Raw genomic sequence first — 69,843 nt, 5'->3', positions numbered from 1 at the left:
AATAATTGGCCAAGTGCGAGTTGAACTCTTACACGGAGGGTTCGGTAACATCAAAATTTTATTATTTATTTTATTATTAGTATTTGTACTCATAGCAGTCATAGAAGTAATTGTGTACATTGTGTAAATCTCAATTGTCGACTTTTTACAGTTCAAAAGATGAAGCGAAAAACGTCGATAAATCGCGGTTTCTTGTATGGCCACCCTCATTTATTTTGAAGATTTCATTAATTATAGTATTTTTTGTTATATTTTATTTATTTATTTATTTTTATTTATTCATTTATTTCAGACAACAAGGTCCATATTACATATACCTTACAGACTAACATACATACTAATATATACTTATAACTAAATCACGTATTTGCGGCGACGTGAGACGCGAGTCTGGTGACTTCCGGGGGTCCTCTCCGTCCACGGAACTTCCGGAACACAACTCCCTTCGGCCACAGCTCCTCCTTCAGGAAGGTCGACAATTGCTCAGTTGGGACGCGTACAATAAATGAACTAAAGTTCACCGCGTTACGCGCCTCCAACTTTTCGACCACCAATCGGAACTTGGTTTTTACCGCCAAATACTCCACTATGACAGACGGCTTCGTGCTGTAGTGGAGCCGTGAGACATACACGTGCGACACAGGAACGGCAGGACGCAGGAGATGGTTAGATCCCGTCGGTGCTGTGCCACATTGGTTACGACAAGGAGGCTTTTTCTTCTTACACACCACCTTAATAAAGCCATCCTTGTCCGCCGCATGGTTGGACACCGCACTGCGAGGGGGTTCATTGCGGGTGTTCAGTATTTAGAACTGGTCGAAATACTGATTATAAATAAAGAAAGTAAATTCAAAATTTAAAAGGTTGACGTTTCTGTCATAACACACATTGTACGGACAGTCGGTATTCAGATTTCGTCACGGGACGTATCTAATTATATAGTATATTACGGGGGTCTTGGGGACCTATTTGGAAATCGCGAGTGTGTGTGCGCATCACGGTCGATCGGTCGCCGAAGGGAGCACCGCACCACTCTACGGTATTTATACATATATTCACCTACATTATTGTTTCTAGTGCACAAGGGTTCCAAATTATATTTCGGATTAGAAACCAGCGACCTAAAACTCTACAGCGGGGGTTCCCCCTTTCCCTCTCTGGCCTAGCTGGCGGGAGGCAGCTGCAGCGTAGTCACGTTGAGGCGTAGACATAACGACGCACGGCGACACCTCGGCGGGGGGAGGTGCGGGGCGGGTGACGCACGTGTCACCACATGCGGGCGCAGCGGTCGGTGTCGTGTCAAGTTTCGCCGACTCGAAACTTGCTGACGAGGTGTTACATGCCCCACGACACGTGTTGACGTTATTAACCTCTGGCGACCTACTTACTGCTAGCGTATTGCGTAATGTAGCAACTTCAGCCCGTAGGTCGCTGATGGTGTCTTGCGAGGCTTCTAACTTCAGCACTACTTCTGCCAGGCTTGTCTTTAATGTTGTGATGTCCTTCAACAGCCTGGTTACATCCACATGGTCGAACGTGACGGGCGGCAGCTTGTGGATGTTCTTCACCACGAATGCTGGTATGTCATCAGGATCAGTCACCTTAAGAAGATTGATGATGTCCTGGATTCCTTTCTCTCCCTTCTCGTCTTTCCGGCGGGAAGGCATACGGTCGCTCATCCCGAGCGACTCAAACAGCAGGATCTTGGCACTGCCGATCTTCTCACGTGTGAAGTTGGTCTTGCATATCTGGATAATGCTGACCTCATCCATGGTGTCGATGGCGTGCTGTAGAAACGCCAACACCTCATTGGCTATGATCTCATAGCCATTTTAGCCGTGCAGCGGCGATCGCCGCGCAAACCGCGAATATAAAATAGAGTATATTCGTAAGCGCAGTGTTTGCGTCCGTCACCGAGCGCATACGACACCCGAATGATAGTTGTTTGTTGAATTGATAGTTATAGCGTGTCCCTGTAGTTTCGGGACCAGAATAGGGCTACGGTATCCCCTGCCTGTCGTAAGAGGCGACTAAAAGGGGGCTTCCGGGGTTGCGGGTGGCAAGAGTGGGAGCTCGAACCGCCCAGCCAGCGGCCCCGGGAAGGACGGCGGTATGTGTGGTCGCATACCGTCGTACGCACCAGACGGTGTGGCGAGCGTCAAGCTCACTTGGGCGGAGCCCGACGGGGCAACGCGCTAAGAGGGCTCCGGTTGCGTTCCTTTGGAGATCCCGGAGCCCTCTACGCAGCGCCGAGGACGGCCACCGGGGGGGTTTTAGTGCGGTAAGAATCCCACATAACCCTACCTAACCGACACTGGGACCTTTTGAAGGTTTCCCTTTTGAAGGTTTCCCCCTCGTAAACAAAAAAAAAAAAAAAAAAGATAGTTATAGCGGCTACCGTTATTTATACTCTGTTAAAATTTCAAGTCTGTTACGGTTCAAAAGATAGAGCCCCGTGGTAGGCGGGGTGACAGCGGAGGCTTAGTATTAGTATTTTACCGTTTGGGTAGGGAACCCTAAGGGAACCCTGTCGTCAATGGTGGCTTAAACATATGTGAAGAGCGACATGTACCCGAAACTTAATCCGTTCTAATGATCTGAATAGACTGTTATTGGTAAAATGACAAAATTACACGCGTATTCAAACATGTTTACATATTCAATTGAATAGACATATTAAGACCCAACGTCTATCTATACTTAGATAATGAACATACTTCAATATTATGAGGAAATAATGTAGATTAATTCCTCATAATACAACAAATTGATGTCAGACCAGCAATATATATCCACAAAATATGTATCTTCAGTACTCAGTGTCGTTAGGGATTCATATTGTAGTACTACACGTGGCGGAGTCCATTTTGTCTAATTTGTTAATTAAAGGGTCCTAGTAATACTGATTTTAGTGATTAATTATCTTTATTGTAAAATAAATAACGTTTTAAAGTAAAGACGAGTACTATTAAGTGCCGAGCGCTTATGCAAACTGAAGTTTAATTGTTTGCACTCAATCCGAAATCGATATTCAAACCGATAGATAGGGTTGAGTGCATTTATTTCAAAATTTCGCGATGAATTTCCAAATAGTAGCGCCGCGTATCAAAGTAATTACAAAATTAATGCGGCCTGAAATTGCAGTGCGGGATTGCAGATGGACAAATATAGGCAGTGCCGTAATCGATACTGTATCAAATTTAACTTTTTTTATATAATATTGGAGTAGCAGACGAGCATGCAGTGCACCTGATGGTAAGTGGCTAGTGCCGCACATGGACATCTGTAATCAACCCCAGATAGGATAAGATGTTCACAAAGATGTCCCGTTACCCCTGAGGACTAAGCTGGAACGCCTCGGAAAAGTATGTCTCCCTTACCACATTCTTCAAAGCAGAACACAGCAGCTCTTAACACTGCTGTTATGAGGCAGAATTAGGTGTGGCGGTGGTGCCGCCGGAGTTGAACCACAATGGGTTCTACTACCTACAAAAGGGTAAAGTCATTTATAAAAACACTCAACGTGTCGTGTAAGGCAAAATTATTTTTATACAATAATTTCATAAACACTGCTCGTGTCCGCGCGATCATATTACGAAAGAAATACGTTCATACATAACATACATCATACATTCATTTATTTATTTATGCACACAAAAATACAATACAAAAGAGAGCTTATATCTAAAATTTAGTGCAAAGGCACTGCTTATTTCTAAAGAAATTTCTTCCAGCAGACCTGAGATTGGAGATTGGTTAACTGATGGTAGTACAGCGTCCACTTTAAAATAATATATAACATGTAATATATATAATACTTAGATACATAATATTTCTAATACTCATACTGTTAAGGACAGGTAGTGATTTTTTACTCTGTTCTTGAAGGAGAGTCTTTAAATGGGTTCTACAGAGAGCAATAGAAGGACGTGCGAGAGAGAAACGCTCTCGCAGATAGGATGGAGACGTTGGACTGTGACGGATATTATATAGCAAACATAAAATCCGAGTGTTTCTGCGAAGGCGGATTGGGAGCCACTTGAGTTCCTTGCGAAAGTGTGAGACATGGTCAAACTTACGAAGTCCGAAGATGAAACGAATACATAGGTTTTGCAAGCGCTCAAGTTTGTTAAGTAGCTCCTCTGTAGCATCCAGGTAACAGGTGTCAGCATAGTCAATAATGGGTTGAATTATTGATTGAGCGAGAGAAATTTTAGTTTTCAAGGGCAAGACATCTTGTAGGCATTTTAGCGAATGAAATGAATGGTGCACCTTACTACTGACTGCACTGACGTGTGCATTCCACGACAGGGTGGAGCTGATCATAAGTCCAAGATCTTTGACTGTATCGCTATATGGTATGCGTAAAACACATGCATTTTGTGTGAAATGTTAGGAATTTCTGAATTCAAGCTCTAATTTTCGAAATAGAGCGTAGTAACAATAGGTTATCGGTATGCAGGCAAAATGTAGGTATGGAGGAATGGGAGCAATTCAGCAAGAGTAATCAATATTGCATTATTGCGCCCACCACATTTAAGCGCAATATGTCATGCAAATATACATATACGCGCTGGACGTGCTTGAAATACTTAGTATAATGATACGGATTTATTTACTAGTCTATACATATTAATAAAATTGGAGTGTCTGATTTTAATATTGAAATAACCGCTTTTTACTATATGCATAGGAATATACATACGGTACATACACCCAAATAACATTTTTACAAGTTTTGTCTGTCTGTCTGATTGTTCTGGCTAATCTCTGAAATGGCTGAACCGATTTTGACCGGACTTTTATTAGCAGGTAGCTGATGTAATAAGGAGCAACTTAGGCTACTTATATTTTAGAATTAGCTGTGCCCCGCGGTTTCACCCGCGTTATTTCTTTTTAACGCGGATGAAACACATTCTGTCTTGTCGTATTATTTTGTATCCAAACATTATTTGTACTTCTTCACTAGTTTCACTTCTTGCTGTGTACGTTAATACGTACACTTTTTTTATTGTTTATTGCATAAATCAAAAAATTCAAACGGTGGTTCATAGACATTCATAGTCTATATAGATAGACAGAGAAATAAAATAAAATTATTTTTTCTGTTTTGATATAGTTCTTTTATAAACTTATTATTGTTTACAGCATAATAAGACTTAAACGTACATAAATGAAGTATGATTAGGATAGATATTAATGCCATCGCCATCGCAGGAAAGAGAGATTCAGTCAGAAGTAATTTGTAATTGAAAGATCCACAATCTAATTAGTCAATAGTCGATCTGGCATATAATGAAGTTGTCTAGAATTGCACAAGATACTTTAATTATATTAATTACGTACTAAGTTATTATACTATTATTGTTCCAAAAAATAAAAACGAAAGAAACGAAAAACATAAATTACAAACAATTTACATGCAACCGTATTCCACAGTGAAGTGCAAATGGCTAATGACAAATGTTATCTTGAAATCTAATCATTTCCTTTTCTACTGGAACTCAGCGCCTTTATCTTTATCTTTTATCAAACAATTAATCAGTATTGAACTGATTACTGGTAATTCAGTAAACGTCATACGCGCTGATTAGTACTAACATTGTTTAACGAACACTGATTTATGTTGAGGTTGATTGTAGTGATTTATTTAGATTGTGCGGAATTTTGTTTGTGAATAACTTTGGACAAAATAAGTGCTAAAACATCTTTGTTAATAAATAAGGTAACGTTTTGATTTTGCAATTATAATGATATAAGTGCAAATATCATGCATTCGAGAAAAATGCATTTAATGTGTGTGCATAGAAGTTCAAACAATTCCTTTCCAATTCGACGTTGACACTTTCACATGTTAGTAGTCAATATTTATTTTTATAGTTTGGCCATGTTTAAAGTGTTTTTGTACATACTTAAATCAGTACAAAAAGATTTATTGCTCTCAAAACATCGTAATTCCTAAGGTGCAACGTATATTTATATACGTAAGAGATAATGGGCTTCCATTCTGATGCGTCAAGTATGTGAACGAATATACGACATTCCAAATAGAACTGGGGTTCTACCTGTGATGAAAGTCATCTTTAAGGTCATATATAGTCTCATAGAGGTATTATAACTATATCCCCGGTATTAAACTGTTCTTGCTGAATGCCGCTTTCTGTTAACTCGAGCGCCGCCATGATATCATCCCCACTTGACATCCCGGCTGCATCTGTGTTTTAACTGTAATAGTCAAATGAGAGAATGACTTATTATTTTAAAGTACTATTATAAAAATGCGATATCGTTAATATCAAGCTTCATATTAACGATAACATACCTGAAGCCGATCACGAGTGCGTTTCCATTCCTAAGGACTCTAAGGTCGACTTATATTTTAGATCTGGATTTAGGTATATTTATTTCTATATTTTTATTCAAAGATTCGATATTTGATAATTTCTAGTATGCAGAAACTGTCAAATGACAATCTTTGGTGCAAAACATTGGATGGATCGTTTATTAATAGCCGGCGTTCAAGTGGGTATCTATTACTTATCGAAAGGATAACTATAGCCTTTTGTGAAGATGAATATTATTAATCTTGTTCATAACTTTAAGAACTTAATCTTCTAACAGTTTACAGCTCTAGATCTATTTTAGTCTCGATCTTAACGAATAATCCACTAATCTATACTATAACAAGAAATTATTGCCTAAGAGCTTAGTCTTATTACGTCAATGTATGTAAAATTGTATTTATATGTAAAATAGTTTAGTTCTAGTTTTATTTCGTACACCTTAACCAAAACCTGTATTTAATACTTGTTGTAAATTTTACGTTCTTTATATTAAGATTATGTTGTTATTGTTAGTAGAAGGATTTGTACTTAAGAGGCATATCTTGCATGTTATGAGGGAGGGGTAAGTTAATACGCAACCCCTTAGTAAAAGCGAGAAAAGAAAAACATCTTAAATAAAAACACCTTTTGTTGTTTATTGTCGACTTTCGATTCGAACTTCGAAGACGATTTATTCCGGACACCTCTTTAACATAGATTTAAAAAATCAGACAAACCTTTTTTTCGCTGGCCTTGATACATATTCATACTACATACATCATACTGTTTAACATACATCGTGTTTAACACCGTAAACTAAAGCTATCTATATCTATGCCCAATGCCCATACAATCAATCATAATATATCAATTCATATTCACTATTCATATACGTTATAGTTTTGGCCGTCTTTACTGGCCTCGAAATCCTCGAATGCCTCGAGTGATATCTTTCTTCTCAACAAGGAAATTTAAAAAATCTATGATCTACTGCTCCGAGAATTATTATTTTGATATTATATTTTATAATAAAATTGTTTCACGAGCACTTCAGTTTCTTCAACACTCCGTATTTCTCTATTTTTCTTTGAAATTAATATTATATTAAGAAGTATCTGAAATAGAAATAGATAGCTAATACCCGCGGCTCTGCACGTGTCAGAGGTTCATGGTAAATGGTAATAGTTGTTTTAATGTGTCCCTCAGGAACAATATTTTTTTTTGGGATAAAAAGTACCCTATGTCTTTTTCTAGACCTCTGACAACGTGTGTACAGAAGCTCATGATAATCGCGTTTGGTAATTAAGGCATGAAAGGGACATACAAACAAACTTACTTTCCAATTTGTAATATTAGTTAGTAACAAGACAATTCAACTAAGTCTTCCGGCCCAGCAACGTTTCTATGGCTGATCTTAGGACTCCAAAACTTAAAACCTATCTGGGGTTGATAGAACATAGTCCATTTGCGGCACTAACTATTTACCATCAGATGGGAGTCATCATCATGGGACTCATCGTTTACTTTTGTAATTGAATACCATAATTCATCTATTATAGCCATAATCATCACGATCTTCAAATTTAATAAATAAACGATTTCTACATTCACAGTCCCACACTAGGATTCCCTGTGTCGTGGGTGCCATGGACACACACAAAGACAAATACACAAACACCCAGACCCAGGAACAGAAATCTAAATTCATCATTTAGATATCTGTCTGGCCGGGGATCGAAACCGGGACCCTTTGCGCTTGCGGTGACCGCTCCGTCACGCGGGTCGTCAATTTCTTAGTACATTTAGATCTTTAAACTTCTCTTTGAATAAAATGTCAGTCACCTTATGAAACCTAAAATTTGATTTGTAGATACATATTTTGTATTATGAGACGCCTATTAAAACCGAACTTAGACAAACATTAATTAAGTTCGCTATTGCACTTCAATGAAATATTTCATTTCAAAGTTAAATTTAAATATACCTCTATTTATTACAAAGAGGTGAAGAGTTAGAAATACAAGTTTGATGAATTCAATAGCGTGACGTAGGGATCACAGAGGTCATACCAATCATACACCTACGGTTCTCGGTTCAATGACCAGCAATAGATTTGTGATATTTTTAATTACTTTTCTTTCTAGGTCTGGTTGTTTTGTACTATTCTTTTTGTCTTCTATTTACAAGACACTAACGAAATCCTAATATAAAACTATTAATATATTAAGAGTTATATTAAGGGGCCCTATTTTTTTTTGTTTACGAGAGGGAAACCTTCAAAAGGTACCCGACGACGTGGGAGCGACGCCGGGTTATGTGGGATTTTTACCGCACTAAAACCCCCCGGTGGCCGTCCTCAACGCTTGTCGGAGAACTCCGGGATCTCCGAGGGAACACAACCGGAGTTCTCCAAGCGCGATACCCCGATCGGGCTCTGCCCTGGACGAGCACTTTTGGCTCCTCCCACACCATCTGGTGTTTACGACGGTATGCGACCACACATACCGTCGTCCTTCCCGGGGTTGCTTGCTGGACGGTTCGAGCTCCAACTCTTGCCGCCCGCAACCCCGGAAATATTAAGGGGCCTACGCACCTTGCCCGAGGTCCACCATGCCTCCAAACGCGGCAATGCCCTTTATTGAGACGGAAAGTTAATGAACTAATTCGCAAATTTCGCAAATTGTTTTTTTGAAGTTTAACTCGCAATTAAATTACTCATTAGAGTAATTAAATTACGGCCTAATTAGGCCGGATAATGCTCGATCGTAATTTCATTGACTTGCTAACTCAACAGCAAATGAAGGCTAAGGAAATGTAAATAATGGAAAGTTGAAGAACCCTTTGTGGTTAATTAATGCCTCTCACACCTTTATTGAGTTATAACGCCAGATTTAAACATTATTGTTCTAATTTAAACGTACTTAGGCAATGTCATACCAGTTATTCTGTGTGTTTGTTTATAACTTATTATTATTATTTATACTAGCTGACCCGCCAAAGACAATTGACACACAAATTAAACGATATTATAAAACAATTTGATGTCGACATAAAGAATAATTACAAATAAAATAACAATAATACATCGCCAATTTAAAATAATAATAATAAATTAACAATTGCAAAAATAATAATTAATCTTTGGAAATAAATATTAATTGTAACAATAATGATAGAATTAATAACAGTATTAGATTATTTAGTTGCCCTCACTGGAACTCACTGAAACTTAGGCACACATTCAAAACCTTCTGCTATTCGTCCGCATACAAGTCGAAGTCAAAGGCTTCAAGGAGTGCATTAAGAGCAGACAGGGTTCGTGGTATGGGAGACTTGGCATGTGTAACTGTTTATGACAATGAACATATGTGTGTGTGTGTGTGTGCATATGTGTGTGACAATGAGCGGCAATGACCTCTCTCTCTTCAAAGCAAGCTCTTTTGTTAGTTGAATGTTATTAAAAAGTAAAGTAAATATATTAGAATTTGTGGTACAACTGCGGTGGAACTACAACAAGACATTTTAACTTATAATTATAATAACATTGTTAAGCATTTCTGTTTTAGTTTGAAGAGTATTTTCTAACTTAATCCTTAGAGTCGGTAACAATCCAATAGATAGGCTGAACGTTAGTTTGCTTAAGTGTTATTTTTTACTTTAAATATTAATTTACTTAGTTTATAGTGGCAATCGTAATACTTAAAAGTTTTAAATGTTTATCTATTAGCTCTGTGACAAACGGATAGACAGCAGGGGTTTAAAAATAAGGCTCCGTTCACAGATCTGTATTTGATTGCGGCTCCGTTCTTACCCTTAGAGTACGAAACCCTAAAAATGTTACCTACATTTATATTATTTCTCCCTTCACTGTCACCTTTTTATCAATTCGTCAATGTAACGTAAAACAATGTCGATTTGATCCCCAACGCACAGGAAGTAGCTGCGCCATTAATTTTCCTTTCCACCCCGACGTGAACTGTCGAACCGTATCATGTGACCGATCATTTGTTCAAAGGCTTCTGAGATCACTGACTCACAAACAATATCACGTGATAATTCTTCGCGACATTACATTTGTTTTAATTCAGCGTGTATCAGTTAAAAGGCATGACATTGACGACCCGCGTAACGGAGTGGCCACCATACCGGTCTGACGCGCAAAGGGTCCCGGGTTCGATCCCCGGCCAGACAGATATCTAAATGATGAATTTAGATTTCTATTTCTGGGTCTGGGTGTTTGTGTATTTGTCTATGTGTGTGTCCATGGCACCCACGACACAGGGAATCCTAGTATGGGGCTGTGAGTGTAGAAAGCGTTTATTTATTATTTATTTATAAACCCTTTGATGATAAATATCTTTAGCTTTCTATTTATTGTGTTCGAAGATTTATTTAAAAATTATTCGATTATCTATTTACACAGTAACCTAAATATATCAACTATAAAATAAATAAAGACGTCGAAGCTCACAAATTCGTTATAAATATGGATAAACCGTTTATTCAATAAGCATATTTCTAATCATATAGACAAAATTGCCGCTTGATAGAGTTGTTTTCTAAAATCTTATATACAAAACCCTCGTGTAATAGTGTTAGTTACCGTACTCGTCCGAAAGGGCATTACCGATTTTCACCAAATTTTATATGCATATTCAGTAGGTCTGAGAATCGGCTACTATCTATTTCTCATACCCCTAAGTGATAAGGGTTGTACACCGTTAACATTTTTTACTTATATGGTAACACAACGTTTGCCGGGTCAGCTAGTATATCAATATATTGTGGTTACACCATAGACTTAGCATTATTCACTACGCTAGGTTACACAATAGGTACATTTTTTTTTGTTTCAGAAAATGAATACATTTTTATGACCTGTTTTTATTTGTAATTACATACAATTACGAAAATGATACCACATGCAGCAAATAACGAGAAAGATGAGGATGTGATAGATTTTGATTTCGAGAAAGCAAACCGTAAGTATGACATTGTTTACAGAAAAATATCTCTCTGTATACTTTATTGATTTTGAGTAATCAATCATGCATGATGCTCAGGGCGAATATACGGAAGCTCCCTCTCCTTAGGAGGGAAAATTCCCTCCTTAATATAAGAAAACAAAAAAAAAATTCGGATATCCCCAGGAAACTTCCGGAAAAAATCCGGAATAAAACTATTTTGGGACGGATTCCAGGCACCTTTCTTAGTATATTGCCGATAAATTTCAAAGACAAGACTTTTACTCAAACCACGACTCACTTACTCCAACGACTCTGACTATACTTCTGCTTTTGGAAGGATCAGAAGTTATTCATAATAATAAAAAAATGTATGAACGCGTGAGTGAGTGATCGCTTGCATGTTGTCTTAGTCCTAATACCCAAATATAGTCACTTATAATTACTAAAATAAAAAAAAAATAAACAAATTTATGAAAATCATCCTCATATTTCAGGTATCAAATGGTATGATCGGGTACTACTCAACAGGCCTGCCAAAGTGGTTGCAGTGCTAATGCTAACTGCAATCGTCGGTCCCTTGCTCATATATCGCTTCGTTTTCCTCGAGAGCATGGATCTTCCACCGCCAGACGGACTGTCAATAGGATCCTGTTTAATTCACCAGAGCTTTAGACTACCATGTGGTTCAGGTCGTATGACTAGAGAGGAGTGTCCACAGCCACAATGCTGTTTCAATCCCATTAATAGCTTATGCTTCCACAGATTACCCTCCCGATTTAGGTACATAGTGTATCGAGAGTGGAACGAAGACTCTCTGCTACAGCCAAGAGTGTCCACCGTTCCGTACGCCTCCCAAAGCAGCATAACAAATCTTAAGTTGTCCATAGATGAACAGTCATCTTCACATTTAACATTAACTTTTTACGACTCAAGAGATAAGTCTTTAATAGGCAAGAGGTATGGAAACAACAACTATACGTATGAAGTGACAGCACCAGAATTAAACCTGGTTATAAATAGCACTCAGGGAACTATTTTTGATACAGCGAGAGGCCCTTTAATTGCCTCCAACAATATTTGGGAGATCACTTTTAAATTAACAGATGAATCTATGTATGGTCTTGGAGAAATACCCTTAAGATTGGGAACTACCAAAGTATTGTATAATCACAATGGGGGTTTGAATTCTATACCGTTAATATTTGCTAGAATAAATGGTTCTTTTCATGGAGTATTAATTGATGACAGTTCGCCAGTAGAAGTGTCAATACAAGGCGATAATAATGTTGTAGTAAGGAGCATAACAACATCTGGTCTGAAGTTGCATGTGTTCGTGGGACCACGGCCTGAAGACGTCATGAAAGATGCAATGACAGTGATAGGATCGGAAATAAACTTGGAATATTGGATGCTTGGCGCTCATATCTGCAGGTAAATATTTATTTTACTGTTGATTACCCGCTCCTTCTTAAAGTGTGCTTACCTATGTGATTTATATATGCTAAGTAGGTAATAGGTATATAACTTAAGTCGAAGCAAGACCTTAATATCGCGTAAGAAAGTTTTCTAGTTATGAAGAAGAATCGGAGCAGAAAATCTGTTTAAACTAAGTTTAAACTACTTCTTTTTACCACATTGTTTGTGACATATCTTTTTATAATATGCGTTTTATAAAAATATAAGTACATCATATTACCAAAAGAATCAAAAAGTAACAAAATATTTTAATTAAGTACTTGTGGTTTTAATGAATTTCTTGCAACTTTTCGTGAAAAAAAAAAGCTTTCGAATCGTTTGTATACAGTTACTAGTACCTTCTACCGCTGCAATGTAACCATGTAATTATTCATTTTAGTGAAATAGCCGAAACCCCTCCAATCTCCTGGGAAACTCTTCGTAACTTCACTTCGAACGCTACTACAGAAAAGCTGCCTTATGAAAGTCACTGTGGTACAGGACCAATAGTATTCAATGCTAATCAGTGTGATGTAGAAGGGACGGAGTACATACAAAGCGGTATTCACTTATTGAAGGAAATTGGAAAGAAATTTATACCGCATGTTTCACCACATGTAAGTATTTTGATTGTTATTACTTTATTAGTAATCTAAGAAATTCTGAGATCACTGGAAAGACTTGTAATAAATTATAAAGAAGTATAATTCGTATGACGTTATGCTTGCTTACTTCCAACTATCTACAAGAGTTGGCTAATATTCTAAAAACATAAACAGGATAATTACGTAAATACTCAGGCGAGGAAACAAAGGACTTACTTTAAAGAAACTGCAAGATAATAATATGGTTATTATGTAAATTAACACTAATACTAGCTGACCCGGCAAACGTTGTGTTGCCATACAAATTAAAAAAATGTTAAGGGTGAACAACCCTCATCACTTAGGGGTATGAAAAATAGATAGTAGCCGATTCTCAGACCTACTGAATATGCATATAAAATTTGGTGAAAATCGGTAAAGCCGTTTCAGAGGAGTACAGTAACTAGCATTGTGACACGAGAAGTATATATATATATATAAGAATAAGATATTTACATTGTAAGTAAACAATGATATATAAAATCTAGCTATTATATCATTGTAAGTAACTCGACATAGTACAATTTTATTAATTATTATATTAAGGAGAAATTCATCCTGTCTTTTAATAGAAATCCCTACGAAAATTTGTCTGATAGACAAAAAGTTGAAAGCTTTTTTATTTTTCAGTAAAACAAGCACGAGTTTAATATAATTTTAAATAACAGAACGAATTCAGTTTTCGTTATGTATCATAAGTATTTAAAATTGAAATAAACTTTTTGAGAGTTGAGACTTTGAGGCTTTACTATCCGCTTAAAATAAGCTTTATGCTTATTTTAAGCGGCTTAAGCATTTTAAGTGGCTTAAGCATTTTAAAGCTGACAAAAAAAATACGGTTCAACAAAAACATAATCTTAAAACTATTTACCACTAACAAAACATTTTTTAACAGTGTCTTTTAATATTATTTCAGATCTTAGACGACAGAAATTTCACGGCAGCTGACGAAGTGGATTCGCCACCTGACGAGTGTTATAAATTAATATCTGATAACGAACAACTGATCTACCGCATCCCAGACTCACTTAAAATGTACCAAGGTCTTGTTGGAGAATGCAAAGCGATATACCCAAGATATGGAGACGCGTCCGCTGAATTTTTAAAAGGATTGTGGGTATACAAAGGTGCTATTGATGGTGTTGTACTTGAAAATAGTTGGCCTCTGGATCAGTCGAACAAAACACATAATGAGACAGCACTGCATCTGCCTTACTTTAGTCCGGTAATTTGAGATTTTCTATACTATAGGAGTAGCAGACGAGCATGCAGTCCACCTGATGGTAAGTGGCCACTGCCACCCATGGACATCTGTAATCAACCCCAGATAAGGTTAGATATTTCTACCTGAGGTCGGCCACACATACGCCGCTACCCCTAAGGACTAAGCTGGAACGCCTCGGAAAAGTATGTCTCCCTTACCACACCCTTCAAAACGGAACACAACAGCGCCTAACACTGCTGCTATTTGGCAGAATCGAACCACAAAGGGTTCTACCACCTTTAAATATATTTTTTATATGTAGCAAACAAGCATGTGGCATGTGTTATTGTAAGTGGCTGCTGCCCATTTAATAGGAACTACAAATAAGGCTCAAGTCCTACATAATGTTGGTCCCACGAAAAACTACCTACGAAAATTGAATTAGGACACCTCGAATAAGTATGTCCCCCTTATTACACCCTTCAAGCCAGAACATAGCGGCGTTTAACACTGCTTTTATAAAGCCTTCGAGCCGAACATCAAAGGGTTCTATAAAACAGTTTGGAGAGCAGGAATAATCATAACCTAAATAGTTTCAAACTTTAGTCTTTTGTTACAGGACTTTGAAGAAGCGTTCCAAGAAACACCTCCATGGAACCTAACTCTTATTAATAACCGCTCAAAATATATGCAAAATCACAACAAATATGGAAACGATTTTACAAATGCATTTCGAAAAATCTTAAATTTCACTACCCCTGTATGGTCGAGTAGCCAGTGGATGAATGGAGATACAGCAATAAACAGACAAAACATTGACGCGTCTTGGGCGAATCTTCACAAAGAGTTAATTGAAGCTGCTTTGGGAGGCATATCTGGACACTGGTTGTGGTCCTCACCTGTATGTGGCGATACAGAAAACTTTGACATAGATGGACAAGCGAGTTTATGTGTAAAATGGTACATGGCAGGCACGTTCCTTCCTATGCTCAAAATCCACTCAAGAGTGAATCCAAGAGATCCCTTTGCTTTCATTGGAACACATAAGCAGCTAATAGTTGAAGCCATAAAGCGAAGATTGAGTTTACTTCCATACTTATATAGGACACTTCAAGAAGGACCACTCCTAAGGCCCATGTTCTATCAGTTTCCTTCCTCGGAGAACCTCGCGAACATAAACACACAGTTTAGTGTGGGTAATGATCTTGTGATAGTACCAAATTTACTGCCACGTCAAAATCATGTCAACTTCTGGATGCCTCCTGGAACGTGGTATGAACTTTGGAGTGGTTTACAACTAGAAGGAGATGAAGGAAACCCTGTAACTATGTTCACTACTGAAGCGGACTTCTTCACAGCAATCCGCGGTGGATCCATATTAGTTATACAAAAGGTAAGGGAGGTAAAGGTAATTGTGGCACAGTTTTTATTTTGATTTTAGGGATTATTAATTAACAAAGTAGACTCTCTTATACGAAAATCCACCATAATGCTTAGAAGCAACAATTTCGATCTATTTAGTAATTTATTTGATGAATTTATTTTTGTCGAAGGACACCAGAGAAACCGCAGAAGAAACTCGTCTCCACTCAGCCATCTCTCTTACAATCGCTTTGGATTGTAAGAACAACGGAACCGCTTGTGAAGCAACTGGGCGTCTCTTCGTTGCGGACAACACATGGGTCTTTTTCGAAGCAACGGAAACTGAACTCACTATTTCCATTTTAAACCATGTTACTTTCTTGTGTGACGCAGATAAAGCAATAATAACAAATATTGTTAACGAGATAAAAGTCTTCGGTCTTCAAGCAGAATTTAATAACTACGATCATTACAAATATTTACGAACTTCGATTGATCTTTGTGACTTGAGAAATAAAAACGTGTTTCCATTGAGCTAATTCATTGAAAACAATTTGCAACTTTGTATTCTGATTTATTAAAGATTGAAAGATAAACGCTGTTTATAGTGCCTAAGTAATTAAGATGTAATTAAGATTTGATATTTTGTTTAATTTATGAAATACGACCATGTACCCCATGGTAATCAAATTGTTGTGCCATGCACGTCGGGTTCAATCCCTGGGGGTGGAAACATTTAAATTTAATTTATCGCAGATAATCGTTATGAATAGAGAAAGCCTTGTCTATATAATAAAGTGACTGAATTCTAATACCTACCTAGAATAGCATCGAAATGATTCCAATCCGTCTAGACATATAATATAATATCATAAATAATTTTCCTAACTGTTAAAAAATCATACCCAATATATTATCTAAAACTGTCTTACAAATATTTATGGCGTAATTAATATGATTTTAAAAATAATAATTCATAATCAATCTTTCAGTTTTATTTCAATTACCTATTACTTTGACATAAAAAAAAACACTGTCAATAATATTTACGCAAGATTACCTATCTGCAATTCATTTTGACAATCTTAGCCTACTTTGATTGAAGAAACGAAGTATACAGAAAGCAATTTATATTTGAAATTCGCGTTAACAAACGAATAAGGTAATATTCAGCTTCGTCAGAAGATTTTGCTCATTTGATGGGATTCGTCAGCTTTTCAGCGCTTTCGAGCTTCCGAATTCAAGGTCAATCAACAAAGCTCATTCAAAACACATTGTCAATACAACTATAACACAAGCGTATACAATATTGTAACTAACTAATAAACTACATTACCTACCTACATGTATCTGTTACAGCCTTTATTTATTTTCTTATATTTATTTCTAATTAAATAAAAAATATTTATGTGGATTATTTTTAAGTGCTATTCCATTCCAACAATAATTGCTTTAACGGTGAAGTAAAACATCGTGTGGAGACCTCCAAGACTGAGCATTCTAAATAAGTTCTCAACACACACACACACTTTCAACACTCACAGCCCCACACTAGGATTCCCTGTAGCGTGGGTGGTATGGACACACACAGAGACAAATACACAAATACCAAAACACAGAAACCTAAATTCATCACTTAGAAATATGTCTGGCCGGGGATCGAACCTGGGCCCTCTGCGCGTCAGACCGGTATGGTGACCGCTCAGCCACGCGGGTCGTCAAAAGTGTGTGGAATACACACTTGGCTAACGTGATGGACTACAGTCAAAACACACTCATACTAAAAGGAAACCCATGACCAGCATTGGAACAATGGCGACAAGGATCGGTTAATACGGTTAATACATGATCACTTGTCAATAAATGAACGACATGTTCATTTACTATTTCAACAACAAAAGTACCTTTTTTGTTTACGACGGGGAAACATATCGCCGTCCTTCCCGGGGTCACTCTTAAAAATCGTTTGATCGACTTCTCTATTATAAACTTGAAACTTGATCAATATCGTTGCTAAGCATTGGTTTCTAGGACTCATTAACAAACGAAAATCATAAAAAGTGTTCAGTTACCAGTCTATTCTTCTTTAACTATTTTCATAAAAATATAGGTCATTGACGAAGAACAAAGTAAATGTTTACGTTTACATAGGAGTGATACAGTGAACACTTTTTATTTCAATAAAAAGCCTTATTTATAACTAAGGATATTGTCCGTGTTGTGTCAGACAAAAGCATATTTTTCTAAACAACATATAATTATTTTGATAGACACGGTCTTTGTTTGCGCGGTCATGTTACGGAAAATGTCCACACATATTGCATAGAACAATATGATTTTGTTTTGCCATGGACGGTGTGTGGCACAAACGATGTCTATAGAAATGCGCTGGCTGGCTTAATGTGGTTTTACTACAGATTTATTTAAAATTGTATCGAAATATTACTAAGAACGTATATATTGGCTTGTATGTTAACAAAATATATAAATCATCTTATTTACTTGATTACAATACGGTCTTTTGAACCCGTTTGTTTGTTATGATGCAATCATCTGATTATATGCCTTCATGTAGTTGAATATTGATAAGACACAGTACAGTTCCATTGCGGGGGATACTAACAGATTAAAAGGCGACCCGACCTCATCTTGAACCCAGATAAATATGTTCTAAAAGTGAATAACAAAACATTTCGCTATCAATACCAGTATAGTGGAGATACACTCCGCTTGTGTTGTTCACGCTAATGAAATCGAGCAAAAATCAAGAGACGTCAACGGAAAACGAGAATCTAAAACAAAACTCAGCTCAAGAACCAAGAATGCCGAACATTAAGGTTTTTACTGGAAGCTCCCATCCAGACATAGCGAAGAAAATAGTCGCCCGACTGGGAATAGACTTAGGAAGAGCGACCACCAAAAAGTTTAGCAACAAAGAAACAAACGTTGAAATTGGGGAATCAGTAAGAGGCGAAGATGTCTACATTGTTCAAAGTGGTTGCGGTGAAATCAACGACAATCTGATGGAGCTGCTTATTATGATAAACGCTTGCAAAATTGCATCGGCATCTCGAGTGACTGCTGTTGTTCCTTGCTTCCCTTACTCGAGGCAGGACAAGAAGGAAAAGAGCCGTGCACCTATTACAGCTAAGTTACTTGCTAACCTTATATCAGTGGCTGGAGCCGATCACGTCATCACCGTAGATTTGCACTCCTCTCAAATCCAGGGCTTTTTCAACATCCCAGTGGACAATTTGTATGCTGAACCAGCGATCACGAAATGGATCAAGGACAACATTCCTGAATGGGACAGCAGTGTAATGGTGTCTCCTGATGCAGGTGGAGTAAAAAGGATGACGTCTATTGCTGATAGACTTGATATAGACTTCGCAATTATTCACAAGGAAAGACAAAGAGAAAACGACGAAGACTCGACTGTCCTGGTAGGTGACGTGCGTAACAGAACGGCTATAATGGTAGATGATCTAGCTGATACCTGTGACACTATTGTTAAAGGAGCGGAGAAGCTTCGTGAAGCTGGCGCGAACAAAATATATGCGATCCTCACACACGGTGTGCTAGCAGGGAATGCTATTGAAAAGATCAATAAATCATGCTTGGAAGCATTCGTCGTGACTAACACTATTCCCCAAGACAAGCACATGAAAGATTGTCCGAAACTGCAAACCATGGACATTTCTGTGATGTTAGCTGAAGCTATACGCCGCACTCATTATGCTGAATCAGTTTCTTATCTTTTTAATAATGTACCGTACTAAATAAACATTGGATTCCAAGTTCTTTTCTGTATAATAATATGAATAATTTGCATTTATTAGGTCGTTTGATCAGTTTATGCCTAAAACAAAAATCTCGTTATAAACAGAGTCTTTGCTTTAGCTCTAAAATTAATACTAACCTACGTAATATTATTTCTATTAAAGAGGGAAATATATTTACAAATTAAAATTGATGATTTTCAATTTAATCTATATGTATAATTTCAAATAATTGATATTTATCACTAATTCAATACCTTCAGTGGTTTGGACTTATCCTTTAACTGACTCTACATGTACCACTAAGATTATATTTATTTGGATTAAGACAGTCGTTTATTTTATTAAAAATTTATTAAAGTGAAGATTTTGATAATTTTATTTCGCAACCTAAGTACTAAGAAAGTTACGGTTTTTCTCTCGATTCTCTGTATATAAACTATACAAAAACTACTACTTCCAACCTAAACGGCCAAACCCAGGCACAACATACAAATTTTTTAAATTATTAACATTATAATGTGTATATCTGGATGCCCTGGAATCGAACACTCAACTAAGGAAAATATGCACTGATTGACCAGCATTCAGTGTGTATCCTAGTTAAATTATCTACTTAAGCATTGAGAGAAGGAATAATTATTTAAAAAGAAACAAAAATAGCGGAAAAATATGTTTACCGCAACATAAGACCAAAATGTTCTTACATGACACGCGATATGAAATACCCGAGCGCGTGTTACGTAAGATACCCTGTTAGACACACAATTAGAACATGACAAATGATTCTGTCAAATCTCAGTTTCAGACTAAACAAGGCACACGCGTAAACCATTATCATACAATTATCCATTTGAAACTTCTAAGATCTGGTTCAGTGGGTCAGGGAAATAGTTTTAGAATTGTATAACTGTATTTTAGGGTTAAATTTACGTAATATAAAATGTAAATCGAATCCTATTCGGGCTTTACAGTTACACATAATGTACAATTATACAACAAGAATAGATACTACAATATAGATACAAAACAAGAATAGGTATCTTATTGAGAATAAAATATTGACAATAACACCAATATGTTAACGCCTTTTAGTTTTGTAATAGCAACTGTATTTTGCACAGTTGTGTAATATTTATTTGAAGTCTTAGATATGAGTGCTTGCTATCGTAATCAACGTTGTTATAAACACATTTTCTTATTAGAAATGTGTATCGTATTCCTCGGATAAAAAGATTATACAGTTTTAGCGAAGGATAGACGATAAGAAGACGGCTGAATGTGAGCCATATAGTCTACCTACCGTCTGTACATTTGCTATTAAAATTATACAATTTTTTTTATATAGATTCTAATATTATTACGGCTCAAAAATAAATTCACTTTTATAATAAGTAATCGTTACTTTTTTCTTTATTTGCAATGCAATACTTAGGCATACTTAGGTATAGACCTAAGTACGCAAAGTGCAATAATGAGCTGTAAGATACTTAATGAAGGCAAAGGAATATAATCAAATTACTATTATCTAAATTAGCAAAAACAAAATAAAATTTGAGCATTTAAAACTATAATTATTATTATAATCAACTTCCGTGTTACTGTCTCTCTCAAGGTCCTATTTTATAGGAATTCATATATAATCAGTGTTACCAGTTGTTATATACCTACTTACATAACAATAGCAACAAACGTTTTTATAACCGCGGACAGCTCGTCGGTAAAGACACGGATATAGTTTGAGGTTAGTTTAGTATTTTCTTTTTTTTTTTATTCAAAAATTAGGCTTGTTAGTAAACAATCTATTAATTAAAAAAATGATTTCTCCTTTTATATAATCATATGATAAATAATATATATGATTCATGTAATAACTGGATATAAAGTAAAATTAAAGGAAATATATTATGTTTTCTCCATAGATTAGTAGTTTTCTCAAAGATAAAGAAGAAAGTAAGTAGGACCCAGGCACAAACTTTCTGAAATCGATAAAAACAATTTGGATCCTAAGTAGATTTACTAATAGTTTTCTTGATTATTGACCTACGTATTCCCAAAGTAATCTACAAAGTATTCCCTAAAGTAATAATACTTGTTGAAATTTATACCTCTCTTGTTCGATAATCTTATGAAGACAAAGTCCGACTGTAATTGGGCGGATGATTATTTTATGAACGTAGACAGGTAAACAATGGAAAATGTGCACAAACTTTGACCTTATTTTTCGCAATGTAAAGTCAAGGTTTGACCCAATTGTTACCTATTTCAATTTCAAATGGCATTTATTCGAGTTGATTTCTGTAAAAGCTTCATAACAATTGTTTTGTAAGAATCGGTAAAATTTAATTTGGACAAATGTTAAATTGAAAACACATCTAGTAGATGTTCTATTGATTCTATTCGATAGTTTATTCGATAGTGCGAGAAATAATCCTGTGGTTTAATTTTATTTTTCCATAGAAAAGGTGGCTTTGTAACGGTTACATTTTAATATATTTTTAAGTTAAAATTAAATTTCAGGAAATGTCGAAGTTAATTGGGACACTGTACAAAAAGGACGCGAGCCCACCTGTGAGAACCGTGCTATTGGTAGCAGATCTTCTGGGTCTTAAGCTGCGTGGTCAAGAACTGAATCCTATAGCACGTGAACAGGATGCACCAGAAATAGTAAAGGTACACTTTTCAAAGAATGTATTTATGTCAGGCAATAAATATAAATATGTAAAGATACATATATGATCAGATGCTGTTCAGTTGGACTTAAGTGTCTTCTAAATTCTTATTTCCATACTTAGTGAGCCCTTATAATAGAATATACTTTATAAACATGCTTATTTGGCGAATCTTGAGCCTTTACTCAATTTTCTCAACATTAAATCTATACTACGAGTATAAGTACCTATAGAATGAACCCTTTATTCATGTGGCTCGTTAGAGCACGAAACTCACTTCCGCCGACTTTCTTAATATGCCTCATATCCGTAACTTTACAAAAGCCTTATTCAAAAAATTGTAAGAAGACACGTTTGTTCTAATTTCGCATGAATACTACGCGCTACGGCATATTAACTTGCTCTAAATATTCAGTGTTGGTAACAGTGAATTAACATATTATATTACGGTATTAGTTGCGTAATTTTAACGTATAAGTGTAATATTAAAAAAAAGACAATGATAAATTGAACTCCATTCACTTAATAAAACTAATAATATTACCTCAATGATAATGTTTAGATTCACGTAAAAATGTCAAAATTAAATGTGTATAATATTAATTTCTTTAATTATGATTATGGTAATTAGTATAATATAATAAAATTAGGTACATTAATTATAATGTTTAGTTTTACATAAAAATGTCAAAATGAAATGTGAATAACATTAATATTCTTAATAATTATTGTGAATCGATATTTAGGTTCCCGTATTACGTAGATACTTTAATTTTTTCACGCTTTATATTAGCTTCACTTGGATGTTTGTCAGTGAGTAACTCAGTTTTTCAGTAGAAAGATATCAACATACATTCTTATCTTACCCTGCATGTATGAAAGAATAAAATAGAATACTTTTCTACTTTTTAGTTGATTTTACCATAAAAGCGTGTTTTTTAGTTTTTTTGAACTATATTTATATTTTTGAGATCTGGTTCGGTAACTAATATAATTTACATATTTTCCAGAAAAATCCAATGAGGACAATACCTCTCTACGAAGAAGAAGATTTCTGCTTAGCTGATAGGTAGGTAGGTAGGTACTAGTGGAAAAATATAAAATTTTGCTAGTAGCTTCTTAGCATTTTTTAATTTGGTAGGTACCCTGTAGTTACATTTTTTTATAACTTAGAAGTAGTAAACGAGTCCACCTAGGGGTACCTATGTAAGTGGTTATAGTTATCGCCAAACTGCTAGTCCGCTCCGAAGTTGTTGCGAGCAGGTGTAGTCATACAATTTGCTATGGCAACGCGATTAATTTTTATATTCATAGCGGACTAGCACTTTTACGCCATAAAATAATAGTTTTTATTTTGTTTTAACGCGGACTATACTCCTACTTGCCCCCCAAGAACATCTGTAACTATGTTGTAATGGCAAGTAGTATAGTCTTGGGCAGTAACTATGTTACAGATGTTCTTATACGGTATACAGATGGGTTATACCAGGGGTTCCCAATCTTTTGTAATCCGCGGCGCATGTACAAGTTTAATATTTTTTCACGGCGCCCTGTCCTAGCTAACTATTTAAAGAAGACAGTCGAAAGAAATATCTTATTCAGTCAAATCAATGTGAAGGGTGAGCTTGGTGATCTCCGCGCAGTTTTACAGCGGGGAATATGACTTGACACTGCTACTCTAATTTCTTGCTTCACATTGATCCTTAGCGATATTTGTTATTTATCACAGCTACAGCTGAAAACCCAGCTTTATGATGTTGCAAACGGAATGAAAATATTTAATGCTTTGGATGTTAAATTTGGATATTCATTTTGAATCGATGACCAAAACGCCATGTTTGTGGTGTCCAATGATTAGATGATCGACTCACGGCGCCCCTCTTTACTTTCTACGGCGCACCAGGGCGCCGCGGCGCACACTTTGGGAACTCCTGGGTTATACGGTATGCCGTATAACATAAAATTGGATTCCCACACGTGGTCGGCGACAGATCCGATGCTACCCATGAGGACTAAGTTGGAACGCGTCGGAAAAGTGAGTCTCCTTTACCACACCGAAATAGGTGTGGCTGTGGTGATGCAATAAGGTTTTTGCATATTTTTTGGTGAATTGGCGTTTGAAACTTTTTGGTTATTTTCCAGTCACGCGATAGTTCTCTACCTCATTGACAAATATGGCAAACCGGAACATGCCTACTTATATCCATCTGATAAGAGAAAAAGAGCTACAATCAACCAGAGGCTATTCTTCGACTGTGGTATCTTATTTCCTAGACTCAGGACCATAATGGTAAGTAGATTAAAAACCCCTATAATTTTATTTTTAATCTTCTTGCGGATGTAATTAAGCAAAATGTGAATAGCCAACTGTTTGACGAAAAGAGACAAGCTTAACTTTTTTAACTTGATAATTTCGAATACCTTAGACAGTTTCAAGATAGATTAAACACTAACTTTAAATCTGAAATTTCCGTCAGACCCAACCAAAATACTTGAAAAAGTCATTTTGTTTATTTTTTACTTAAATAGTACGTCGGTATCGTTAAAATAAATAGATATGAATTTAAACTAGTAATATTGTATTCATGTATTAATTTGTGTAGATCTAATTCGAAATCTCGAAGACTGGAATATTGTAAATAAATAAAAAGTTGATAAAACGGCAACAGTACTCTACACCTACTTTTCCATTTCTATATCTGCAATAATCTTTCATTCATTTCTACTCCAAGGCCCACACATATACTGGAAGACTTACAGAGCTATCGAAGTCAATGATAAGAAACATAGATGATGCATACGGTATGCTCGAGATGTACCTCGAAGCTACTAAATATTTGGCAGACGATGTTATTACGTTAGCCGATATCAGCGTATTTACTACGATATCGACATTAAATGGATTGCGGCCTATAGATGAGAAGAGGTAAGATCAATTAAGTTGTCATGGCAGAGTCTCGGTATTAAAAGGTGATAGTAAGTTCATTATACTGTTTGAAAATGGGCATATACACGGTACGACGTCGCCATCGTGGTATGTTGACTTTTTTATAACCTAGATATATCAAACAAATATGCAGTCCAACTGATGTAAGTGGTTATTGCCGGCATCTGTAATCAATCTCAGTTTAGATAAGGGTCCTACTTGAAGTTCACAGATTCAACCCATCAGGACTAAGCTGGAATACCTCAGATTAGTTAAGTCTCCTCCTAACTACTGCTCTTACTAGACAGAAAAGTGTCGGTAGTGCGCCCGAAGTCGAACCACAAAGGGTTCCACCACATTCTAACGTCACGTAGCGTTGCTATGTCGCATAATGGAAATACGACATGTACTTAAAAACACATCAAAATTAATTTTATTTTTAGAAAAAAATAATTGATTTCATTTTCAGATACCCAAAACTAAAAAAATGGTTTTTGAATATGTCTGAACAAGAATTCTGTAAGAGAATCAATCAATCTGGTGCTGAAGATCATGTTGCTGGGCTTAAAGCTTTCATGAACGCTAACTATGAAAACCAGCAATCTAAACTTTAAGAATAATCATTTATAATCACACGACGTTGAATGTAACGTTATTTTTAATCTTAAGTTTTAAGATTGTAAATATGGTTATGTTTAATCTTAAGTTTTAAGATTTAAGAAATGATACAGCTAGATACCTCCTTTCTTAAATCTAGAAAAGGGTGGTCAATATAATTATTTCGTCACGGGTTACCCTCTTATTTCAAGAAAATTTTGTATTAATTTATATAAAATTCAATTAGTTTCTAGAGAAATGGTATTGAGGTACTGTAGGTTTTATTGAAATGGTTTCATTAATATAATTTCCCTTTCATCGTAAATTAAATTAAATAATGTTACTTTCCAATTTATCAATTTGGTAGTTTTGTGTGATTATATTGGGTTTCAGTCTTAAAACTGGTGATATGGAATTATTCGGGTTGTACGCAAAAATAAATATGTATAAAATAATAAATTAACCACAAGTATTTAAGCTTTACGTATATTCATTTTTAATTAAAGTTCATCATTTTTTCTATACATGAATTATATTTCAAGTTATATATACAGTTACATAGAATTAAAGAGGATTGATGGATAAGACAAACTACACAAAATCAGTTACGAATCACAGGTTTTCTTTTATTTCAATAACTAAAGAGAAATGCAAAGAATTTTCCAACTTTACACTCCAGTAACGTCTAGGCTACCATATGGATAACTTTATTTGAGAAATTAATGATTACAAAAAACGTTACACATTAAACATTTCCTATAAGTCTTATAAAGTCTCTCGACACGCCCGATACACTCAGTTTAGAACATGAATAGCACTTAATATTAAAGTACATTACACATACAATACTCGTATCCACTTATGTCCGTCCGACCGTTAGCACACCGTACGAATGCGCGTAAACAAACTTTATTGGAATCACTTTATACTATGATACATACTCGTCGAATCACTCATTAGATTTAAGAAAGTAAAGTGTCATTGAGTTCGGGCGGTGGACGGCGCGGCGCTTAGCCGTCCTCCTTCGGGGGTGTGAACCAGCCTGCAAATTAAAACCATAATGTGAGATATTTTTTAAATACCTAGCTCTTATTATTAAGGTAGAAAAAAATATAAGTTGATGGACCTTGAAATCGGATCGTTTTGCACACACGAAGAGGTTGTACTCTACTCTCGGCCGAGAGTAAGAAGTAAATTTTAAATTACAATTTTCTATTTTCATGGCTTTTGCTATTTTAATTTCATAATAAATCCACATTCCTAGCATGTTTTAAATTTAATTTTATAATATAGGTGTAGCAGACAAGCATGCAGTCCACCTGATGGTAAGTGGCTACTGCCGTCCATGGACATCCGTAACCAACCCCAAATAGGATTAGATATTCCTACCTGTGGTCGCCCACAGATGCGCCACTACCACTGAGGACTAAGCTGGAACGCTTCGGAAAAGTATGTCTCCCTTACCACGCCCTTCAAACCAGAATACAGTAGCGCTTAACGCTACTGTTACTAGGCAGAAATAGATGTGTCAGTGGTGCCGCCGGAATCGACCACCTTAAAAAAATCTTAAATGTTATATATATTTTGGAATTAAAGTTCGCCCACCATTCCCAAGTTCACACTAGAACACGCGCCAAATTACAATTTGGGCTTCTGCTTCGCTAACTGGCTTCATCCTTCAGGTATATTCAAACAACGACACAATCTTTTACGCTTGCGACCTGACGAAATTTTAACCACAATCATTTAGTTATCGATAAAATTTCGTACACAAATTGTTATTATCTAACATAAACAAATTGAGTGACAATGCGCAACAACTGTTCTAACTTGTGTAGAACAATGGGGCCGCAATCTTTTTTTTATATCTCCCTGGCTCAATTTTTTCTGCTTCGAAAATAAAAGAAGTCTCGCAAAGTTAATATCGCCGCCGTCGACATTTGGTCTATTTAGTAAAACACAAGTCAACTATCGTCCCATAAACCAGTTCAATTACCCCAATTTTGTATGTCCTTCAATTCTACTGTCCTTTACCACCGACTATGAGAATGTCTGGTCTAGAAACCTGAATTTTAACATCAAGTTCTTCAAATACCATAGATAGTATTAATCAAGGTTATAATAAAATTAGAAGAATTAATGGCAAGAAAGTTAGACAGGCTCAATAGGGGATAAATCATAAATTAAACCGCTTATAGACACATTGCCTCTCTTGAGGTAAAATGGTCACCTCATTTGAATGGCAGCTGACATCTACTTCCACCAGACACCCAAGAACTATGTAAATCACACTACAAATATGCAGATGTAAGCCTTGCTCGTCACCATGGCCAGACCGAATACGCTCTACACACAAAACCACCCACCGTTCTTCTCGTGTATCTGCACGAGACACTTGAAACTCTGTTGCGCGCGCGCGAGGCTGTACTGCGACTGCGAGACCACCTTGGTCGCGCCGAACTGGATGCGCGCCTTGCCCTTCACCAGCGTGGCGGCGATCTGCATGATCACCGCCTCCACTGTGTACGCGGACGACCAGCCCTGCTTGGTTAGCAGCTCCATGCATATAGCGCCGCCTACTAACACGTAGCCACCTGGAAGTTTAAAGTGACATATTTCATTGTTGCAATGCTTCGTTATTTCCACACTACTACATACATATGGATGGATCATAGACATAGATATATTGGATGTACCCCAAAGTAGTTCTCAGGGGCACTAACACAACTTAACGCTTAACGCTTTCTACACTCACAGCCTCAAACTAGGATTCTCTGTATCCTGGGTGCTATAGACACACACAGAGACATATACACAAACAGGATCTGGGACCCAGAAATAGAGACTTAAATTCACCATTTAGATATCTGTCTGACCGGGGATCGAACCCGGGACCCTCTGCGCGTCAGACCGGTATGGTGTCCGCTCCGCCACGCGGGTCGTTCACCAACTTTATCTTGATCTCTCTCTATATGAAGAAAGCACGGATAATAGTGGCCAAACTGTTTACAAATTTTCAACTGTTGTAAGCCCTACAAAATTTAACAACAAATGTCCAATATTATAAATAAGTAATTGTCTACAAAAAATAATCTACATGGGCTCTGCCGCCTTCCTTACTGAACCAAGATATATTTTTGGAGTCCTAACTGAAATAAACACCAGAAGCATTGCTACTAAGTATTAAATTGGAATAAATGTGTGTTTCTCACCTCAAATTTTAAACCAAAACACAGCAGCACTAACAGGGGCTATAAGACAACCATAGATGTGACAGAGATGCCACTAGCATTGAAACACAGTTTCCCATCATTTTCCAAACAGTACACTCACCAGATATAATAGGATAGACGACGCGCACGAAGGGCGGCTCGAAGGGATACGTCTCCTTGAAAAGGATGTTCAGAAGGATCGAGTCCTTGCCCTCCTTCTCCTTGAGCAGCAGCAGATCGTTGTGTAAAGGGCTGTCCGGGTCCACTGACCGAAGGCGAATGTTCCACTCGTATAGAGAATCGTTTACTAGTTCTGTGAAGAAGAATTCAAATTCCAATATGAACACGATGTTTGAAAGGATTTTTTATGTAAGAGAGATAAGAAAGACTTTTATAAGATAAGAAATGAGTATGCAGTCATATGATGGTAATTGGTCACTGCAGCCAATATATGATGCGGTAAGACCATCCAATTCCTTATGAGGCTTAGATTAATATTATCTATGTATCTAATATTACGGGTACTCACGATTATTATGTGGTTTTTCAATTTCTTTATTGCCAATATTTCGACACAGGTATTACGAGGTATAGCTGTTTCTACTACTTATTAAGAATCACGTTACTAGAATTTTCAATTTTTGATTTGTTTCGATTCTAAAATTTTTTGCTTATTTATTAAAACTGCTACAAGAAGTGGAACTTGGCCAAGCCTTTCTCATAATGACCACTTACTAAAATCTGAGTCTGTATAACAATTGTCAAATCACTTACCTATGGAGTACATATTGTTTTTAAATGAGTGTGAGCGATAGATGTCCCTCAGTTCCTTCATAAGGCGGTCGGTGGCCTGTAGGCTGCCAGACACGCTGCCTGAAAGATAATCCTTCCGTTGGTTCTGTCTCAGCCGTTCTAATGTTGCTAAGTGTTCCGTCTCCATGTCATCCTGAGAATTAAACATATTTGATTAATATACATAGGTATGAAAAAGTGTGTGTGTGTCAGCTACGACGCACGATTGGAGTTTACTCCTTACGAACCATAATTATGATATATATCGAATAGAAAAAAAAGGGTAAATGAACGCATCTGCTAAAATGATAAGAGAAACAAACATATATCTGTAATTATTCGGATTATTTATATTACTTCAATAATGCGTATTACATAAAATATGTTACAAAATAATATAAATAATAATAATAATAATAATTGTGTTCAATTTATACAAATCCAATTTTAGGATGATTGATTTCTTTCACTTTGAATTATAATATCTTGCATATTTTCAAATATTTTTTCAACTTTAATCACTTGATGATTTGTTTAATAGTACATAAAAATACACGTATCAATGCATAAAAGTACAAGAAAACTTTAAAATCAAAACATTAAAACTTGATGGTTAGGTTGCTGTTTATGTACGTTGTATATAGATGTATACAATAGATGCTACTATATGCATTTATTATACAGCATGCATACCCTGTACTCGGCAGCAGTATACATGTTGTGGCAGAACTTCGTAATACGCAGGCGCGCAACACACACGTACAAACATACGCACACATTCAACTCTCAGACTGGAGGTAGTGAACTATACAGTGAGACTACGAAGTATCGCGCAAAGAGGAGACCCCGAGAATGAGATACGCTGTGTAATGTATTCCATCTCATTCTTTTACACGTTCAATCCTACAGATATATATGTTTGTCTCTTTCTACGTTACGCCTCAACTTTTCGTGTTACACTTGATTTTACTCCTCATAAAATTTCCGTATCGGGCCTTATAACTCAAATCGTTTCTTAAGGAGTAAACTCCAATAAACTCCAAAAAGCCGAGTATATATATATATATTTTTAGGTAAGGAAGTCAAACATAGGGGTTTTATATGAACGAGAAGTAAATAAACACGCCGCCATATTGGATTAAAACCTTTACCAATCTGTACAAAGTTATGTTTAGTAAGCGCGTAAAAAAATTAAAATTTTTCTTAGTCAGGTATTAGAAAAAGAAAATCGTAACAATTCATAATTATTATTTTAATAATACAAACAGAGAAATATATTACTTTACTCATTAACAGTCGTTTACATAATGACAAATTGCACATGCGCAAGTTATAATTTTACTCTCATCGTAGTCTTAGGACTCTTAGGACAGTGTTCCGCAAACTATTTGTGTTCAAGGTACATCTAGGAAAACTAAAATTTTTAGAGGTACACCACAAATTAAAAATTAGTTTTTAAGTAATATTAATTAACATTTATTGAAACCAAAGAATTAGATGAACGAAACAAAACGCCTCGCTAGTGCGCTCGCGTGATTTGTGTAGTTATTTAACTTACCCTTACTTACTTACTAAAATAATTTTATAAGATAACCTTATTTTTCCACGGCACACCAACTAATGATCACGGTACACCAGTGCGCCGCGGTATACACTTTGCGCAACACTGTCTTAGGAGACATTTAAATATTGAAACCTTATTAGCGTATGACATTATTTTTGACATTGACATTGACACATTTTATTAAACAAAACCAATAAATACCTTGTTGCTGCGTCCAGCATCGTCCACCATCTCCAATTGCAGATCATCATCTCCTTCAGAGTCATCGTCCTCCGCTGCCATTTCTTCGTCTTCCTCTGTGCCTGACTCCGCACCGTTGGCGGTAAGGCTCGGCACTCTGGAACGAGAATCATCATCATCATTATCATCAACACGTTACTGTCCCACTGCGGGGCACGGGTTTCCTCTCAGAATGAGAAGGATTAGGCCATAGTCCACCGCGCTGGCCAAGGGCGCATGGTAGACTACACATACCTTTGAAAACTTTTTTTCTTTAAATTTTCTCAGGTGTGCAAGTTTCCTCAAGATGTTTTCCTTCACCATTTAAGCAAGTGAAAATTAATTTCTAATACATAACTTTGAAAAGTCAGAGAGGTCCGTGCCAGGGATATGAACCTCGAACCTCTTGATCAAGACGCTGAGTTTCTCAACCACTAGGCTATTACTGCTAAACGACTGAACGAGAATCTCTTTACTATAAACTTTTTTGAAGTAAAACTTCTTTAACCACGGTTCACTTGGGGAGCAAGCTGGTGAATGCGTGACGAGTGTTACGAAAAGTGTGATCGGGTGAGGCGAACGGACGTTGACAGATATAAGTTACCTATACTAATATTATAACGAGGTAAAGCTTGTTACTTTGTTTGTTTGTAAGGGCTATGTACGGAAATACTATCTTCAGAAATACTGAACCGATCATGAAAAATCTTTCACAATCATAGCTACACTAATTCAGGAGGGCTATAGGCTATTTTATTACGATTGAACAAAAAGCGTTCCAAGCCGCGGGTACTGCTAGTTTTATATAAAATAAAATTGGACGTGTATGCAGGCTACTGCTATAAGTAGTCACTACTATTTATTTACATCTGTAATAGTGTTTCTATTATATAATAATGATTTCGTACCTGAGGTTGCCCAATGCGTTGCTACCCCTGAAAACAAAGTTGAAATGCCTAATGTAAGTGTTCCTCCTTCACGTTACCTTTCACATCAGAACACAACAACCATTGACACTACACTACGCTTTTCAAATGATTACACAGGAATAGTAATATAACCATGATCGACCTAAGGCTAGGCTTAAAATTTTATTGTGGCCGATTATAGATGATTCAGTGACACAGTAACCAATTATAGTCCGCGTCAAATTGCTAGTCCACTCTGAAGTCGTTGCGAGCAGGTGTAGACATACAATTTGCTATGGCGACGCGATTCATTTCTATATTCAGAACGGACTACCAGTTTTACGCGGAGTATACCATCAGTTAGTGCTCGTTTGATAAGGAAATTGTATATTTAAAAAAAATTGGAGCTCTATTTTTATAAGTAGCTACTAAAGACTTGCCCATACAGCAAACGACATTTTGCATTAACATAATAAAAGATCTCACATATAATATACAACTCGAGACAGATTTAAACTACGATATTTATCTACGTCAAGACACGTGTGATATTTTTATATAGTACAATAAATGACTTGAACGTATTTCTTCAAGTAACATAGAAAATATATTGGCACGATTCGAAAACTAAATACATAGGTACATAAAGTGAGTGTATAATAGTAACAGACAAATATGCCAGAATATCGAGACGCTAAATAAAACTGCTATATTAAAATAGCCCGTCTGCCCCTGTCGCCCTTGTCAATCGCCGTACATAATTGTCCAGAATGAACGCCCCTTTCTAATCATTGGAACTAACTAAATATGATTTAATGTGTACTGTATAAATTATATATGTGTTTATTAAGGGTCCAAGCAGAATAGCTACTTTTAGCACCGCGATTCGCGTTGACGATTGCATCGATGGGGCATCGCGTTTTGACGACTTGCTGCGTTCGGTCACAGTATTAAAAATACACGTTTCAGCAGATCAAAAATACATGCTTCAACGAATCAAAAGTACACGTTATACCCAAAAGCAGCCGCGAAAAGCCCTCAAACGTGTACCTGGTGTAGTGTTTAAGCTGCAGGTAGTTACCGAAAATCAGCTAAATCATCGATATTAAAAAGAAGCATAAGCATGCCTGCTTGTGCGCTTATTTCCTCTGGGAATACGTCATGCAATTTCGCATACCGCTGGGAATATCTATACAAAATTGCATGAAGAAGTACACGCGGTAATTTAAAAACGGATGATATTTTCTTGGAGTAAAATGTAGCCTATGTCTATCTCCAATGTTTACGCTACCACTGTGCCAAAATTTATTGAAACCAGTTCAATAGTTCAGACGTGAAAAGGTAACAGACAGACCTTGGACTTTATATTATTAGTATGGACTAACACGATTTTCGGCTATCCCCTTGTACCGAAAATTTCAGCTGTTTCTTGTTGTGGGTACGCAAGAAATACTTGAAAACCTCTGAGATATTATTTATCATACTGGTCACGTTTGGGCAAACGCTAGAATTACATAGGAATTCGTATGTAGCGACAGCATAACAATTCAATATGATAATGAATGCACTTACAAAGTTGAAAGTACATTATTAAAATGCATAACAATTAATTGCTCTCAGATAAGATTATTAATGAAATGTTTACATACGTATGATTGCATTAGAACTGAACTATCGTATACGTCATAATAATATACATAATAAACTTTACAAACCGTTTAATCTTTATTCAAGTATATTGAAACGATTTACACATGATATGTCGCAAGGTAACACTGAAGTATTATTTAATTTGTAACATCACCGGGAAGTAGTACTACATATTCAATGTTTTTTTTTCTTAGCACAATCATGATAAAGTCATGTCATTGTCAGAATTATCCTATAAATTCTGATATGAAATGTATGGTGATAGCCCGCTTGGCTTGAATTATGCACCCTTCCCCATTATCGTAAAAAATACCTAACTATCCCTTGTTAGTTTTTACATTAATAGATAGCTATCTATCTATATCTTTATCAATAGATAAAATATGTAGATATTTTTATTAATTTGTAATTATCAAACTTGTCATGGTATTCTATATAGATAGATAGAAAATATTTACATATTTTTTCTGTTGTTTCTGTGGTGTACCTATAATATACTAACTACGCAAAAATATTAAAAGTTAAACACCACCAGGCGGAAATGTAAATTTGCATAAAGGGAATAATTTACTCTGCAAGCTCTTTAATATTTGCAGAAAATATTAAGAGCTGAAGCTATATGGGGCGGTATCTTGAAAACACTTATTATGACTAGTTTAATAAAAAACATTACTACGTCTAGATTCAGTACCTTGGCTGTGCTTCGGGGTAAACGGGAAGCCGCACCGCGTCCAGGTCCGGTGGTTCCGGTACGCCGTGTAGCTTGCATAGTTCCCTGAGCAGAATACCCACCTGAAAACAAATGTGCATACATTGTAGCATCTAAATAGATACAATTCTATATTTTTCATTTTGCCGCATTCTTAAACAAAAATATGTACCAGATATTTGTATCATTTAATAGAGTATGCTAGGACCTGCACTCACTGTCCACACGGCACGGCAGAGGATTTTGTGCGGCTAATTTGTGTCGTACATTTTAATATGAAATTGTAAAACTGTTTCCTTTTTAATTGATATTAGAGTAGGAAACAAGTATCCCTCGATTACAAATGATTACTACAACATAACAACAATCTTTACAACCCTAAATAATATTGGAATGCCATCGGCAATTGACGCATTGATTCCCCTGAACAAAGCTGGATTTATTTGTGTAAATGTGACACCTTAATCACGCCCTTCAAACCGAACGCAATTAATAGGTGTGACACCAAAATCGAAGAGCTAAGGGTTTTTCCACGTTTAGTACTGGTAAAACCCTTAGTGATTATATTTTACTTAGAATCTACAATATACCTTGCATGCTACGTCCATAGTCTACAAGATAACAAGAAACACAGCCCATATGTAACATTATAATGCTACCGTTTAAAACATAGCTACAATTTCTAGAATCAGGCTTATAAAGACAAAAGAAACAAGAAACAGATACAAACATAGTTAGAAAGATAGATAGGCAGATAAGCTTGCATCTCAGCTATCCGTCTTCATTAAAGAACCGACGTTAACGCGCGGAAGTTACTATACGATATTATATCAACCTTCGTACCCGGTTAACTGTATCGTATTATCGAGGTTCCGCTCGCGTGCACCCTTGTACGCTTATTTTTTAGAAACTAAAATTTTCGGTATAGAATATATACCTACTCCCTGTGACACATGGTAGCCTAGTACTTTGAATTCTACAATTCGATTTTATCTACTGACTAATGTCTCATTAATACCTACCACTGATTTTTCGAAGCTGTTGGCGTGTTAGAAATTAATCATAGCTTTGTTTAATAGTGAATAAAACCATTGTCAAGCCTTACTCTCCCATTGCTTGGCACGGGGCATTTCTCAGAGACGGGTTTAGGTGACAATGACAATCCACCGCATTGGCCGAACGTGCGAACGATTGGCCGAGTGCGTGGATAAAACCATTGAGGGGAAACATGCTTATGGATTCCTCACAAAATTCTTAAGGGTATGCGAAATCGAAAAATGTGCACTTCACGACTGTGGTAGACTATAGTCTAGACTAGAACTTAAACATTCAGATTCAGATACAGCTACAGATTCAGAGACCCGAGTAACTCGAGAGAGAGACTGATCGGTCGACGAGGCTACTCCCTATAAAGTCATCTATATTTGCAAATTAGAATATCAGTAGGTACAGCGGTTAAGACATGCTATGAAAACTGAGGTGCCTTAGAAAGAGAAGTTGCTTAAGTTATGTATAAATAAATCAACGAAGTTATTATTTTCTATATACATACAGACAAACATTTAAATTCATTTAGGTAATGGTTGATAATTGCAGTGCGAAATTTAGTTAGACCTCAAACTTCAAATCAACCTTCAGCAAAAATTTCAAGAACAAGGCAATGTTGGCGTGAAGAACAATTTACTGGTTATTTTCTTATGTAAATGAGACTTATTAATTATTCCACTTCCTTTGAATGTGTACTTAAATAATATAAGATCACTATCGACGAATGAGTTGTATGAGCAAAGGTCAAATGCGCAAGGAGTTTTATTAATAAGGTCAACTTTCTATAAGATTGGGAAAACCGAAATAGTTGTATTTTTACTCCTATAAACAATATCTTTAACACTAAGAATTACATTACCGCCAATGGCCATGAGTGTAAGAATAAAAACAGAACGAAAGCAATGGTCCAAAATGCACGCGAATTGCGAGAGTAACTTTTACATATTTCCATTCCTAGTTAATATTATGAAATACTCTCATTTTCTTCACCATTACGACTCTCTTAAACGCACCGTATTGTTGCAGTTGATGTGTGAACTGCATGTGGTCGGTTTAGGTCCGCATGAAGTTGCGACCTCAACTGCATAGAGTTCCGACTCGAACCGTACGAAGTCGACTGCAGTAGCGCCTTCGTCAACTGCTGCTTTTCATACGCAGCTCGAAGCGACGGACGAATAGTAGACGTACAGTTAACATACATACACATCGAAAGAAGCACATGATATGCTAAAGTGTAATGTCTATCCTAAATATCCTAAAGTATGAAGTAAAATATGTGGGTGGAAAGATCGGTACCACGAAACGAAACTTATTTTTATTTGTCTGAAGCTTGTATTTCCTTCTTTTCGCATCAACGAGTGTTGTCGTGTCATGTGGGCTTACAACAGTACCTTTACAATACTACCTTCTATGACGTAGATATCGTAGGAGGCAACTAACGCGAGTCATGCACGCTGTCTCTACCTTTCGTAGGGGAGGCCTGTGAGCCTATGATGATAATAGTAATTATGAGAAACAGAATTAATTTAATTAATAAAATAAGTTTGTCTTTATAGTCCAAGTCATTTGGTTTAATGTTGAAGAAAAACTTTTCAATATAAACAATAAATTTACTGGGTCAATTTCTAGCACCCGTGAGAAATCAAAATACTATAACGTAATTGACATCAATCAACCTGTCGACTTAGTATGAAATTAGTCAATCCAAATCTTAACCTGATTAATTTTATCCGGCACTGAACTGGGACAGTCCCACGCACTAATCCATTTAGAATTTATTGTATGCCTACTATGCCGTAATGGCTCACAATATTTAAATTGATAAAGTGATGCGTAAAGATCTGTGCAGTCCACATAATACTCGCGCATAATAGATTGATCGCCACAGCAATCTTGTATTGTGGCCATATACCATACACCAGAATCAAATAGACTCCTAAATTCAAAGTACACCTGGTTTTATATCAGTCAAATAAATCTTATAGAAACGGTTCCATATAAGAGCATTATTATCGCGTTTGCTCGAATTAACCTGTTGTCTTCTAACGGCATCTCTAATTATTACCTATTAAGAGTTTATTTCAGCATACATATTGATTCGTGGGTGAGGAATATACAGGATTTACGGAGATTAAGAGTGCCGCCAAAGTCTTTCGCCGAACGTTGAATAAAAAGTTATACGAGCTGACTGCCAACCTTCACTAGTTTAAGAGGCACCTTAAGAAGTAGCAGTCTAGTAACATCCTTCAGGGCCTGCTCATAAATATTCAAGTACAACGATTAATTATAGAAAACACGAGAAAAAGAAAAGGTCTTCATATCCGATAATAGGTAACGAAATCTCTATACGATGAAATATCTATGACGACCTCCGTGGCGGAGCGATCACCATACCGGTCTGACGCGCGGTTCCGGATACGATCCCTAGCAAGACAGAGATTTCTAAATGATACATTTACATTTCTTTTCTGGGTCCGAGTCTTTGTGTATGTCCATAGCACCCTCTACACAAGGAATCCTGGTGTGGGGCTATGAGTGTACAAAGACTATTTTTATACCAGTGAACTGACATTATAAAACCTGACACTACTACTGCTACTGACAGACTGACAGTGTTATAAAGTGAAATAGCACCCTCTACACAAGGAATCCTGGTGTGGGGCTATGAGTGTACAAAGACTATTTATATACCAGTGAACTGACATTATAAAACCTGACACTACTACTGCTACTGACAGACTGACAGTGTTATAAAGTGAACATTACCTGATTTATAACATGATTATCTCTGCCCTGTGTGTTGCTGAGAATCTGGACAGCGTTGGTCACTAGTGGGTCTTCACTGTCGGCGAACCACACTGGTGGCGTGTTGGGGTATGTCTCCTGTAACAACATATTTATGGGAAATAAATAAAAAACAATTGTTATTATAATGTATTTTACAGAAATGTTACGACCACGCGTACATATTTTCTGTAAATAGATAAAACAAAAGTCTATTATAGTTAGCGCCAAACTGCTAGTCCGCTCGGAAGTTGTTGCGAGCAGGTGTAGTCATACAATCTGCTATGACGATGCGATTAATTTCTATATTCAGAGCGGAATCGCAGTTTTATGAGAAGTATACCAGATTACAAGAAAGTAAGTTATATTTTATAAAACAATCAGAATAATTATTATTGCATTACGTAAATAGATCTGCTTCTACAGTAATGTAAGTGGTTTCTGTATAAATATGTACATCAATGATCTATTTACTTGAATGCAATGAATTGCAATGAGGAATATACTATTTGCTTAAAACTTCCTGTATTCATGGATTATAATTATCAGACTAAATTAAGTAATACAATTACTGTATACATATGTTAATTGCATCAAAACTTATATATGTGAAGGACTGATAAAAAATAAATGCAGAATTTCCCAATTACGTATTTTATCAATATTCTTGATGCAACATGTATATAGTATTATCTGTTGAGATAATTATGTAGAAACTATAAATGAAAAATTGAAATAGGTATTGCTATAGTTTGGAATTGTTATTAATTTCTCTCTCATATGCTGTATGTATTCAACTGCAAAATCAATTTCATAACATCATATTTCAAAAAAGTAATACTTATACACAAAGAATTCATGTTTACTCCTACTTATATTGTTCTTTCTACATCCATAATATACGCGAATCATTGTAGAATGCTATTTATTTATTCATGCTTTAAGTAGTATTTTTAATGGTGGACATCCATTTTGCAATTTCTACTACACAATCTTGGGCAATAACAATAATATACAGTGGAAACTATAAAACAGTATGATATCACACTGCACTATAAAATACATAAGACATACATCTTAACTTAAACAATGTCTATATGTTTACACATGTCCACCCTAAATGGTCCATCCGTTTCGGACTAATAATATGGTTTCAAATTACGCTTCTCGTCCAACCTTAAAGGTGGTAAGCTATAAATATGTATACATGACTATCCAACAAGAGAAAGAATTCAATATTGACTTTTAACTAGCCATAAGACCATGTAATCTTAAACATATTATGACCTAAGTAATCTTAGACCTTAGATCTAAGAACTATAAAACTTTATTTTAAAAATCAATTGACCAATTTTGGCTCTATTGGGTAATTTAAGAATCTTGATGAAGATGAACTAAGAATAATTGTATACAGTTTTACATATACATATTGCCGTTAATGTGATAACACAATAATCACAATATTGACACACATTAAGGAAAGTAGTAATGTCTACAATTGAGATAGATAATGCCTTTGCTTAACTTGATTACAGATAGTACTTGCAACACGTCTATTCGATAACAGTTCATAGAAGCAGGCAACATACATGGTATTTTTTTTGTAATTTATACTTTGACTTTGAATTTGGATTTCCATGTACTACTGTAATACACACATAAATTAAAAGTAGAAGTACGAACATACTCATGACTTGTGTAGATCTTAATCAATTCACAAAATTAAGCAATATCAAGCCCGGCATGGAATCAGATGGGTAACCATTTGTGGCAACATTTCAGTCATGCTAGCATGCTTTGCAAGGCACATTAAACCATCAGACCAGGTTATCATTGAATAGCTATTATAAAACTTTATCAGAGAAATTATGCAGTTTGATAGAATAATCACAACTTGGCCACTATCATGTACTACACTGTATACTTTCCATGCAGATTGCATTGGAGCAGCTTGGGGTACACTCTGACTTCTCCCAATAATGGGAAATAACCCTTCCCAGCCCTGGAACTTACCACAAAGTCTTGCAGCCATTATAAAACAAACAAATCATCAAATCTTATACATCATAATTATTTCATTTCATCATATGTATTCACCACACACCATATGTTACATTTGATGCAATACATTCAAATTAATGTAAATCCAACTCCTTGAAGTATGTTTAAAATATCCAAGCATGAAAAGTAAATGGGATCATTACAGACATAAACAAGACTTCCAATACGTCACTTAATAACACATAATTGCATCAATTATGTCTATAGTATGCATACAATTACTCTACTCTGAAAATAACATAACTGTATGTTAATAGGGAATACTTAAAAAAACAGCTACTATATAAAACATTATGAGTTAATATACTACTCTTTTAAAAACTGTTAGAAGGATTTGGTCCATGATTATTATGTTCAGCATTATTTGAAAAGGTCAATTGAGTGTTTAATTCCACTGATAAGTTAACTAGCTTCAATTGAAGTTCAACCTGCATTAATTTGTAATTGATTTCATGGCATATTTGTAACTGGGAAACAGATCTTGTCACTTCATGAAATGAACAGTATTTTAATGAAAGAAATATGAGTATAGTGTGTTTTATAGGAATGAAGCTACACTGTATGAATAAATTGTAACATTAAACAATATTATTAAAATTCACCACATAATTTTAGATATTTGAGAAATAATAATACAAATTATATCTACTTTGTAAACATAACACCAAGCTACAAATATTCAATATTCAATTTTATTGGACATAATATTATTAAATTTTCACTAAAATTCACTTGAACAAACAAAGTTTTGGAACAATCATCCATAGGATTCACAAAAACCAGGTAGAGTAGATGACTAAGTGCCATTGTACCAAAATCGCATAAACCGTTATCCTTACAACAGATGTTGCTGTAACAATACGCCTGAAACCAGTCACGAAAGACTCTCGACACGAATGATCGATACGGTGAATTGACACGGACCACAAAACCTCAACTTACATGACGATTAAATACGAATTCTGCGCATACATGGCGCCTGCATGTAAACTTCGTGCAAACAAATACGATATATTATGTTCGATTGTATCCACATAACACGCGGGCACTACGATTTCAGACGGAATCACCACTTCCGTAAACCTATTGTTGACAGACCAGCCTGCCCTCATAAACAACGACCCTTTGTCCCATCGAAATATAATCAATAAGTGCATCCAAAACCACTGCGCATTAATCATCGGTTGAATCATTGTAAGTAGAAAATTGCACAGAGTACTCACGGTAATATTAGCATGTATTTCATATTTCTTTCCATTTTTGCCAACGAATCTGCAGGTCAGTTCGTCGACACTAGCTGACATTATCTGAAACCGCTCATGGTTTTTTGTAAACACTTGTTCTAGAGTCTTTATTTCTAACTTTAAAGTATTTAAGCAAGCCATTAGTGTTTCAAACACTAATTTTAGACTAAATAACTTTTAACCACTGTAGAATACATAGGAATAATTTTACGTTCACTCCCGACCAAGCAAAATGGCGGAACGCAATGGCGGACACTTTTACAGTAAAGACTTTTATCGACGAAAGAGGGCGCTCTAGAAAACACTTTTTTATTATCTGTTTAATTGATCTTGAGGCCCACGCACACATCACAGGTATTTAATACAAACATATTAGTCTTTTTATTTGTATACTCACTACATAAAACGAATGACTTCAAACAAATTCACAAAGTAAATGATGAGCTGAATAGAGAACTACGCCTTTTCACAAATGTTTAATTCATTGCATTTCATATTCTTCGAATACATTTGATTATTGTTTTATATTATTAAACATTTATTTGTTTGATTGTCATAAGATTTCAGAAGCTTTTTTTCATATTTTTATCATCTTGCAATCGTTCAAGTTTCACACTAGTGAGACTAAAAATCAATAATATTTCACATCACACTAAAAACTAGCACACTGTATCACAAGCAATACAGATTTGTCTATTGTATGCGCTATCTGGAGGTTGTATAGTTATTTTATCATTGTTAATTGAATATTCATTAAAAAATATTACTAACTACAGATAAAATAAAATGTGAAAGTCAGTCGTCAGTGTCAGTCACATTAAATGTCAATCGAAATTCCTGGAATTGAATAAACTTGAACTTCATTCTTGTCAAAAAATATAAAATGTAAACAAACATAAATAAGGACAAATTTCGTTTCGCATAGTGTTTTTGTTGCTTAGTTAACAATTAAGATATTACGAATATGGATAAACGTAACAGGAGCTCGTATAAGCGAAGACGTTCCCGGTCCTACGACCGCGACGATCGGCATAAAGTACAAAAACGCACGAGTCCACTTCCTGAAACTGATTTCAGTTTCGTGAATTACAAACGGGACTTGAACAAAATCATTTTATACAGCAACGACACGAATACTGTCGCGAATAGTTTGGAGGATTTTTGGATATTCTTGAAAAAGTATGAAGCGACTCTAAAGAAGGCAGGGAAACCCATTTTGGATGCAGCCTCAGAAAAACGCGAAGTAAATGAAACAGCAGTACCGAAATCATTTTCAAAATTCGACTGTATTAATTTTACTACCAAAATTAAATTTATGGACAGCATTTACGAAGATAGAGGCGGACGAAAACTTGATAAAAACATCTTTGAAGCCTTCTTGAACATTGTGTCCATTTATTTGGATTTTAAAAATAAGGAAAAGTTTGAAAAATTAAGAAAGTTACGCAAGACTCAAGCTGAATTACCAGTTGCAAAGTACAGGTGAGAGTTATAACATTAAAATAATAAATGAGCCTATCTGATAAGTGTCTACTTCCACTCATGGATATATGTATTCAATCCCCAATAACATTATTAGTCATACTTGAGATTGCCAACAGATACATTTCTACCCCTGCAGACTAAGTTGAAACGGCTTAGATAAGTGTGTCTCCCTTATCACATCCATCAAACCAAAACAAAGCAGCATGCGCTTAACAATGCTGTTAATAGACAGAAATAGGGTTTGCAGTGGTGCCTCTTTAGCAAAGGGAGGTCTCCCACCGGGCTAGGTGATCATACCTGGAGAGCAGCTGTGCTCCGACAGCCTCTGTTTGGAGCTTGTATATATGCAGGATATTTAGAAAACTTAGATAGTGTGATTCAGCAGCGCCATCTCTTGATGAGTAGTGGGAAGTTGCTACACCTCTGTAGTTGAACCACAGAGGGTTCCACCACCTTCAACAGTATAAAATACGTAAAAATTTCATTAGTATTCAAATATTATATTGCATTGTGATATGTAACATTGTCATCATTAATATAATTAAAGTATATTTTCAGGAATGAAATAGTGGAAGCTGTGAAAAATGAAAAAGTAGTGATAGTTGCTGGTGATACCGGATGTGGCAAGTCAACACAAGTCCCACAATATCTTCATGAAGCAGGATACCAGAATATTGGTAATATTTATTATTCCTATGCTTTTAAACATAAACATATTTACAATTTGTTACAAATGTTACAATGGCATATTATTGTATAAGTCAAAAATATTCTAAAAATGACTTTCGTTTTGACCATGGATTTGTGTAATAAACTTTTTAAAATTAGCTGTCTACTTGAGGTTAGCGACAGATGTGTTGCTATCTCTAGGGACTAAGTTGGAATGCCTCTGATATGTATGTGTCCATTACCTCACCCTTCAAAGCAAAACGTAGCAGCGCTTAGCACTGTTGCTTTTAGATAGAAATAGATGTGGCAGTAGTGCCGCTGGATTTTAACCACAGAGGGATCTACCACCTTTTGTACAATGACAACCAATAAATTTGTATTTTTAGCCTGTACCCAGCCCAGAAGGATAGCTTGCATCTCACTCTCAAAGCGAGTTGCGTATGAGATGCTAACACAATTTGAGACTAAGGTCGGCTACCAAATCAGATTTGAGAAGAATAAAACAGCAGACACCAAAATATCTTTTATCACTGAAGGGCTTCTGTTAAGACAGGTAATTAAATTTTACCATTGGTAATTATGATAAAGCTCGATATAGTTCATTATCATATATTTTTTATTCAAATTTAATTGTTCTTAAAATTTGAATAATTTAAATAATTATTCTTTATAAATTAATGCATATGAAAACATTACACACACAAATCATATACAATGTAATAATACCATTTAATAGTAATAAAAATATTTATTGTTTTGTTCATTTCAGATGTCTTCAGAAAATCTACCAGATTATGATGTCATAATTTTAGATGAAATCCATGAAAGACATCTGATGGGAGATTTTCTATTGGGTGTTCTAAAGTGCTTAATACATACTCGGAGTGATATCAAGTTGGTTCTTATGTCGGCCACAATCAACATAAAGCTGTTTGAGGATTATTTCTCAGCTGAATCTGCTGTTGTTATTCAGGTATATTGTGTTTAAAAAGAATTTGATAAATTGAACAATTCAGAAGGATATCTAACTCTTATCTAACTAATCTTTGAAGGTGTTAGAACCCTTTGTTGTTCGACTCCGGTGGCACAACCGCCACATCTATATTGGTATTCTGCCTAATAACCGCAATACTAAGCGCTGCTGGGTTCTCGTTTGAAGGGAGTGGTAAGGGGGATATACTTTTCAGAGGCGTTCCTGCTTACTCCTCAGAGTAGCGGCGCGTCTGTGGCCGACGTCAGGTAGGAATATCTAATCCTATCTGGGGTCTATTACAGATGTCCATGGGCAGTAGTATCTACTTACCATCAGGTGGACTGCATGGTTGTCTGCTACTATATTATAAAAAAAATATCTGATGAATGGAAGAAATTCGACAGTTGCTGGTGTGGTTTGACCAGGAAAGTTCCACTACTGGCTTACATATGAAGTCATTTCAGATAGCACCTCTCAAATCATGACATGATTGCACTCTATTGCATAAATAAACTAAAAATATAAATTATTTGTATTGTTCAAGTTTTATTGGGATAAGTCAGAGTAAATTAAAATTACTCAAAACATATAATATAAATGGTTTGAGTAATGCATGCTATGCTTATGTCACAATGTTAGTTACCATACTCCTTCGAAACGGCTTTACCGATTTTCACCAGATTTTATATGCATATTCAGTAGGTCTGAGAATCGGCTACTATCTATTTTTCATACCCCTAAATGATAAGGGTTGTTCACCCTTAACATTTTTTTTTGTTTATATGGCAACACAATGTTTACCGGGTCAGCTAGTATGTTATAAAATAATAAAATTGCTTTGTGCGTTTTGTCCAAATTTATTATTAAACTTGCAGGTGCCAGGTCGATTATACCCAATAGAACTAAATTACAAGCCAATATTTATAGAAGATAAACCAACCAGAGAAGATAGACTGGATCCTCAACCATATGTACAAATCATGCAACTGATTGACAATAAATATCCTAGTGAGTATACCTCTAAATTAATAGTAAATATAGAGAATAGTACGACAACAGTCATATAGATCTGATGTAAAACCATTGTATAGAAATATTTATTGTCTTCCTATGGCAATCTTGTCTTAGCCAATTAGTTTTAGTCTAATGAAATTATTGTCTAATAATATATATATCAAGTTCATTCAAAAACTATGATATCTTTGATAATTATAACACTAAGTATTATACTTATTCTACGAAATACAAATTCGTTACTCTCAAACATTGCGATTTGCTTATTTCTTTTAGTAATTTCTTGCTTAATTGGTTATAAATCTTCTATAATCGAAGATTGTACAAAGTTGCTTAACTTTCTATGATTATTTATGTTATTAGGTGATGAAAGAGGTGATCTCCTCATATTCATGTCAGGCGTTCAGGAAATAACTGCGATATGTGATGCAGCACAACAGTATGCAGAGAAATCTAAGAATTGGATTGTATTACCATTGCACAGTGGATTGTCACTTATTGAACAGGATAAGGTATCTATTCGTTATATTAAATCGTGTTGTTGAATTGTTCACCCATACATCATACATACATGCTATTTTGTGAAATAAATGTGTGATATATGAATGATTAAGTATATTAAATTAAAGTAATTAAACTAAATAAATCCATCCTTTCATAAAAATTGTTGAGAGAGAACTTCCCTAAAAGAAGCATTGCTAGTCCTATAAAATAAAAAAAATCATAATAAATTGGAGTGAGTATTGAATTCGATTTAGTTCCATAAGGAACTAAATGTTCGATTTAGTTCCATAAGGAACATGTTTATATAAATTTAGATCCTTATGGAACTAAATTTATATAAACATGTATGTAACCTTTCAGGTATTTGACTACCCACCAGAGGGAGTTAGGAAATGCATTGTCTCCACAAATATAGCTGAAACATCAGTAACAATTGATGGTATTAGATTTGTAGTGGATTCCGGTAAGGTGAGTTATGATTTTGGAACATAATAAAAATTGTAGTTTTTGAGTATACTTTTATTTTGACAGTAAATAGTAATTAGTACAGTTGAACATGTTTGGGTTTTTGGATAAAAACTTAAAATGTGCCATGAATAATTTAATCTGTGAATTAAACGTGTACCTTTGCATTTTTGTAGATATGAATTCGATTTTATTGACGTTAATGAAATTTGTCTTGAATTGACAAAAATGACTATATAATTTTATACTTTTACCTGTTACTTTTATATTTTAGGTGAAAGAGATGAGTTATGACTCGTCCACAAAGATGCAAAGGTTGAAAGAGTTCTGGATATCTAAAGCAAGCGCTGATCAAAGGAAGGGCAGAGCTGGGCGAACAGGTAAAGTAATCTATGCGTAAAAATTATATTATATTAAAATTACATTCAATAACCTCTTTCCCCTGGAAAGTCAGTTAAAAATAGAAGTGGTATACTCCGCGCCAAACTGCTAGTCTGCTTTGAATATAGAAACGAGTCGCGTCGAATAGCAATTTGTAGATATTAGCGGGACGAAGACAGCGCGAGACCCCCGCGGCGCCCTCCGCTACCCGCTCTCGCCCGCGGGTATATAGCTGCCTTTGTGTGCCTTAATTTTCTACGGAATACGTACATACTTATTTCCTGCATGCATTTATCTATCTTTGTACAATTTTTTAATAAACGTTATTTCATTTATTTTCTTAAAAAAACCAGGTCCCGGCGTCTGTTATCGCATATACTCCGAGAAGCAGTACTCCACAATGGAAGCCTTCAGTACGCCCGAGGTCTCCCGTGTTCCACTTGCCTCTTTGCTGTTACTCATGAGCTCTCTGGGTGTCAGCGATGTACGACGGTTCCCCTTCATCGACGCACCGAAGGATGAGGCCGTTGAAAGCGCCCTGCTTGAATTGAAGCAACATGTTGGTGACTAGTTGTAGTTGTTATCATCATTATCGCCTTTGCCATCATTATAAATATCACGATTATAATTATCGACATATCAATATCATATAAATTGTATCAAGATCAACAAAGAATTATCTTTCACAGTCATCTCTACCATGATAGTATATCATTGTCAATAAAATACCATACTTATGACTAAAAACATTATTTAGTTATTAGTGTTATAATCATCACTACAGCCGTAATTACCATCGCCAATATTTTAATTAAAAAAAATTGTAATTAATCTCCACGCGACGGAATCGAGTCGAAAACCAAAAGTCAGACGACTCATTCATCACTATTCATGGAATAAATATGTTGTTTCAGGGAGCCCTAACATCCAACGAGAAGCTAACGGCCCTAGGGAAAGCGCTCGCCAACCTGCCAGTGGAGGTGTCGCTGGCCAAAGCCCTAGTGGTGGGCAGCGCGACCTTGCCCCCGCACAAGCGGGACTCCGCCCTCGCCCTCACCGCGGCGCTCGGCATCCGATCTATATATACCACTAGAGCGCATCGGGATTTTGATTGTGAGGTACTGTTATAGGTTATTTTTTATTATTTTGAAACTATAGGGTTTATTAAATCATTTCTCTACTAAAAAGGCGAAGTAAAACTAGTGTAGTACTAGTGTAGTGTCTTGGGTACACTTTTATTCGCGGACGAGTGCTATTAGCGTACCCGTGGTCTCGACAAAGGGCGTCTAGAGGAACACCGTGGTAGTTACATTTTAGCCGGTAAGAGTCCGGCATATCCTTCCACTGCCCCCGCAGTCAAGAGGAACATATGAAGGGCAGTGATTTGGCTCATTTATTTTGTTTATAGACATGTAGATTTGGTATATAGTATTTAAAAATGTATTGTATTTTAATAATAATAACTATGGAGAGTAAGGCAGAAATTAAAACAACTTGAAAATTAATCAAGAGCTGTAATAATTTAATTGAATACATATTACAATTTTAATGTCATTTAGATGGGACTTTATCGTCTTTTAGATTTTATTTTCACTTTTTTTATTTTTGACAGTAGGTATTTTATAATTCAGTTACATTGTACGATAATTTTACATTGTACATTTTATTGTTCTTTGCTCTTTTATTTCTTGTTCAAAATTTTTAGAAACATATTTCACTATTTTTACAGAACGCTAGAAAACCAGATGAATCCGATCACGGGGATCCTATAACCCTTCTATCTCTATACTGTGCGTGGTTGTCAGTCAAATCCGAGGGTCAGGGTGGTAGACCATGGTGCAAAAGACGTGGCATTGAGGAGCAAAGGTTGTATGAATTGACTAAGTTAGCGGCGCAGTTACGCAGTTTATTACAGGTAAAGAAATAACGCAAAATATTACAAAAATTAATATGAAAATTCGCCCACCCAATATTTTATTTGTGTTATATTTTCATTCAGTTTTTGAAGGTGGTAGAACCCTTTATGGTTCGACTCCGGTGGCACCACCATCACACCTATTTCTGTCTCATAACAGCAGTGTTAGGCGCTGCTGTGTTCCGTTTTGAAGGGTGTGGTAAGGGAGACAGACTTTTCCGAGGCGTTCCAGCTTAGTCCTCAGGGGTAGCGGCGCATCTGTGGCCAACCTCAGCTAGGAATATTTAATCCTATCTGGGGTTGATTACAGATGTCCATGGGCGGCAGTAGCCACTTACCATCAGGTGGATTGCATGCTCGTCTGCTACTCCTATAAAAAAAAAAAACAATACATTCATTCATGCGGTTTGAGATCAATAGAATGAGCCTAACTCTGTCTAAGTGTGAGTTATTATAGTATATTAACATCAAGGTTGTTACTTCTGTATGTTTTTACAATAAATCAACGACAAATAGCCCAAAATAGCGCTTTAAAGTTTGAGACAGACTCTTACTGTCATGGAACAGAAAGACGAATGGCGTAGGATTAGGGATAACTTCTTTTAAAACTATGACAGTGTATTTAACGGTACATTAAATACATATTTTTAGGACAACAACTTGATGGAAACTCCGGAACCTGAAACAATGTCTTCAGCAGAAAGGTCAATGAGACACGGACAAATGAAACAACTAAAAGATATGAGAAGGTAATGTAAACAAAATAAGTTTAGAATCTTTTCATACCAGATATTGAACTGTCCTAATTATCTCCTATTATAATAATCGAGACCACATTAATGTGTTACTGTTTTTACTCGACTGCGGAGGTTAAGGGGCTTAGAGTGTATGTTTGTATGTTTCATTCTGTGGCACGCCATACAGTCTAAGCTTGACGGATTCAAGTGGTTGGATTCGCCTAAATTGTGAGAGTGACAATAAACGTTTTTTTTTATAATATAAGAGTAGCAGACGAGCATGAAGTCCACCTGATGGTTAGTGGCTATCCGCCCATGGACATTTGTATTCAACCCCAGATGTGATTAGATTCCTACCTGAGCTCGGCCACAAATGCGCCGTTACCCCTGAGGAATAACCTGGAATACCTCGGATAAGTATATTTCCCTTACCACACTCTTCAAACTAGAACACAGCAGCGTTTAACACTGCCGTAGTGATTCTACCACCTTCAAACAAAACGCTCATTTAACAAAAACATTTTATGTACAGACAATACAAACAAAAAGCAGCCGAAGACTCGAAGCGGCGGAAGCGTCTCAAGGTGGACTCCTGGGAGATTGTGGACGAGAATGCTGACCAGGATACTGGTTTGGACATCCGCGATATAGAGTTCCGTATGACGAACGATGCGCAGAGGATACGGGCTTTGATTAGCGGGAGTACCGCTTCTAGTGGGAGGGACTTGATTATGTTGAAGGTATGGGTTATTTCAGTAAAGTTATTGACATAGTTTGAAAAATTTTCCCCAAAACGACTTCTTCCAAAAGTTCTTCGATTTTTGTTATAAGATTGAAGTAGAAATTGAGCATACCTGATTGATTCTACCTGATCGTAATTGGTCTCGGTCGCCTATGCACAACTCCACTTAGAATAGCTATCATATCTAAAGCCAATCACAGAGGCGTGGCCAATCTTGAGGACTAAAGATGGTCGTCTTTTTTTTGTAATATAGGAGTAGCAGACGAGCTTGCAGTTCATCTGACTGTAAGTGGCTACTGCCGCCATGGACGTTTGCAAGCAATCCTAGATAAGATTAGGTTCCTATCTTATGTCGGCCACGGGTGAGTCGCTATTACGTCTGTGGACTAAGCTGGAATGCCTCATAAAAATATGTTGTCCCTACCACATGTAGTGATTTCGAAAAAATACCAAAAATTACTTTTCCAAAAATAAAATTGTATTTTTTTATAAGGTTGAAGTAGCAATTTACATACAATCAGCAATCATACATACAACCATACAAGCATACAATCTACCTGGTGGTTAGTGGTCCTTGCCGCCCATCGATATTTGCATGCACTTCCATAAAAAAACTATCTGAAAAGTTTATTTTAAAGGCAATAAATGTTTAAAAAATAGTTCATAGATGCGTTGCCCCTTGCTTGTCGCCTCAACGCAAGAATAGTTTTACACTAGAAATAGACCTACGTCAGACCTCTCTTTTCTATGTTTAGCATGAGAATCACCTTTTTGATCTATTGTTACATCTTTTATGTTGTTCTACTTATGTTCGGTTATAATATTTCAGTTAGTGTTATGCAGAGCGTTGTACCCACAAGTTGCTGTCGCTGACGAGTTCAATCATTGTAAGGTAATTTTATCTTGATTCAAATCAAATTACATTAAAAATATGGTGCAAAAAGATAATAAAGGCCCATGGACATATTCTGTAATCAACCGCTAATAAAATTAGATTGCTATTTTAAATCTATCACAAATACGTTGCTACTCCTGAGAATTAATTTAGAATGCCTCAGAAAAAGTATGTCTCCCGAACCACAGCTTTCGATCCGGAACACAGCAGCGCTTAACACTGCTATTAGGCAGAAATAAGTGTGGCGATGGTGCCGCCGGAGTTGAATCACAAAGGATTCTACCACCTTCAAATACTCATCACTTCATATATAATTTTAATCAAAGACTGCGATTTAATTTATGATTCATGATGTAATTATAAAATTTATCATTAGGGTAAAATTTCGATCATTATCATCATCATCAGCCCATTATTGTTCCACTGCTGGGCACAGGTCTCCTCTCAGAGATGGATTAGGCCATAGTCCACCGCGCTGGCCAAGTGCGTATTGGTAGACTTCACTTACCTTTGACATTTTTTTTTATATAATCTTTCAGGTATGCAGGTTTCCTCACGATGTTTTCCTTCACCGTTTAAGCAAGTGATAATTAACTTCTTATTACGCACATAACTTTGAAAAATCAGACGTGCGTGCGAAGGTCAGAAGCAATATATAAATGCTTGCTTATATAATATAAAGTCTAGTTTTTTGTGTTTTGTTTAAGTATATTTTTTTTAGTTGTTAACGATTTAGTGTTATCAATTAATTTTGGAACAATGACGGAAGTTTGACTACTCTTAAATTATAAATAATGTATTCCCAGTCGGTATCAGAACAGCTGTTCCACACATGGAGCAAGCCGTACGTGTTCCTACACCCGACGTCGCAGTTCGGCAAACAGCCGCGAATATTGCAACTCGCCGAAGCGGAGCTGCAAGACCCGCCACCAGGATATAAGAGCAAGCTGCCGTTGTCCGCTAAACATCAGGTGTTGTGTTATTTGTAAGTGGTTTATATGTACATACTCTCTCACACACTCGTATAGGGCTTGAGTAGGAACTGCAAGTTTTTGGCAAAATTGATGTTAATGTATTTATTTACTAATTTTTTTAGTGCATTTTACTACAGTTTATAACTATTATCTCATAGATATCCAGTAGAATGATTGTAACATTTAAAATATCAAGCACCCCACGCTTTTTACTCAGAATTGAAACTCTTTACTCTTAAACTCTTTGTCATTAAAAAATATTTTCTAATTTTTAGTTCGATTAGCATTAAAATATTAAAGTTAATATATTATCGATTATCAATAAAAGCGTGTTTTTTTAGTTTTTTTTTTAACTATTATTTATTATATTATATGTTAAGATGACTATCTTAAAATTAAGTGATTTATATAAAGATTTATTTTGTTTTCAGATCCCTACTGGAGACAACAAAACCTTACATAGTAAATTCTATGAGAATGCCGGCAGCGCAAACGTTATTACTGCTTGCTCACTCTATTGACACTGATATAGGATTTAGCAGGTAAGAAAAATAAAAGCATACCTATCTAGAAAAAATATATAAAATATATCAAGATTTCCTTTTGTACAATATTATTGTTTATATCAATAATTTAAACTGTGATAGCTTGTGGCTAATTCGGCATTTCTCTGGAGGTCTGGGATTTGAATCCCAAGTATCTCTGATTTATAGGCATGTTAGATGGCGTGCATTAAGTATCGGTTGGTTTAATAATGAATGGACACATTGTTAGGAATCCTACATGCTTTCGAATTCTGTAAAATAATCTTAAATTGTATGAAAAGTACCAATTTCCATTTGGCTATGCGGTGATAATAATTGGTTGATTGGTTTTGGAAATTGGTTGATAATAATGATAATAAAATGAAACTTATATTAAAAATTATATTACTTTATTTTACAGTATTAAATTAATATTGAACATTATTATATTTCATTCTATTTATTGTTTTGGTTCAGAATAGTGTGTGACTCATGGCTTCTGTTGGAATTTCCGTATCCTGAAACTGGATTGAATTTATTGCTCAAAGCTGTGAAGTTAAGACAAAGATGGGATGAGCTTATCAATCGGCGACTAGCAGGTAAATAGAATCTTTATCAGTGGTAACAATTTCGTCTTGTCATATTGGGAGTCCGTAGTTCGCATCCCATCCGCGCATGTGTGGCTTTTTTAAGTTATAAATAAATCCATAATATAAATGATTATGCTATGCGCGAACGGTAAAAGAATCATCGTAAGGGAACTTTTATGCTCGTGAGTTCTACATAAAAAATTTAACATATGACATGTGATATCTACCATTCATACATGAATATTGGTGGATGATGATCTAAATCCTTCTTACTCTGAGATGATATGCCCAGCAGTGGGATAGTAATGAGTTAGTTGATGACGACGATTATGATGAGTTTATTGAGTGAATTAGTATACTCATTTATTTTGTAACACCAGAGCAGATTAAATTTCCAGACATCCAACAATAGAAATTATTTCATACTACTGTCATTCAGGTTACAACTGTTAACCCTTATTGCTAAGTGAAAAAGTATATATTTTTCAGATGCAAGTCCAATCAAATCGGTGGAATCAGAGCTACAAAAGTCAAAGCCAAAAAAGGAAACATACGACGAACTTCAACACAACTTGTCTTGTGATATGACGTCATACATGACTAGCGAAGTATACTATACTATCAAAAGACTGATTCCGGGAGATCTCAAAGTTATGTACAGTGGTACAGATGAAGTGCATCCAGCTATAGATCCTAATCCCTTTGAAGAGGGCTTCGAATGCCGCCCTCATGAGAAGAAGGGTGGCGTGTATGTGACGGATAATGTTGTTTATAATTGGTAATTAATTTTTCTATTATGATATTCATCCAAGAGATTTCAGATTCACATTATTGAGATCATATTGTCGCTTTATAAAGTATGTACCTACTATCTATGTAAGATGTTAAGAAAACTTTGATAGCGTGATTCAGAAAGTGTGTCGCCATCTTTTTACGAATCGTAAGAAATTGCAATATCTATGTTATACATAATTCTTAGTGATTTTAGAGTTAGTCATTATTGATCATTTTTTAAATTATTTTATTTATCTTTTTTAAATTCCTTTTTTACTCGACGTTATTATGTATTTGTAATTATATAGAAATTATTTACATACGACGTTCAATTGTAGTCCTCGTCTCCCTCTATATTTCGAATGATTGTTATACATATGTATGTTCTTCGGCTTTTCCTTAATTTCTTTTTAATGATTACAGTGTAGTGGACACAGACTGGAGTTATAATTTGTACCAAGAAATCTATGGGATACCATGGACATGTACTGAATGCAGCATTACCCTATGTTTGTCTCCTCTAGAAAGGATACAACATAAGCAATTTATGTGTTCTTCTAGAGAATTAAAGAAGGAGCCAGAGACATCTAAAGTGACGCGGGATATTAAGCCAAATTCTAAAGAATATAAATGCGAAAATTGCAACGAAACGTTGTACATGACGCCTGTTGAAATATTAAAACATAAGAAAAGTTGTAAACCTAAATAAACTTGTTATTGTTATTTTTGTGTATTATTTTAAACAGTACAATATTATATAATTACTAGCTGACTCGAAAAAATATTAAGGTTGAACAACCCTTATCACTTGGGGTATGAAAAATAGATTGTAGCCGATTTTCAGACCTACTGAATATGCATATAAAATTTGGTGAAAATCGGTGAAGCCGTTTCGGAGGAGTACGGTAACTAACACTGTGACACGAGAATTTTATGTGTAAGATTACTTTAAATAATTATAAGACATTATTATAGTAATAGATAATCTAAATAGTCCACCATAATGCGGATTGATAGACTTCACATCCTTAACAACATTTTTCCAATCTGGTGTGTAGATTTCTAACGATGTTCTAGTTCCCTATTTTCTAATAAAGGTATAATTTCAAATAATCCATTAGGAGTTCCTTTGATTTATTTTATTTTTTATTTGAATGTTGGACTCTCAATGTAAGGGGCAAAATAATATAGGTAGGTACCTACATACCACTATGCTATTACTGCTAATGTCTCCATCACGCACTGCAGATTATTTGATCCGTAACGAAAGAAATTACAATTGCCTCTTACCTATACAATTTGCTTCTATTTATAACATTTTTCGGAAAGCTACCTATTTTCGAAAAGGAACATCGATTCTGGACGACCTAAGAGTCACGAAGTTTGCTGCAATAAAATTAAAAACAATCCAACAACAAGATGGCGTGAACGATTGCGTTCGTAATCTGGCCTGTGTCTAGCATCGGCTATAAATAACCTATTTTAGGATCTGGGACCTTGGAGATGACCTGTAAACGGGTTCAAATCCTATCCTAGTTATACCTAAATATACCCATATTGGTACTTACATACCTAAGGAGTCGACGGGACGTTTTGCCATCAAGCCATTAGCGCCCGCTCAATTACCTTTTTTTTTTTGACGAGGGGGGAAACCTTCAATTATGGGGTTATGTGGGATTCTTACCGCAATAAAACCCCCCCGGTGGCCGTCCTCGGCGCTGCGTAGAGGACTCCGGGATCTCCAACGGAACGCAACCGGAGTCTACTCGGCGCGTTGCCCCGTCGGGCTCCGCCCAGGTGAGCTTGAAACTCACCACACCATTTGGTGTTCACGACGGTATGCGACCACACATACCGCCGTCCATCCCGGGGTTGCTGGCCGGGCAGTTCGAGCTCCCACTCTTGCCGTCCGCAACCCCGGAAGCCCCCTTTTAGTCGCCTCTTACGACAGGCAGGGGATACCGTAGCCCTATTCTGGTCCCGGAACTACAGGGACACCGCTCAATTACCTACTTGTATCTTAACCAAGTATTGCATAATAAACTTAAATATTTATTATTCACAACGAAAACTGTCAAATCTTCGAACTTTGATAGGCATTTTTTTATAGATTGTTTATTGTTTAGTAATGAGCATTGATCTACAGTTTTAATAAAAAAAAAAATAGTAATAGGCAGGTAGTATCTAAATTTTTCATTAAATACTCGTACACCTACCTTGGACAGCTTTTTCCTCTAAAACAGGGGTTTCCAAAGTGTGCGCCGTGGCGCCCTGGTGCGCCGTAGAAAGTAAAGAGGGGCGCCGTGAGTCGATCCTCTTATTATTGGACACCACAAATATTGGCGTTTTGGTTCACATTGATTTGACTAAATAAATATCGTATTTAATTTTTGTTTTTTTTCTCAAATCTTTGTTGATTTCCGTTTAGTCTTTTATAATAACATATTGTACAATTTCATATTGTGGTGTTTTAATTTTTGTTTCGATCAACCTAATGTAACTACTATTATTTTAGGGGCTATTTCTTTCGACTGTCTTCTTCAAATAGTTAGCTAGGACAGGGCGCCGTGAACAAATATTTAACTTGTAACTTCACCGCGGGTTACAAAAGATTGGGAACCCCTGCTCTAAAACTATCTTCTAAGATTATTTTGAAACCAAAACTTCAATTACATCTTTATTGAATTTTTAAACAGGTTAATAAGGTAGTTAAAACGTAGATAAGTAGTACCTACACACCTAAATAGAGCACGGAAATCAATGCTGGGTTATCTAAGACTAATTGAATACCTAAACAATCAACCCTTGTCCTTAACTGAACTAGTACCTTTCAGTCCAAAAAAATTAATAAAAACACGCTGCTTTTCAAATAGCCTGTACTTTCGTGTGCTAGCAATATTTTTTGTGTTGTTGCTGGCGATGCCCTAAAGACGTGATGCTCTAAGCAATTGCTTAATTCGTTTTTAGATTAATCCGGTAATAAAAGAAACAGACTAGGTACCTATCAATTCTCTACCTAGTTATTAGGTAAGTTCATTTCCATATAAATGCCTCTCTTTACACAACATTGTTAAGGTCGAGAACTCGAGACTGATTTTCTCAGTTGAGGAATATCAATCGGGGAGGTTTAATTCGCAAAAGCAACACATTCCAGTGCAAATCTTTATGCGATCTTAATACAGTCCCGTTTCACAAGTGCACTTGTACCGTGGAAAAGTGAAACTCAGTAGTGCAACTCGGCATAAACTGTTGAGATTTATTCCGATAGAAAATTTGATTAACCATTTCAGGTTTAGTTATTAAAAGCTAGTGTTAAGGCTATTAATATAATTAGCTCGATGTACCTCTCTTATTTTTTCCGTTTTTTTCTTAAGACTAGCTGAAAGGTGATCTTTTTTGAGCTTTTATTTAACAAAATTTAAATCCATTTAATCGAAGAAAAATCATTTTCAATTTGTTTTTTCATTTCATTTAGATACCTACACGTTGTTTACTTCTTTGAAAACTTCATTATTATTGTTTAGTTCATCTAAATAAAAAAAATGAATGTACCAGCTCCCAAACTCTAAGGCTTAACCTACGCTTAGAGCCTCTATGTACCAGCCGCAGTCTCTCTACTCTACTAACAAAGAGTTTTAGCACAATATTCAAACACCTCATACCTACTTAAGCTACTGTTACCTCCGCATTGAACTACCCACACAGCTTTACTTGTCATTAAGGCCCGCACACACGCGCCGGATCGTGACCCGCCCGCCGGCTGCCTGATCGGCCGATTGCGATGCCCTTTTTAATTCGCACAATAACGCACCGTGCGTCGTGGATGCGAGTATTGTTGGCCACACTGGCTGGTTTCTGTGTTTCAAATATTATTTAATATGATCAATTTTTTTTACGCCTCAACCTTTCGAATAACATTTTACTTTGCTGTTACCTTGAATGTCTTTAATTGGGATATCATAGGAGAAGCATGTGTTTCAAGCTTCCCCTGATTGCACGAAGACACGTGTACCCCATACCTATGTGGGTCACAAAGAGAGTTGCTGCTGGCCAACCAGTTCTTTTTTCTATTTTTTATACTGAATATAGAAGAAGAAGACGAAAATGTAGTCTATGGACATCTGCAATCAACCCCAGATAAGACTCCACGTGAAGATCGCCTCATGCGCCGCTACTCCTGAAGACTAAGCTGGGATGCCTCGGAAAAGTATGTCTACCTCACCGCACAAGTAGCAAATGAGTATGCATTTCAGCTGATGATAAGAGGTCACCGCCGTTTTTAGACATCTGTAATCAACTCTATGCGATGCTACCTCCGGAAACTACCTAAGTTAGAATGTCTCCTATAACTGTCTCTTCTAACCTGCCATACACTTCAAACCTGAGCACACCAATATTTTAATTATAATCAAACGAATGCAATGAAGAATGACTCCGTGTGGTCGCATCCACGGCGGCTGCCGCGTGAGGTGCCGCCCTCGGCCGGACGCTGACATTACGAGACCCATACCCATACTTACTGGACCTCATACTTGCAGTTTTCTATATTATTTTACCTAATACGCTATGCTACCTGACTTTCTTAGGGAATAATAGTCGTAAGTAGATACCTATTTTGGAATCAAAAATGTTTAACCATAGACCCAAAATCCGAATATCTTTTTAATATAATAATAGGACCTTCCTATGTACCAAATATTTTAATAAATAGGTAGTGTACGATTTCTACCTGTATGTTAAATAACTGTTGCATTATTTAAGCAATAGGCAGATTTTCGTAAAATTACGAATTATTTTTTTGATTATCAACTTATAACTTCGACACCAGCTACAATTTGTGTATCATGATAAAATAAATTGGTACCTATGTGATATTTAATAAATCTTTATTTAGCCTACAGCGTCATCTTTAATTACCAATTAAAAATAATAATAAATAAAATAATAATTACTTTAAAAGTATACCTTTTAAGGGATGCAAACGTTCAGACCATGGGAATCGGACATATTCCGGAAACCGTTGTCCAACGCCCTTCAATTAGGCACCATGGGTACGATTATAAGACCCAGACGGGGCAGCTCAACGTCACATGTCTCTACTGACAGGTTCGTGAGCTTTTGGAACTTACGAGCTTTTAACGTGTTATTTAAAATGTGTAGGTACTTCAGTGTGTAAGTAATGTTTAGGTACAAGTAAGTACTTAGTTGTAGTGTTGTAAACTAAATAAAAGTTGAATGGCATGTCATTACCTTTTGTTTTTTTTTGTTTTCGAGGGCGAAACCTTCAAAAAGTACCCGACGACGTGGGAGCGACGCCGGGTTATGTGGGATTTTTACCGCACTAAAACCCCCCCCGGTGGCCGTCCTCAGCGCTTGGTGGAGAACTCCGGGATCTCCGATGGAACACAACCGGAGTCCTTCGAGCGCGATATACCTACCTACTTAGCTACGAATGTTTGAAGGTAGGTATCTCACAATATAGTATTATGTTTTTAGTATTCAGGTACGTATCTAATTTATAAAATAATTTTGAAATAATGATACATTTACATATAAGGTATAACCTTTAATATTTATAGGTATAACCTTTATTTAGGTATTTATACGTAAGATTGCTTTTTATTTTTGATAAAAAAATGGTTCTTTTAACTAATAAGTATTTTAGCAAAAAAGTTTCAACAATCTGAATTGCCTCGCATTTAATTAAATTATTTATCTTGTAAATTCATATCTAACAAAATATTCTCTGTAGAACTGTCGCACTGAAACAGGCTGTAGGTTATTGAGAATTTAATTCTACGTTACCTCTTACAGTATCGTGATCTCTCTGCTAAGCAGGTGGTTAACTTTTGACCCCCATTCCTATGGGTCTGAACTCCTCTCTTATATCCTTGAGTTAAGGGTGGTTTTCGAAGGTTTTTCTGATGGCCTGTCAACCCGTCACCGTATAGGAAGCAACGCTACGGCATCTGTTGTTTAATGAAATTATTTCGTGAAACTAAACTACGTAGTGACGGGAGCGACGGCGGGTTAAACGAAGTCGTGGTTGTTGGGAATTAATTGTAATTGTAGGGTTTGTTTGGGATTGGGAAAGTTTGAACGTAGGATGTTTTAAGAAATCATATAGGTAAATATGAGTACCGATTATGGGGTACATCTACAAGTATCTTTGTAGGTACGAGTATATGTAAAGTAGTAAGTATCTAAGTAAGTAAACAGTAAGTAGTAGTAAAGATGTGATTTTTTAAACCCATCAGTTATTTATATTCTTTGTCATATTCTCACAGGAGAAGCTAAATATATATTTTTTCATTTGTGAGATTAGGTTGGTGTAACTGTTACAATCTCAGAACCTGATAAAAAATATAGTACTTTCATTTTAAATGGTAGCTATAGGTACCTACTATAGTAAACTGCTATAGAAATGAAAAACAAATGGTTTTACATTCTCACCCTTTAGATTAAGTTTAAACTGTTGTTATTATCAAAATGATCATTTTATTTATTTGTCTGTTTTTAAGAGAGATCATGAGAAAACTTTTACCCAAATATAGAGCACTATTTATACCGAAAATATCTACAATTTCGTAGCAAAAGCTTTCATAATGTGATGTATGTCGGCACATTTTTCGAAAACATTCTGACATATCTGGGTTCTTTCAACCTTCCCCAGTTGTTAGTGTAGAGTCGCGGAGTCGATAAATCGCGTGTAGAGCCAGTAAATCGCGTTATCTGTGGCGTCCCGATCGCGGGCGATCTAAAGCGCTTTCCCTGTTCATTGTGCCTATCCGTGGTAGCTATCTGTTACGAACAAGAGTAAGAGTCGTTGCAAAAATAATATGGAACCAGGATTCGATACTCGAATAAGAGTTTTTTATCTTTCGAAGTAAGGATTCATTCCCTATTTAGTTCCTTACGAAAATTAGAAGGTACCTATTAGATAATCGTATGATACTTTATGCCGTTAGACCAATTTAAGCTATTCAGTGTTACTTGCTTCGACAATGACGACCTTTTCGTAAAGTTCTCAGAGAGTCTTAAGGCTGCCAACCCACAGTTGGTCAGCATGGTAGAATATGTACCTATCTAACTATGATCTGAAATCTTCCTAATTTGAATGGAGGCAAGTTTAAGATAAGTAGTATATAATAAGTTTAAACGTAAATTTCTATAAAAATTTACACCTTTCTACAGCTTAATTAAAATAAAATCGAAGTCTAAAACATTACCTAGCTATAGTATAGAAATTCCTACAGCTTAATATAAAAATAAATTATGTAAATACCTAGGTATAGGCTTTCAATAAGTAATTAAATATATTTAAACAAAGTAATTTCATATTAAAAGCTGGAGAATCCTAAAGCTCAAGTTTAAAACTCAGTGCAAATCTAAGTACAGTCCTATACCTAATGCCATGTGTAACCGCTATCAGTTGCTTGCTAATCCGCGATAAGATCTGTGCGGATCTGTTTGAGCGGCACGCAACGCCGTGTTCCCATGGTTACTCTAGCCTGTATCCATCGTATAGGTATCTTCTACCTGGATATTACACACACTAGGTATAGGGACATTCGTGATTTGCGACGTCACATAGGTAACAAAAAAAACTTTCTATTTCAAAGAGGCAATTAGCACAAAATAGAGATAGCTACCTAGGTACCTAAATGTACGTTGATTGTGTAAATATAGAATAATTTAAAAGAATGTTTAAAGATAAGTAAATGCAATTCAAAACCTAAACAATATTTTTATTTATGTACATAGGTACCACGTATATTCACCAACTTTGGGGATTTTGTTGTGATTAAGTTGGTGAACGTTTATCACAGTATATTCGCTACAATATTATGTTACCTATCTATATAGTTTATTATAAACATTGTATATTACCGAATAGAGCCATTAACATTGCAAAGGATAATCGGGTTAATTAAAAAGATACGATCCCGTAGGGTTAAACAATCGCGAGCAACTTGACTGAGAAGGCTTCTAATGGCTTTTAGTTGTACGCGGACCTTGTTTTAAATAAGATCTGCCGTATACGTCTGTCCTTCGAGATAATAGGAATCTATTTCACACCTAGAATAGATAAAATAAAAGATAGATAGATAAGAAATAGGTATCCTTGATACAGGGTTTCGAGTGCCGCTTCATCTCTACATCGGAACACCTTCTAAAGTCTTTTGAAAAGAGTTATACATGATTTTTTATAATATAGGAGTAGCAGACGAGCATGCAGTCCACCTGATGGTAAGTGGCTACTACCGTCCATGGACATCTGTAATTAACTCCAGATATGATTAGATATTCCTACCTGAGGTCGGCCACAGACGCGCCGCTACCCCTAAGCTGAGAGTGACGTCGGGTTATGTGGGATTTTACCGCACTAAACCCCCCAAAGTGGCCGTCCTCAGCGTTTGGTGGAGAACTCCGGGATCTCCAACGGAACATAACCGGAGTCCTCCTAACACGATGCCCTTCTATCGGGCTCTCTCATCCCCTGGTCATTACAGCGATATGCGACCACACAAACCGCTGTCCTTCCCGGGGTCGCTTCCTGGACGGTTTGAGCTCCCACTCTTGCCGCCCGCAACCCCGGAAGCCCCGTTTTAGTCGCCTCTTACGACAGGCTGGGGATACCGTAGCTCTATTCTGGTCCCGGTACTACAGGGACAGGAACAAAGGTACGTAGTAAAGGTAAACAAGGTATAGTCCGCGTAAAACTGTAAGTTCGCTCTGAATATAGAAATTAATCGCGTCACCATAGCAAATTGTATGACTACACCTGCTCGCAACAACTTCAGTGCGGACTAGCAGTTTGGCGATAACTATACATACGAGGACATCTTTGTTTCCAGGTGTAACAACAGGTTCTGTGATCAACTTTGGTTAGAAATTCTGTTTTGTCGAGTGTTGGTCACCTATGTCCTTGGGTTGTAGTGACCAGTTACCATCAGGTGGACTACATGCTTTATGGAATCAGAATGAAAAGGATTAGGCCATAGTCCACCGCGCTGGACAAGTGCGTATTGGTAGACTTCACATACTTTTGAGATTTTTTTTATAAATTTTTCAGGTATGCAGGTTTCCTCACGATATTTTCCTTCACCGTTTAAGCAAGTCATAATTAATTTGTACTACGCACATAATTATGAAAAATCAGAGGTGCGTGCCTGGAATTTGAACCACAAACCCCACGATGCCGAGTTTCTTAACCACTAGGTTATCACTGCCGAAGGGAGATCGGTGTATGTTTATCGGTGAATTTCAGAGCTCTGATGCTTTATGACTACTAAGGTAGCTAACTTAAGTATTTAGCAACAAAGTATCTCACTAAAAGATAGTACCAGGATCTTTGCATTTTGCTACTATTGCTAATGTTCCCGGTAAAGATGGTCCTTCCACCGTGTAATGAGTTTTATCAAGTCACGACACTAGTGTACACTAAATAACAGATAAATCCATATAAATAAGCGAAATAGTAGTGTCTGACTGTTATTGCAAAATAATTGCAATTATTCAAACTTGCACCTATACCTATACTTACCTACAATATTAGAATTATGACCAAAGAATTATATCTAAAAAGGTTACATTTTTTAACTTACAACTGTTTGTAGAATTTGTAGTCTGTGGAGAAATTCTAAAAACAGTTTAACAGCATTTTACGTGACTTTTTTAAAAAAAGATAGAGACCTCATAGAGAAATAGATAGGTAGGATAAGATAGGGACATTATAAAGATATACACATTTATATCGGGAGGACTATACTTTAATTACTTTAAAAAAACCCCTGTAAATTTTCAAAAATCGTATACATATCACGGGTAACGACACAAGCAACGCGTTGTATTGCACCAAATAAATATAAGAACAATTGGTATAAAAACGCGGCTAAATTGAACTCCGTTATCTGCGATCAGAGGACACGGTCGGGCGGTGTCGGTGCGATTTGTCGCAATCGTCCGACAACCGTGCGTGTCGTAGTAGCGATTGTACGAATAAGGCTTGTGACGCAGTAGGTATGATATTTATCTATTTCAATTTCACGTGGGTAGGTACTGAAAACCTTACATAGAGTATTTTAGGTATTTTTCACTAATTTGTAGGGTAAATAAAATACATGAAATAAACGGTCGAGCGGTGTCGGTGCGGTGTCGTCCGATAGACTTGCGTATCGTAGGGGCGATTGTACGAATGGTACCTAAGGCTTTTGACGTAACATGCATAAATGTCCAAAACCAGACATAAAAATGAATTGTCATTTAATTAAATCTATCTGATGTTAGGTATGTAAAACGAACTTATCAAAAAGTTATTCTTTATCAATCTTCATAATATAGCAATATTAATATTTACTCTACTCTAGCTGCTCTACATGGCTCTATATAATATAAGGTCAGAAAAATGTCTTGCGGTAAAGTAGTCAATAAGCGGTAGGTTAAATCACGAAGAACTCTACCTTTTAAAAACTATTAACCTCTACGGTGTAGTCTATGGTAGCATAACTTAAGAGTCCTGATATTCAACCCTAAAACGGTCGCTATAAAAACATTAGGCCATAAGTTCCCAATACACTCCAGCCTTAAAACTCCGTAGTCGTAGATAGAGGGCGCTCGTGAGCGATGCCACAGATAACGAAGCGTTGTTTCGTTGTAAAACTCGAAAATTAACATCATTTGCCAACGCGCGATCGCCGCGATGATACCCAGGCTGTTTGTGAGGTACAAGGTACAGAAAAGTGCGTTTTTATATGACCTTTTGTATTTCGAACAGTTCTGTAGAGTTACGATGAAAGTAACGCTTTCAATGGTAAAATAGGATTTATAGAAAGAAAGAAAGAAAGAAATAAGTTTATTACGTAATGCATTGTACACGCACATAACAACGAAACATTATCTTAATTAATAACAAAATAGTGGGTATGTATAGCTTATAGCTAGACATACGGGACACTTACAAATTAACAGTTCCAGAAGGAAGAAGAGTTTTAACAAATTACTACAACTTTTTGTAATAGTACAGCTATTACTACCTGTAATGTTCAAGCAAACAAAAACATTGGTAAGCATATCTATAATTGGTAGACAAAATGTAGGTACAAATTACAGTCCTTAATTCTATATTCATCAACCGTACTTATTTTTTTAATAATCAGACTTAAATACATATGTACAGCTATTATTGATTTAAAACCCTCTTATCAAAAACATTTATGTAGATAGGTGATTCTTATTCAGATTAACACTTAATCGCTTATGCCTTGCACCATACAACTTAAGTAATGTGGTGTTTCGTTTTAATAGTTGTCGAGATGTTGAAATTCGATGTTATTGGGGTATAATTGGCGTGGTGGTAGCCGTGTTCCATGGTGTTAGATACAGAAAGCAGTGGGAATTATTTGTGAACATTTTATTGGAGTTTATTAGTTTCATTATTAGCAGTAAATGTGTCTATAAGTCGTTGATGTGTTATAAAATTGAATGGTCTAGGACGGTATGGTAAGATGACGATTAGTAGGTATTTATATTATAGATGTTAGATTTTTAATAGGTAGGCAGTGCTACATGAGCATGTAATCCACATAATGGTAGGTCACTACTGCTGCCCATGGACATCTGTGAAAAACCCTAGATAAAACTAATTTTATCAATGATTCTGAAGTCATACCTGAAATTGGTACCTGACCGATCTCTGGTATGACTTTACGTACGCTACCCCTGAGGATTTTTTTAATACTCGTAGTCTAGATAAGTTGAAATACCTCTGTATCGCAACTAATAAGAATGTTCCTACCACACCCTTCAGAACTCAAAAACGCTTAAAATTGTTGTTATTAGGCAAAAATATACTAAGAAAGCTGTGAGAATTGATTATCTGGAAAAGCTTATTGGAGACTATTTTTTTTAATTATTAAGGTGTTGTAAAAGCAGCCTAATAAATACAATAAGTAGAATTAATAAAATGAAAAGAAAATTTAGGTAGATCATATAAATTACAGTAACTTGTATATAAATGTTACCTATATGACATGCCACCCCAACTTTTTGTCCATCAGTTTGTGCGTAAATCGAACAACGAATTACATCTACCTGAAATTACTGAAGCGAAAAAAATTTTTGCACTCTACATACATTCTGGAAATAGGTAAGCAAATTATCGAACAATATTAATAACCGAATTCACAAAGGAGCTACCTCCTTCACGGTGGAGTTGTTTCAAAGGTATAAAATATCGACTTCTCATACACCAATTACTAACAATTGTAATGCAATTAAATTTCTCAAATATTCATTGAACAGTAACGGAGATGTAAGGTCCACAATGGGAGATATGACAACGTTTGACGGTCAGACCTCCCAGTGAAATGGTCAACTACTGTTTATTATAAAAAAGTTAAACCCTATTGTATAGATCAATGAGGTGATTTTACACTGGTTTTTGAGTTTATGAAGCATCTCCAAAGCTTCTCAAACTTTTTTCTTTTGTCGTATGTTTTCTATTGCATCCCAATTTTTTTATTTACTTAAAAAAATTAGAGCAAGTTAATCAAAAAGTTTTGAAATTAGAATAAATTAATCCGTGAACCAGATGTATATAAACTACCTATCTAGGTAGTAGGTACGCTTAGAATTAATTTAAAAAAAATCGGAAATCACAAATCACCAATCACTTCCTTTAAAGGGCCCTTTACAAAAGCGCTACAACACACCGCTTTTTCTAAGCTCTATAGCTCCCCCTGTAGGTCTTCTACATCCACATCGCCCACTTTGAGAAACACTAGCATAGATAATACGGGAACTGGCGCTAAGATTACGAAGAATAGACTAATTTTACGCTTCAACAATGTTTACGTTTTTGTGAGTTTACGAGTTACGATTATTATGCGGTATCTACCACGAAATAATTTTCATTGTTTAGGATTTGTAGTTTAGTCGAAATAGTAGATACTTGGATGTTCAGGTGTAAATAATAAACATTTATTCTGTGAAAGATGTTTATAGGGTGATATAGGTACATATACGATACATTCTATGAAAATAAATAGGTATGTACGAATACATTGAAGTCGCGATGTATTATAAAAATATTGGTAAGCTTTTAATAAATAATTAAAGTTGTTGGATATATTATAAGTACTCAATTAATATTATAAAGTCATACCTCACGTCGAAAATTATGCGTTATTCTCAGACATAGAGACTTAACTTGACTGTCTCTTGTATGTGTCTCTACCTTATTCCAATGTTATTACAACATCGAATTAAGTGTTGTGACGACGCCTCCCGTTTCTCGTAGATCGAATAACAAAATAACAAATGATATTTTCAAGAACAATTAGGTGTGCATTAAGAACTTGACCACACTTAACTTGGACTATCTTGAAAATAATTTAAAAGTTAACGCAATAGCTAAAATTATATTTCTTTATAATATCATTTTTGTGAAATCTTTTAGGTTTTCGTCAACTAAATCTTTTGCGTAGGGACGTATTGTGATATCATCAGTTAACTAATTTAATCAGAAGGATAGGTACTTACGCTCTCTTTATAAAATATCACTAAATATTTTAAAAGTCACAGATTATATTTGTTAGGTTAATATCGTCCAATCTGTGCAGAACCTGATACGCAAATTGCCGCGGGCTGTTTGCAAAGACTCGGTCCAACCTTGACTTGGAAAATTTCATGATCGTAATTTAAGTAGTGTGTTATATACAATGCTGGTTTTATATGTAGACTAAATGCACTTGTAACGTAAAGTCGTTAATATAGAGATCTGACATTTAGAAAATATCGTATTCGAATGCGTGTATTTTTGAAATTAGAAAAGGTTCATCATTTCTCTATTTCCCCATACCTATTAGGTCAGTGAATATTACAATGTCGCAGTCATGCCACCAACATGACATTTAAAGAAGAAGCAATGTATGTCACTCATATGTACTTTGTCGCAATTTTTTAGGGTTCCTTGCAACATTGTTTGTCGTGTAGTGTTTAGTGTGGATCACGACACGACACGCACTGTCTAAATTCGTCAATTACGTAACATCATAGCAATTGATGCCAAAAAAAATAGACAAGATGTAGTATAAAATCAATACCTAACACGGAAATAGCTAAGTGGATGAAGATACAATCTATACAACTTATTTGAACAATATATAATTCGCTGATACTAATATCCATCCATCTATTTAATAGCCTTTAATAATCCATTGCTAAACTTAGGTATCGTCTGTTGTGTCATCTTGATTGGTTCTGAGCCTGGATGCAGACAATACCTAGGTACCTAAAAAGCAAATTATTTCTATACTTAATAAATTGCACTTCGGTATTTATTTTATTACTATTACTAATATGTTATATACATTGGTGACATATACACATTGTATTTACGTAGTCACTAGAGTCTTATTAGAAATAAGTATTACAAAGTCTTATTCACCTTAAAAAATACCTTACAACTTTCGCTACCCTTGTACGCTTTTTTTGTTCACGAGGGGGAAATCTTCAAAAGGTACCCGACGCCGTGGGAGCGACGCCGGGTTATGTGGGACTTTTACCGCACTAAAACCCCCCGGTGGCCGTCTTCGGCGTTTGGTGGAGAACTCCGGGATCTCCAATGGAACACAACCGGAGTCCTCCTAACGCGATGCCCTTCCATCGGGCTCTGCCCTAGGGAGGAACAATTTACGCTTCTCTCACCTCCCCTGGTGATTATAGCGATATGCGACAACACGAACCGATGTCCTTCCCGGTCGCTTGCTGGACGGTTTGAGCTCCCACTTTTGCCACCCACAACCCCGGAAGCCCCTTTTAGTCGCCTCTTATGATAGGATACCGTAGCCCTATTCTGACTGGGGCTACAGGGACAACGCTACCTTTGTACCTAGGGCAGCAAAAGTTACTTATCTGTTCGACAAAGGTAATATCTATTAACAGTTGCTATCACTTGCCATTAGATCCATACTTATTTAAGCCAGATCATACGTATTTCAGCGTAAAGAGTTAAGCGGTGGCCATTTCGGCGCGCATTGTCTTGTCTCTCGTAATTGGTGGGCCAGGTGGGGTTGCATTT

At 36.0% G+C, this 69,843-nt stretch overlaps 5 protein-coding genes across 6 annotated transcripts; 4 read left to right on the top strand and 1 right to left on the bottom strand.

The window, feature by feature from the left end:
• The first annotated feature begins 11,235 nt into the window (after positions 1-11,235).
• Positions 11,236-16,494, top strand: LOC140749217 (alpha-glucosidase 2). Its single transcript, XM_073082265.1, has 6 exons — positions 11,236-11,305; positions 11,785-12,721; positions 13,146-13,362; positions 14,306-14,614; positions 15,213-15,986; positions 16,147-16,494. The coding sequence occupies exons 1-6, from the start codon at positions 11,236-11,238 to the stop codon at positions 16,492-16,494; spliced, it is 2,655 nt and encodes an 884-aa protein (XP_072938366.1).
• Positions 16,495-18,572: 2,078 nt separating this feature from the next.
• LOC140748974 (ribose-phosphate pyrophosphokinase 2) lies at positions 18,573-19,735 on the top strand. The gene has a single exon (XM_073081961.1). The coding sequence runs from the start codon at positions 18,703-18,705 to the stop codon at positions 19,732-19,734; it is 1,032 nt and encodes a 343-aa protein (XP_072938062.1). The 5' UTR covers positions 18,573-18,702; the 3' UTR covers position 19,735.
• Positions 19,736-21,425: 1,690 nt separating this feature from the next.
• Positions 21,426-26,406, top strand: GSTe6 (glutathione S-transferase epsilon 6). Its single transcript, XM_073081734.1, has 6 exons — positions 21,426-21,478; positions 22,255-22,407; positions 23,417-23,475; positions 24,549-24,696; positions 25,139-25,332; positions 25,802-26,406. The coding sequence occupies exons 2-6, from the start codon at positions 22,258-22,260 to the stop codon at positions 25,944-25,946; spliced, it is 696 nt and encodes a 231-aa protein (XP_072937835.1). The 5' UTR covers positions 21,426-21,478; positions 22,255-22,257; the 3' UTR covers positions 25,947-26,406.
• A 124-nt stretch (positions 26,407-26,530) lies between these two features.
• LOC140748864 (ubiquitin-conjugating enzyme E2 Q2) lies at positions 26,531-42,385 on the bottom strand. 2 transcript variants are annotated; one of them, XM_073081732.1, is made up of 9 exons: positions 42,099-42,385; positions 38,797-38,913; positions 34,966-35,066; positions 32,625-32,651; positions 31,699-31,834; positions 29,916-30,087; positions 29,263-29,454; positions 28,296-28,523; positions 26,531-26,971 (listed from the first exon to the last, which is right to left on the bottom strand). In XM_073081732.1, the coding sequence occupies exons 1-9, from the start codon at positions 42,258-42,260 to the stop codon at positions 26,940-26,942; spliced, it is 1,167 nt and encodes a 388-aa protein (XP_072937833.1). In that variant the 5' UTR covers positions 42,261-42,385; the 3' UTR covers positions 26,531-26,939. The 2 variants fall into 2 exon arrangements, with proteins under 2 accessions (XP_072937833.1, XP_072937834.1); XM_073081733.1 differs by lacking the exon at positions 32,625-32,651.
• Positions 42,386-42,924: 539 nt separating this feature from the next.
• Positions 42,925-55,486, top strand: LOC140748980 (probable ATP-dependent RNA helicase DHX34). The gene is made up of 19 exons (XM_073081976.1): positions 42,925-43,601; positions 44,163-44,281; positions 44,660-44,826; positions 45,043-45,246; positions 46,122-46,254; positions 46,624-46,772; positions 47,125-47,232; positions 47,504-47,609; positions 47,964-48,169; positions 48,525-48,728; positions 49,340-49,525; positions 50,177-50,274; positions 50,795-51,002; positions 51,834-51,896; positions 52,706-52,884; positions 53,305-53,415; positions 53,875-53,996; positions 54,477-54,765; positions 55,185-55,486. The coding sequence occupies exons 1-19, from the start codon at positions 43,084-43,086 to the stop codon at positions 55,468-55,470; spliced, it is 3,456 nt and encodes a 1,151-aa protein (XP_072938077.1). The 5' UTR covers positions 42,925-43,083; the 3' UTR covers positions 55,471-55,486.
• Positions 55,487-69,843: the final 14,357 nt, after the last annotated feature.

The sequence above is a fragment of the Epargyreus clarus genome, unplaced genomic scaffold (assembly GCF_041222505.1).
Source record: "Epargyreus clarus isolate Ecla_fem2 unplaced genomic scaffold, WU_Ecla_fem_2.2 ptg000017l, whole genome shotgun sequence".
NCBI lineage: Eukaryota > Metazoa > Arthropoda > Insecta > Lepidoptera > Hesperiidae > Epargyreus > Epargyreus clarus.
This window is presented reverse-complemented; position numbering and strand designations above follow the sequence as displayed.

Bases quoted from the DNA above. Each gene is read 5' to 3' on its own strand.
- LOC140749217 (XM_073082265.1), top strand. From the start codon at position 11,236: ATGATACCACATGCAGCAAATAACGAGAAAGATGAGGATGTGATAGAT. The intron at 12,722-13,145 runs GTAAATATTTAT...TATTCATTTTAG, and splicing joins CTTGGCGCTCATATCTGCAG to TGAAATAGCCGAAACCCCTC. The intron at 13,363-14,305 runs GTAAGTATTTTG...ATATTATTTCAG, and splicing joins TACCGCATGTTTCACCACAT to ATCTTAGACGACAGAAATTT.
- LOC140748974 (XM_073081961.1), top strand. From the start codon at position 18,703: ATGAAATCGAGCAAAAATCAAGAGACGTCAACGGAAAACGAGAATCTA.
- GSTe6 (XM_073081734.1), top strand. From the start codon at position 22,258: ATGTCGAAGTTAATTGGGACACTGTACAAAAAGGACGCGAGCCCACCT. The intron at 22,408-23,416 runs GTACACTTTTCA...CATATTTTCCAG, and splicing joins ATGCACCAGAAATAGTAAAG to AAAAATCCAATGAGGACAAT. The intron at 24,697-25,138 runs GTAAGTAGATTA...TTCTACTCCAAG, and splicing joins CTAGACTCAGGACCATAATG to GCCCACACATATACTGGAAG.
- LOC140748864 (XM_073081732.1), bottom strand. From the start codon at position 42,260: ATGGCTTGCTTAAATACTTTAAAGTTAGAAATAAAGACTCTAGAACAA. The intron at 35,067-38,796 runs GTAATGTTCACT...ATTTGTTTTCAG, and splicing joins ATAATCATGTTATAAATCAG to GTGGGTATTCTGCTCAGGGA. The intron at 26,972-28,295 runs GTGGGTGGTTTT...TTTAATTTGCAG, and splicing joins GCAGATACACGAGAAGAACG to GCTGGTTCACACCCCCGAAG.
- LOC140748980 (XM_073081976.1), top strand. From the start codon at position 43,084: ATGGATAAACGTAACAGGAGCTCGTATAAGCGAAGACGTTCCCGGTCC. The intron at 46,255-46,623 runs GTGAGTATACCT...TTATGTTATTAG, and splicing joins GATTGACAATAAATATCCTA to GTGATGAAAGAGGTGATCTC. The intron at 46,773-47,124 runs GTATCTATTCGT...GTAACCTTTCAG, and splicing joins CACTTATTGAACAGGATAAG to GTATTTGACTACCCACCAGA.